General features: G+C 47.5%; 2 protein-coding genes across 2 annotated transcripts in view; both read right to left on the bottom strand.

The window, feature by feature from the left end:
* The window catches only part of SASH3 (SAM and SH3 domain containing 3), a 13614-nt gene extending 8767 nt beyond the window's left edge, over positions 1-4847 (bottom strand). The window contains exon 1 of the mRNA XM_019427028.2: positions 4601-4847. Within this exon, the coding sequence (XP_019282573.1) occupies positions 4601-4657 (57 nt within the window). The 5' untranslated portion in view covers positions 4658-4847. The remainder of the gene's footprint in view (positions 1-4600) is intronic.
* Positions 4848-12719: 7872 nt separating this feature from the next.
* On the bottom strand, positions 12720-39278 carry XPNPEP2 (X-prolyl aminopeptidase 2). Its single transcript, XM_019427029.2, has 21 exons — positions 38991-39278; positions 36370-36446; positions 34588-34698; positions 33393-33456; positions 32418-32522; positions 32087-32173; positions 31029-31175; positions 27978-28079; positions 27226-27307; positions 26745-26940; positions 26052-26141; positions 24674-24783; positions 23836-23913; positions 22659-22730; positions 20338-20398; positions 19059-19128; positions 18439-18543; positions 17917-17976; positions 17346-17422; positions 14764-14853; positions 12720-14158 (listed from the first exon to the last, which is right to left on the bottom strand). Exons 1-21 carry the CDS (start codon positions 39037-39039, stop codon positions 13964-13966), a joined length of 2028 nt encoding a protein of 675 aa, XP_019282574.1. The 5' UTR covers positions 39040-39278; the 3' UTR covers positions 12720-13963.
* Positions 39279-60948: the final 21670 nt, after the last annotated feature.

Here is a 60948-nt window from a genome sequence, read left to right on the forward strand (position 1 = left end):
AGCCAGGGTAGACTTTGGCCCAGCCTACCTCCAACCTGAGGGACAACCACAAATATTTGAAAGCCTTTTGGTGACTCTGAAATGATCCCCCACCCATGTATGGGTTGAAACCCTTGAGCCCCTTTGGATTTCCACCTGGCTTCCAGGTGAAGGGGTGAGACCTTCCTGGGGGGTCCTGCCCAGGGCAGGAGGTAGTACCATACACTGTTGGCCCCTTTTCCATGTCCAAGAGGAGTATGTGGGCCTCTTGGAAAGAGCTACTTTTCTGGCATCCGATGTTGGTGAGTTCAACTCTGGGGGTGTGTGACCTTCAGTGAGTTATTTAACCTCCCCGATCCTTAGTCTCTGTCAGCTCACAAGTGATCACATCTTGATTCTGCCATTGACCAGCTGTGCAAAGCTAAAAGAGTTCAACTTCTCTGGGTTTCTATTTCCTCGTGGGTAAAATGAAGACAAGAGCACCTACCTCGTTGGTCACTGTGAGAATAGAAGGCGCTGACATAGCAACCCCTCAGCAAATGTCCATGTGTGCTTAGCCTTTCCTCTGACCCCCTCCGTACTTTCACCCAGGGTGTGCCCCACCTGGAAAACTCCACCCTTCTCTGTCACCCATAGTTTCTCCCCTCCTTCACAATCCAATGGAACTGGAAACAACCCACATGCCCATCAACTGTAGAATGGATACAGGAATTGTAACAGAGTCATGGAAGGGAATAGTACATAGCAATGAGCTCTCCCCAACATATGGATGAATCTCACAGATACACTGTTGAGCAGAAGGGGTCAGCCACTAGAGTACATTATACGGTTCCTCATACAGAAATTTCAAAACCTGGCAACACTAAGCTATGCTGTTGGAAGTCAGGATAATGGTGATCCTTAGGAAAAGAGAGCATGTAGTGACAATCAGGGGCATGAAGGAAGTTCCTGGAATGTTGGAAGTGTTTTTTTTTTTTTTGTTTTTTTTTTTTTACGTAAGCTCTATGTCCAATATGGGGTTTGAACTCATGACCCCGAGATCAAGAGTTGCATGCTCTGCCAACTGAACCAGCTGGGCACCACGAAAGTGCTTTGCTTCTTGATTTGGGTGCTGCCTGTGAGGGAATGTTTGCCTTATAGAAATTCATTGAGTGGAACACTTATAATTTATGCACTTCTTTGAATGAATATTATACATCCATAGAAAGGCTTTTCAATTCCAGTTTCAAAGATGCTGCTCCCTGTAGGAAGGCTCCCCTGCTCAGCCCCTCAGAGCCTCACACTGTTCCCCATTGGCATCTTCTTCCCCTACTTCTTAAGGAAGCTTGGCTTTCCCTGGGTGTCTCTGCAACCACCCTCTCAGCTCCTTCATTGTACCAGCCATGTACCCAGCACCCCCTAGGCCCTAGGCACTGACCTGTGCATATGTGGGGGTCCAGTAAGAAAGGGCTTAAGTACCTCCCAGGTACCCTGTACCCTGCCAAGCACTTTGTGCATACCAGCTCACTCCAGCCTCACCACGGTCCTGTCTTATGTCCTTATTGCCCAGCTGAGGAAACTGAGACTCAGGGAAATGAAGTGTCCTAGGTAGAGTCACACAACTGGCAGCAGCAAGAGCAGGAGTTTGAACTCAGGTTTGCAACTCTGGAAGCCTGTGTGTGTTGCTGTGCTCAGAGCTTACGGAGTTGCCTCCCAGTACAGGAATGGATTGAGTGTAATGGCAACTGTGGGCAGTGTTTGGAGGGAGCTTCCAGGAGAGCGGGTGGAAGCATGGAGGAGGAAGGGCTTGGGAGGGCTTCATGGAGAAGGAGGCACATTTAAGTTGCTCCATGCAGGGGAGCCAGGATTTCTCCAGGAGGAGCCGGGAAAAGTTTAAGCAAGAATGAGAGTTAGAAACATTCTGAGTATAGTGGGTATGGTGGGAGGTGGAGCAGAAAAGGCCATGGAAGGCCCTTGCCAGCCATGCCAAGGAACTTGGGTGTTAGTTAGCCTATGGGCAATGAGAAATCACTGGAAATACAAAGTGTATGCTGGTGAGGGTGTCATGTAGAGGTGTGCTTTCCTACTGGTGGGCTGAGTCTTTTATGCTCATCAGAGTTTCCTAGTGCTTTTGGGATCAGTAGGGGGACACGAGGGTATAAAGAGAAGGGGTTAAGACTCTGGAGACTGACAAATTTTGGCTTGGATCCCTGCTCTGCAGCTTCCTGTCTGTGTGCACTCAGGTAAGTCACTTCACCTCTCTGAGACTTGGGCATAAAACAGACATAAAGACAAGATCTGCTCCTATGTCACAAGGCTGACATGCGAAGCAAACAAGCTAAGATATGGGTGAACGTGCAGCACCTGGCACCTGATGTGAGTCCTCCCTTGGTGCAGGCTCTTAGTGCTTTCAAGTCTTGTTGCCTCCACTTCAGGGCTAGGACTGAGGCTGTCTTCTTTGCAGCATGCTCCCCATGCCCACCCATGCCTACAGCACGCACCCTCTTGTGTGCACATGCATGCACATAACAGAACACTCTCACACTGATTGTTCCAGGCGATCTATACAACCTCCTGAGATGCGCAGATCAAGAACTATCCCCTTTTTCCAAAATGAAGAAACCAAGGCCCAGAGAAGGTCAATGAACTGTCCAAGGTCCTACACCTAGAACCTGTAGGATTTCAACCCCACTTTCTTGCCCCCTGCCCAGCACATTCTTTTTTGGCAGGCCTGGGATGAGGAGCAGGGGCAGGAGAGAGAAGCCTCATTTGTCTTTGTGCTTTTCCCTCCATCACATCAACCTCAGCCATCGAGAAGAAGGGACTTGCCCAAGGTCATAGCACTAGAGCTGTGCTGCTACCTCCAGGCCTGGGGAAGATGCTGTCCCTACCTTCTGGAAGCTAAGGGCATTTCCACAGTGCAGGGTTTGGAGAGTGGCTCTGGAGGCTGGCCCAGGCTCAGGCAGGGGTGGGTTGGGATTTGCCTGGATGATCCTCCCTAGAGGACATGGACCTCAGAGTGCCACATGGGCCTTGCTTCTCCTGGGAGAAGCCTGTTGGGGTGGGGGTGGCGGGAATCCCAGAGGCCGAGTCACCAAACAGAATCTGGATAAGGAAAGTCATGGAAGAAGACAGGGACTTTTGGCTTCTGTGTGCCTCTGGGGTACACAGGGTCCCACTGTCAAAGTGTCAGCTCTTTCTCAGGCCCTTTCCTCCAGCTCAGCTCCCCTGTGGTTTGGGGCCCAGCAGTGTCTAAAGCAGTCTCTGCTTCCCACCCCCATCAACCAGAGATCAAGGGGAAGTGGACCTGCTCACTGAGGGGTGGCAGCCAATGGTAAGCCTGCTGGGCCGAGCGCCAAGCAGGGCTTGGATGGTGGTGGCAGAGCCTGTGTGAAGACTCATGAGTCTCTACCCGCCTCTGCCCACCTCCGCTGCAACCTTAGAGGAGCATCTGGAGTGGGGAGTGTACAGCCGGAAGTGGCAGCCACCCCAGGACCTGAGATGGGGCAGGAGGCACACCCCAGTGCCCCAGGGCTCAGCCTTTCAGCTGGCTGGGCCTCCGCTTGGGAGCTGCTCCCCTGACAAGGGGCTCCCCCATAGGGCACCTGGGCTCCAGGAGAAAACAGCAGGGCAGAGTGAGGGTCTGGAGGCCCCAGAGTGTAGCTTGGGAGCTAGGCCTGGGCCTCTTGGGCCTGGTTCAAGCCTGCTTTGTGATGGTCCTAGGATCCCGCTGGATGTGTGGGATGTACTTGCTGGTTGCCTGGGAAAATCCTATAATTGAATCAAAGAATAAGTCTAGAAATCTTCAAATCCAACTTAGGGAAATCTAGATCTGGCAGTCTTCAAGTAATCTTCTATTGGGCCTCCGCTCCAGGAAGAGGAATATTTCAGCTGCCCATGGCACCTGCTTTTCTTCCTGGTCTTTAAAATCCTTCCACTGAAATTTTCCTCCTTCCCATCTCACCAGCTTCATTTCTCAGTCTTCACAAATAATTTCTCCCCACCTGGGAAGAACCTGTACACCCTGTGCATTCTACTTCAGCTTTGGAGACCCTTTTCTTGAGTATAGAAATCACCTTGGGCCCACTCTCTAGTTGGCTGCCGCTCTTGTGGTACTGGAGAGCTGCAACAGAACTGAATCAAGGGGGCAGAGTCCAGGCGATGGCCACAGGGTAGGGGCCCCAGGAGTATCATGGCTTTTAACCGGGTGGCCCAGCAGGGCCCTTTGAGCAGCTCTTGAGAGGCCACGCTTGGGCAGAAGTAGTGGCAGGACCAGCGTAGGGGAGAGAGAATTAAGTACAATCTTGGGATTCAACTCGAGAATTATATTTTGTGATTCTTGAATTCTGGTCTAGGGTTCTAACCCTTAATTTTAGGTCTCTATCCCATCGTTGTGGAGTTGAATTCTAGAATTCCAGACTTCTAAGAGTCTATTCTATAACCTTGCTTCTCTAGCTTTTGAAAGTCTCTTCTGTAGTTCTGCTACTCTAGTAACCTTTGGGCCCCTGCCCCACTGCCCTTTGGCCCTTGCCTACAGACACAACGTATGGCCTTTGGCTCTTCCCACTTCTAAGATTCCTGGAGGGAATGGGTTGAGAGACCAGAGGGAAGGAAGGAGTGGGTTCTCAGAGATGCTCCTCACCTTTCTCTTCTGAGTGGGCTCTTTATCGCTGGCGTTGGAGGGTTTGCGGCGCAACATGGTCCTCTGACCTGGTGACGCTCCGTCCTTGCAATCTTAGGTGTCGAGACACCGAGGCCTCTTGCTCAGTCTCGCTAACACTGTCCAGGGAGTACAGCATGGACCGAGCCTCTGGCCGCCACTCTGACTGCTGCAGTGGCAGCTTGGGGGTGCGGGCCATGGACACCCGGCGGCGGCAGCATACAGGAAGCCCCGCCACGTGACCTGCTCTTACAGCAATCGCAGCCCCTGCTGGCCCCTAGGGAGGAAGGAAGTCCCAGCTTCAGTCTCCAGAGATTCCGATGCAGACGGCTCTTAGGTTGAAGAAGCAGAAAAGTCCCTACTCTGCCATCTCATGTCAATCATTAGCAATCCTGCTCCATCTCCCCGCAGGTGGCCAATCAACTGGACATTATATGGCCTACTCACGCCTCTTATCTCACTGACCAGAAGCCAGAAGCCAGAAGTTGGACCATGTCTCTCTGCCTGTTAAGCCAATGCTCCTGGTCACCTTGCATCACCAAGGTCATTGCTACCACCACTACCACCCCTACAACCATGTCATTCCCACCAGTCATCCCCACCGTCATCAGCACACTTACAACCATCATCACCACAGCAATCACCCCTACAGTCAGCACCATCAGCCGTTACCCCCACAGTCCTCATCATTGCCATCAGCTTACAATCATCAGCCTCACGGCTGTCACCTTTATAGACATTCCACCTAGTCACCCCAACATCTTACCCCTACAACAGTTATTCCTACAGTCATCACCCTTTACAGCCATCACGACATCCCCGCCACTGTCACTGCTGCAGTCATTGCCAATGCTACCACAGCCACTTGCTAGAACAACCACCCATGTAGTCAACAACTCTCAGCCATCTGCCTCTATCTGCAGTCATGGTTACAGCCGTCTCCCTACAGCTATCATCCCCACTGCCACAACCATGCTGACTGCCGTCCTCACCACAGCAGTCATGCCTGGAGTCAAAACTCCTTGACCACCCCCATATATTTGTCATCACAACAGCCATCACCACGAAAAAGACATGATTTCGCAAGCAACTTCGTACCATTAGCAAATGTCCCATTCAAGGCATTTCTTGAATGCGTGTGTAGTTAAGTTTACAATGTTCACTTTGTGGGTTATCTGTGGCAGATATTTTAATAACTTCAATGATTTTCTTATTCCGGAAGCAATTCATATTCATCATATATAATTTAGCAAACATGGATACACAAAAAGGAGGAAATTTAAAAATTCTCTCCATAATTATCTTCCATACTGTTTGAATAAATATCTTTCTATTTTTGAGCATTTAACTACCTCTCTGTCTCTCTCTATACGTATTTTACAAAAAAAAATCATACTGCACAGAAAGCAGATCTGTGGTTTGAGGGGGTGGGGAGGGGAAAGAGAGGTCAGAACGGGCACAAGGACCCTTTTTGGGGTGATAAATATGTTCACTATCTTGGTTGTGGTGGTTTCATGGGTGTATACATATGTCAAAATAAATCATACATTTTTAAAATGTGCAGTTTATTGTAGGTCAATCATACCTAAACAAACTGTTTTTAAATTATCAAAAAAGAAAAAAAAGTCACATTTCCCCAACTCTGTTGGTATCTCCTTGTTAAACCGAATACAGTGTCATTGAGACTTTCTCATGCTAGGAAATATTCAACTATGCCATTTGTAATGGCTGCCCAGCAGCCCATTGTATGAATGGACCGTGATTATTTCAGCAAACCCTTGCTGATGCACTCAGGTTGGCTTAACTTTTTTTTCACTCTTCATTGCACATCCTTAAGGTAAATATTCATAGCCACAATTTTTTTCCTTTGGATGGATTTCCAGAAGGGGCATCCCGGGGTAAAAGGTGTGCATCTTTTTAACACTTTGCATTCTGTAGCACTTGTGAAATCCTGGGCTGGCCCTCTCCTGTTCCCAAGATGTTCTTGTTGACTTCCTCCCTGCTTGTCCCCCAGCCTGCCCCACGCCCTTTGACCATCCGACCGTCGGGGTGAGCTCAGGGAAGACACGGTCCTTTCCCCCCAGGCTGAAACCATCCTTCTTTGGCTCTTTCCTCAGCCTGCCAGGCGGACTCCTGAACAGATTCCGCACCCCAGCTCGCTTCCGGGCTCTGCTGCCTGGAAAGGAGCCTGGCAGGGGTGGGGGACGCGGCCCCGCGGGGCGAGGGGTGGGCACAGGGCTGCAGGGGCTCAGGGCACCGGGGGCGCCCGCAGCTGGAGCCCCCGCAGAAGCTCCCAGGCTCGCACCGCGACGGCTCGTCCCCGAACCGAACCGGCGCGCAGGATGTGCCCGCTTCCTGTTTGCTCAGCCCCGGCCGCGAGCCGAGCTCACACACTAACCGCAAAGCGACTAAAGGCAGCCAGCTAACCAGGGCGCTGGGCCGCCGCCTCGCCTAGGCCTGGGAAAAGGCGGCGGGAGTGGGGGTGGGGACCTGAATCAAAGTGCAGAGAGGCGACCAAACCCCCCAGGACAGAAGGGAACGAGTGTGGTCAGCGCTGCCCTTCTGTCTCCTTTTCAGATGTGCCTCCCCTGATCGGCAGCCCCTGCTCTGGGAGTCCGGGGACCCTCCATCTGGACTTGCCTTCCCCCAACTTTTCGCTACTGGCAGACTGCCCGGGTCCTAGTCCCCTGAGGTCAAGCCCCAGCTGGCTAATGGGCCCTAAACACTTTTTAAATAGGTTTCCCTTCTGGGCAACACATTAGCATTTTATAGGTTACTTTCCAGGTACACAGAGCTCTCAGCTAAAGAAGTGATCCAGATCCGTAGTGCAGAGAACAAGGCCACTTCAAACTTGATAATTAATGGGCTGGCAGACAGGACCTACAAGCTAGCTCTGTGCAGAACCTTGTGCTAAGCTCTTGGGGGAGACACAAAATAAACAGCTTCCGAAGTCCCTTGCACTTGCGAACTTACATCCTAGGTGGGGAGGCAAGCTCACATTTGCCCAGTGCTTGTTCTTGGCCCAATGAGTTCATCCCAACACAACCCCATGAAATCAGCAGTTTAAACTGGTATTATTATGGCAAGGATGTGACCAGTATAAACATGGGGGCAGGAAAGCCTTGATTTAGCAGCTATTTTGTGGGATGTGCACGTTTTGGGGTGGGAGGTCCCACAGGTAGTGAGATCCCCTTGAACCTTCAGAGAGTAGACAATAGGACTGCCAGACACCGAGGTTACTGTAGGCTGCATTCACATAGAGCAGCCCCCACCTGCACTCCTGAAGAGATTCTAATTCGGTAGAAGATCATGGGTGTGATATTTGACTGAGATATGTCTGAAAGTGTCCCTCACTCTCCAAATCCTTGTTTCAGAGAGTAGGAGTTTGGCTATCGAGGGATATCTATATTTGGATAAACCTTCAAAATGATTCTTAGTCTCACCTCTCCCAGCCACACATACACATCCAGTGGAAAATAATACTCTGTGGCAGGCGGTGGGAGTGAAGAGGAAGGGAGGGCATCTGGAGGTGTGATTCCAGGCATAAAAGCTGGATAGCTAAGGCTGGCTAAGTGTGTGTGCAGGAGGATCTGTAGCGGAGTCCTGTCAACCTGGGGAGTGCTCAACACCTGTAATATTTGGGTTGGGGTGGGGAAACAAGTTGACTTCAAACAGCTGTCATGAAGAGGAAAGGATGTATTCTGGTTGGCCAGGAATGATGGGAAACAGACAAATGGAAGGTTTGGGTTCCTTCCGAGGGAGACATTTTTGATATGTAGATGGTACTTAGTTCAGCCCTGGTTAAGTAGTAGAGCTTCCTGTGTTTAGAAATGTTCAAGCAGACGCCACACGGCTGCTTGGAAATACCTGGGCATTTCCAAGGTGAAGTCCACCTTGGAAAGCCCAGCCCATAAGCAGATTTCATGGTGGTAATCTTAGGCATGGAGGGTGAGAAGAGCAAAATCGCAGGTAGGAGAAGGGCAGAGGAGGGCATGGAACGTGGGCAGGAAGAATTCATTCCTCTTGCACACAGACAGGACATGTAGAGCCTGCAGCTGTAGGAGCACTGGGGAGTCCCTGACGGCAGGGGCTGATGGGAGGGAAAGTCATCTCTGAATCTCTGAACTGATGATAAGGTCCCGGTTTAAAAACAAAGAACACCTGCAGGCAGCTGTGGCAATTACCACGAGGGAGAGGCTGGGCTTTGGCGCTCAGAGAAAAACACACTCACTACTCACTGCAGGGCGTTTCTATGGGAGACTGGGAGGGACCTGGCTGCTCTGCCTAGGATTGTGTCCCAATGTTACAAGGACAAAAGTCGCTGAGCAGTCTAGGGGATGATTGTCTAGGGAAGAGGTAGAGCAGGAAACACCTCCCAGAACTGGGGTCAGGTAGAACTGGATTCAAATAGCCATAGATCACTTACTGGCTGCATGACCTTGGGCAAGTGACGTTGACAATGAGCTCTTGTGAAGACAGTGATAATGTGGACTTTGCCTGGTGTGTGTGTGAGAGAGAGAGAGAGAGAGAGAGAGAGCAGAGTTACCCAGATTACATGTCTAGAGAGAGCGCAGTCAGTCCAGCGCACAGCTCACACAAAGTGCTCTGTGCCTGCGGAGGGGCTATGTCAAGTTCACTCCAGGCCCCACTCGCAGTTTCTCCTCTTGTCTTGGCACCTGCTTCCATATCTCATCTGGGCCCCATCTGAATCTCTGCTGCATGACTCTGCGGTCCATATCCTGAATGTCTCCAGCTTGCAAAGGGCAGGGTCCCTCAGCCCCAGCTATTCTAGAACACAGAAGGTGTGACAAGCAAGAGAATCTGGAACTACTTAGGACTGCTGGGAGGGAAATCAGCTTCTCACCTTCATGGCCTCGCCATGGACCACTGGGGTTTTCTCAACCACCCATCCTACCCTACTTGTGCTGCTTGCTCAGTTCCTGTTTCACAAAGAAACAAGGAAGTGAGGAGGTGGGCCAGTGCGAGGGCCAGGGCTGGCTGGGCGGGGTCAGGGAGCGCCTCCTACTTCTAGCCCAGAGAGCCTTGGAGGCCAGGGAGGGACAGGGAGGAAAGGGTTGCCATTGATTCTTTCATATTTCTATATATTTTTTGGCACCAAGAGTTCTAACCACCGATTTGAGGAAGTGCCCAGTGAGTTGGTAAAATTCACTGCTGACGTGGGTTAGCTGGGTGAGGGCAGCCAGCTCCACCCCTTCCGTGGTCCCAGCTCATGAGGAGCTGGAGACAGCTGGCCGGCAAGAGACAGGACTGGCTTAGTTATAATTTAAAAAATGCACCACTTAGACTCTTTGTGTATATTGTATGTATGTATGTATGTATGTACCTGTGATCTCACCCATGCTCTTACTTATTCCAAAAAGGATTTAATCATCAAAAAATGTAGCTCAGTCTTATCATCACCACTGTTATCACAACTGTGTGACCTGAAACAGAGCTCCTTGGGCTTCAGTTTGCTCCGTAGAGGCAGTAGGGAGATGGAAGAACACACTGAATGCAAGAGAAGAAGCAGGAGAGCTGAGTCAGGATCCTGGGGATTTAATCCTGACTTCGCCCCACTGGGCTGTGTGACCCGGGGCAATTCCCTCCTTTATCTGGGCTGCTGTTGCATTTCCCCATCTGTACATCAAAGGGATGAAACCCACTTTTTCTTTGTGTTTGTGTTTTGTTTTGTTTTGTTTTGTTTTTAGTCATGGAGCTCCTAGTCCACACTGGCTATGGGATTCGTGGGACCTGGTACAAAGTGAACATGCAGGGCCCCTTGTTGAAAATTTTTTTAAAATTTCAAGATGGTGAGAGCGGAGTCCAGGACTCTTCTAAGCACAAGATTGGTCACCCAGAAGGTGGTCCTGCGACTACTTCCAATACAGTTTTGTGGGAAGCCCATGCGGGTGCCTTTTAGCAGGAGCTCTGCCTTTTGGGACAGTCCTTCTGGCATTTGTAAGGAACCCCAGGTGCTAGGAAGCATAGCTGGGAAAACACAAATTAGATCCTTGGTCAAAAGCCTGTCTAGTTTCGACGAGTTGTATCTAAAATCTGGATCCTCAGGGGCGCCTGCGTGGCTCAGTCGGTTGAGCGTCCGACTTCGGCTCAGGTCATGGTCTCACAGCTCGTGAGTTCGAGCCCGCGTTGGGCTCTGTGCTGACAGCTCAGAGCCTGGAGCCTGCTTCCGATTCTGTGTCTCCCTCTCTCTCTGCCCCTAACCCACTTGCATTCTGTCTCTGTCTCTCTCAAAAATAAATAAATAAATAAATAAATAAATAACAGTAAAAAACTTAAAAAAAAAATCTGGATCCCCAGTTTTTTCCTTACATACCTCCAAAGGTGAGGCAAGAGTTGAACTCATGCTGGGTGAATAATAATAGCATTATCATCTGCTGTCTGCCTGGCTTCCTGGCTCAGAGTGTTGTCCCATCTGGATCTTATGGGCGGCTCACTGTAAGTTCATGTGGAAGGCGTTATAGGTAGTTTACAGAAGAGATAACTGAGGACCAGAGTGTGACTTGCCTACAGACACACAGCTGGCACAGCTGGAATTAGAAGCCTAGAATCCCATCTCCTAGGAAAGGGGGCTTTTCCAATGGGGCATTTATTTATCTTCAATTCCTAATGATGTCTCAAGTGCTCCTGCGTGTGTTAGCCTTGCTGTGTAGGCTCTGAATGTTTCCTTGCCTGATGCAGAGAAGCCCTTCAAGCGGGGTGCTCAGTGTGCCAACTATCTGGAGCCCAGCGAGGGAGGACCTGGGTGGCAGAGCCATGCTTCTGGAGACAGGGCTTTCAACCCCATGATGGTGGATTGGAAGGGGCAGTTAAGGGAAGAGATGAGGCAGAGCCCTGGGTCTTGCACTGAAGGGAGGAAAGGGGAGCATGTGAGCAGCCCTGGGCTGGGTCTGGCTCCCTGCCCCCTCCCCTCCCCCCCCCCACTGCTGCTATGGCCTGACAGAACCCCAGAAGCAAGTATCTGGGCTCGAAAGGAAAGGTCTTGGTGGGCAGGCCTTGGGGAAGCAGGATGGTGTGGAGAACAACAGTTGGGTGTCAGTTCCAACTCACCAGCTGTGTGATCCTGGCTGAACCTCAGTTTTCTCATCTGTAAGATGGTGAGCACCACACGACCTGCCCTTTTCTGAGAGAGTGGGTTCTGGGGTCATCTGACTGGTTTGAATCCTGCTTGTTTCATTTCCTTGAGGAGTGACCTTGAGCAAGTTGGTTCATCTCTATAAGCCTCATTCATTTCCTTCACTTGAAAAATGGGAATAATAAAAGTACCTTCCTGAAGGTTGTGGAGATTAAGTGGGAAAATGCAATAATGTATTGTACACTTGAAATTTTATTAAGAGGGTATATCTCATGCTTACTGTTCTTACCACAATAAAATAAAACAATTTTTAAAGTGCATATAAAGCACAGTGCCTCATACATACTAAACACTCAGTGCCTGGTAGTACTGATGATGGTCAGGATGACGATGGCAGTGACCACTTTAATTTTATTATTAGTAAGCTGTCTTTGTGGGGTGACCAGGTGAGAGAGTAAATGACTCAGCAAATAGAGGCCCATTGTTGGGTGTAGGCTCTCAGTGAGGATGGCTCAGACTTGGGGTCTTTGGATGCAAGCATCAGTGGTGGTAACTGTCACAGTTAGCAAACTAGGCCTGGTGGTCATAGGCGGGGGCACTCTGCCTGGTGCCTTTACCCAGCACTCGGCCCTGGAAACTTGGTTCTCTCCTTCCCTTGACAGTGCTCTGCTGAGCAAGGGTGCTGCTTCCAACTTTCCTGGACTACATTTGACAAGTCTCACAGCATGGGGCTCCCTACCGTCTGCTCCTAAAGGCTATCTGACCTTTAGCACAGGAGGCGGTTGGCTGGGCGTGACATGCACGCAAATATGTGAATGTTCACACACGTACCCGCACGCATGCTCACACGCACATTCTCAAGCACATGTGCTCCCCGACCGAGCTTCTGCGAGCCTCACGTCCCTACCCCCAACCTCACCCCCTCCCCTTCCCCTCCCACCACAAAAGCCACAGGTAACAGCAGTCCCCAGCAACACAGAAGACACAATGCAAAACCCAGAGGCAGGCTTCGTTGCCATGCTGTTTTAAGCATCAAGCAGGATGTGAGCCCAGGTGGCTAACGGCAGGGCTGACCAAAGAAAACTCTGCCTCCCTCCCTTCTGCCCTGCCCCCAACAGCGGGCTCAGGGAACTTGGAGGTATGTTCAGGGATTTTCCACGGTGCCAGGGGGCAAAACAGCTGGACTGTCACTGCATTCTGGCCCCACCATGTCCTAGCCAAACAATGTGTGCCCTTGGAGAGGTCCCACCTGTCTGGAGCTCAGTTTTCCTATCTGTAAAATGGGGAAACCAGACTCACACATGTTAAACCAGCCCACACAGGTTAAAGACCATCCAAGGATGCTGGGGGATTTAACAGCATTGTCACCGTGGCTGGATTTTGGAAAGTGAAAAGGGCTACCCATGTGCTGGGAAGTCTGGGATAGTGACTGAGCACTGCTGCTCAGGTTGTTCCCAACTTTGAGTAAGGTCATATTCCAGAATGTTCCCCACATGCCCTCCTACCCGGTGGCCAAAGTCTTATGGCTTAACTCCCTATCCTGGCAAATGGCACGGAACCCACCCAGAGTTTAGAAGTGATGGGCTCGCATGTGGGGCAGGCTGGTGTACGTGCCCCTTTTCTGGCTAGCTTTCCTGGTTGCAGTGTGTAACCAGAACACTCAGCCACCTTCTTTTACTCTCTATCTACAGGCACAGCAGGGAACCTGGAGGCCCCCCTGGTTCCTTCAGCCTGTGCACTGCCGCCAAGAGGGCACTGGCGGGCCAGGGATAGGTTGGAGTGGTCAGAGGCAGCTTCAAGGGTGTGGAAAGACCAGCAAGTCAGGAGCCAGTGAGGGCGGGAACAACTCTGGCTATATCCAAAGGGTGGCAATAGGGTAGGGCTCTCCCAGGGCCATGGACCCCCCGGGGGTTAGGGTACTGACTTATAGTGGTCTTTTGCTGGGAGGGGGGGGAGGCAGTGATAAGAGGCTCTGCCAAGTTGTAGATAGGTTAGGCCTACTGGGCTTACAGGAGGAAAGGGACTAGCTGGCTCTCTTATCCCAGGGCTAGGGTTGGGAGCCCAGGGTGAGGTACACAAGCCCAGAGGGGGCCTGCCTGGGGCCAAGAAGCTCTGTGTCTGTGGAACTTCGTCCTGGAGAAGGAGGCTGAGGGCAGTGGTTTTCAGGCAAGGGGCTGGCAAGGGCTCTTGGGGCGTGGGTGGTACAGGGTGAGGGGAGCTGAGCTAGAGGGTTGGCCAGGGAGTCTGAGCCTCTAGACTCTGCAGCCGAGGATGGCCAGAGAGGAGACTGCCAACAGAGAGGCCAAGGGGGCAGTGTGTGGGGCCTTTGCTGACAGGGGCTCCGTGTGCTGCTGCAGCCACTCAAACTCCTCCAGCAGCTGCCGCTGCTGGAGCTCCGGGCCCACCTTCTCTCGGATGGTCTGGTAATAGTGGTTCAGGTACTGGAGCTGCAAAGGGAAGGAGGGGTTAGGACCTCCCCAGGCCAGGCTGTCAAAAGGTGAGACCTTTTCACCAAAAGGTGAGACCTCGGTGCCATCCAGCCCCCTGCTGTGGTACTGCAGCTGCCCACCTCAGCCCTTATGTACCTCACAGGTCCCTAGCCATCCTCAGGCCACAGGCATTTTCTGGGCCTTTTTAGAGGCAGTTCACCACAGTGGCTGTTTAGTGTCATAGTGACTTTCATGGGGTGGGTGGCAGATGGGAGTGGCTCAGGAATGAAAGTAAGGCAAGCATAATTATCCCCATTTTACAGAAGAAGGGACTGAGGCTTATGCTAGGACTTGAGGTGGCAGAGACTCCCCAGGAGTTCACTACTGGGGGTTGGGTAGGTTGGTCTGACCAAAGAGTTCTAGAAGCTTTGGGGTCTCTGGTGAGTAGGGGATGGATGCCTCAGGATGTGCTTATAAATGCCAACCGCGTGGACCCTCCCAGGTGAGGGGAAGTGGCAGAGGGTCTTGGGGTAGAGGGAGAAGAGGCAAGAGAGGCCCAGGGTTGGGAAGAAATCAGTCAGTGGTTCATGGGCTGAAAGATCAAAGTGCTGAGGATCACTTACCTGCTCAGGAGACAGCAGGCTGACATCAATGAGGTTCCGGTCATAGGGCACCAAGGATACCACTTCAAAGGTCAGGTAGGACCCGGGGTACTGGGATGCCACAGGGAAGGTGGGAAAGCAGGAGAATGAGTGAGGAGAAGGTGGTAGGCTGAAGGGAGGGAGGGAATGCTTCACTCAAGCCATGGGCACAGGGAACTGACACTTGTCAAGCTTGAGATTCAAGATAGGCCTGAACATCCTACAGTCCCCTTGACCCTCCCCAAACCCCAGTCTATCACTTAACACCTCGCCTTTGGTCCTTCCATCTAGATTCCTAAAATTTAGACTTAGGTCTGTATTTCTCAAAGTGTGTGCATCTATAGCACTGAGGGGGCTTGTTAAATATGTAGATTCCAGGGTCCACCCCCACCTCCCCAGACCACTGGAGTGAGAATCTCTAGCACAGGGTTGGGAAACTACATTTAAGTAATTTTAAGATAAGTTATTAGGTTTTTATATCTATCCATGTAATCTATATCTCTATATATTTCTATCTACCTACATCTCTTTGTATCTATCAATGGACCTACCTATAGAGATAAATATAAAGAAGAATAAAGAGTCTATAATTCCCATTTCCCAGAGATCCTTCGCTTGCTTGTGCTTAGAAAGTTCAAACTACAAAAGAATACACAATAAAAATTGAAAGTCTCCTCCCTGCCTGGTTTCCTTCCTGAAAACATTTAAGACATATACAGTACGTAGGTTTATATGTGTGTATGTGTGTATGTATGTATTTTAATCCACACAAAATGGATCCCACCTGCTTTTCTGCACCTGCTCACCACCCTCTTAAAAGGGAACATAGGAGAGCACTGCATATTAGCACAAAGATATCTACCTCAGTCTCTTTTGAGGGCTGCGTAAGGGTCCATAGTATGCAGATGATGATTTATGTAATCAGTGATGGATATTTAATCTGTTTCCACTTCTTTTTCACTATGACCATAGTACAAGTACTACAATCAGAATCAATGTATAAAACAGTTTGGTGACCTTTTGGGACTATATCCAGAAGATACATATTTGGCAGAGGTATTGCTGAGACAAAAGGGATAGGCATTTCAAATAGATGTTTTGATAGATATTGTGAAGCTGTTCTCCAGAAAGATTGTATCAGTTTGTATTTCCTCCAGCAGTGTGAGAGGGCCCGTTTCCTCATACGTTCAACAGTACTGGGTATCACCAAAATCTCTCACTTTGGCCAATCACACAGGTGGAACATGGTATTCTATTGTTGTTTTGATTTGTATTTCTTTAAGAATAAAGTTGAGCATCTTTTCACATTTATGGAGCATTTGTGTTGATCTTAGTGAGTTGCCTCTTCATGTCCTTTGCTTTTTTTCCCCCCTGTTTTCCCTATTTTTGTCTTACTGGTTTGTAAAAAGCTCATGGTGAAAGAAGGAAATGCATCCTTTCTTTGCTATACGTGCTTTGTTTGTCATACATCTTTTGACTTTGTTTATGGTCTTGTTTCCATACAGACAGTTTTAAATTTAATTGATCAATTTCCTTCACGGCTTCCAGGTCTTGCATAGAAAGGCCCACTTCCACCCTGGGATTATAAATGAATTTATATAGATTTTCTTCCAGATCTTTTATGGTTTTACCTTTAAATCTTGAGATCAATTCAGAATTTTATTTGGGTGTAAGAGTAAGGTTCTTCACTTTAATAAACCCCCAAATTAGCCATTTGTCCCCCCTGCCCATTTATAAAATGTCTCTGGTCTTTATTGTTTTGAAATGCCAGCTTTATTATAAATTAAATTCTCACTTTGTAGAAATTAGAGGACATATTTCTGGACTGACTATTCTGTTTCATTGTTACATCTGTCTCTCTCATCTTTAGTGCCATACTGTTTTAGTTACAGTAGCTTCAGAGTCTGTGCTAATATCTTAAAAGGCTAGTTTCCTTTATTGCTCTCCTTTCTCAGAATTTTCCTATCTACTTAGCTATTTTTGCACGTTTATTTTTACAAATTTTACTATCATTTCGTGAAGTCACAAAAGCATCCAGTTAGCATTGGAATTGTGGTTGTCTTGAATTTATAGATTAATTTAGGGAGAAATGACATCTCCATAATACTGAGGCTCCTTTCCAGAGAGCACCATTTACTTCAATCTTTTTTATGTCCCTCAGTAGAGATTTTCTCCATATAAGTCTTTTTAAGTTTATACGTAAGAATTTTATCCTGTTGGCTGCTATTATAGGGAATCTTCATGTCGAACAAACTCCCCTGGCCATTATTATGTGCATTGAGGACCAATGATTTAGGGCAGGGACACAGATTCATTTGGTCTAGAGTGGGACCTGGGCACTGGCATTAAAAACAAAAAGCTCTTCTGATGATGCGGATATTCTATTGTGCAAACAGGTTTGAGAAACTCTGAGTTATGGAATTTTTCTAGAGCCCAGGAAAACTTCAAATGAATTCATGCCTGCCTATTTAATGCCCTTCTCCTTTGACCTTCCTTATACCCCATGCAGCCCAAAGTCACTGCTGTGCCGTTCACAGCTCTAGGCCGCTTCAGCAGCATTTTACCTTGGTCTTTGCTTCTACCACAAGGGCCACATCTTCAAGACGGATCCCGAATTCTCCATCCTGATAGTAACCAGGTTCTAGAAGACACAGAGATGCTTGTGGTATTAAGCAGGAGGAGGACCCAAGCCTGTGTTTCCTGTCCAAATTGAGGAGTGGCTGGAGTGCCCAGCTGTCTGGCTGTCTCTTGGCTCAGGCAGACCCACCACTGGGTAGATGCTCACTGACCATGCAGAGGCAACCTGCCAGGCCTTGTAGCCAAGCAGAGAAGACTTAAGAGCTCACTTGGATCCTGGAGGCACCCCCATCTCCTTGTGTGCTACTGTCCTGTTTCCCCACCTTTGATTGAGTCTCCAGTGTTTGGATGTACAGTCAGGAACTGACTCCCAAGGGCAAAATGAGGGTATGAGCTGAAGGGATTTAGGATTGGGGTATGACAATCCACTTGGCGCTGGGAGTGGTGGATCCCAGTGGGTCTGTGCCTGGCATGCTCCCTGAAGGCTGGCACTCCCTCAACTATAGTCCTGGGCTAGTCTTGGGCGGGGGAGGGGGTGGAAGAGCTTGAGAGCCATACCGATGGAGGTGAACATGCCCTTAGCCATGGGGAGGTTGTTGTACTGGAATCCCACTGGCCCTGGAAAAGGAGATGTAGGCAGAGCATCAACCCTCTCATACTCTCCAGCTCAGAAACTAGCAGGCTCTGGGGACCAACTGGGGAAACTGGGCTTTCTCCAGCAGCACTTGTCCACCACATCTTTGTCTACCTGGGGCTGGCACAGAGACCACATTGGCTCTGTTTTTTATTACTTTGGCATCTATGCCAGCCAGCCGCTAGGCCTTGACCTGCCACTCCTCTCTCTGAGGCCCTCTCAGATGCCAAGCAGGCAGCAGGAATGGCCAGGTGTCAAGATTTCTCACTTACCCTGTGGAGCATCACCTCCCACCAGCTGGTTAACCCTGGGTGGGTCACTGCATCTCTGTGGGTCTCGGTCATTTCCATAGAACATTTCATGTTCCATAGAACATACCTATGTTCTATTTCCTTCACAAGAAGTGGGGGGGGGGGAGCCCAGGGAAGTGCCGAAGAGACACTTACACTCATGCACACAAAGGAAGTTGCCAATGCCATGGCCTGTCCCGTGACCATAATTGAGCCCAACATCCCATAAGGCTCTGCGGGCAAACACCTCCATCATTCGCCCTGGAAGAGAGATAGCCCCCAGTCAGTCAGCTGGACCCTAACTGTCTGCTTGGCCCCTTCCTGCTCTCTTGTCCCAGAGTCAACTACCAAGATGGTACCTGTGGAGAGTGGCTCCTGAGAGGCAGGTTAGCATGCATTGTTTACAGCACATCCTACATTGTACCTACGTTACCTAGACTGATGACTCTACTATAATTTCTCCCCATCCATCAAGACACCCACTTCCTCTAGGAGTCCTCCCATGACTGCTACAGCCCACAGTAGCCTCCCCTACCCCACTGAGCTGCAGTATTAGATTAGGAGTCAGGAGGCCTGGGTTCAAGGCTTGGCTCTCCCAGTAATCTTCTGTGTGACCTTGGGCAACCTGCTTTCACTCTCTGGGCTGGATTTTTGCATCTATACAATGGATGGGATGGTGATATAATCCCTGCCACACTAGCCTTCTAGGGTGGCAGTCTGGGTCCAGAGAAATCAGGGCCTGAGGCTCTGGGTCCAGCCTGGTTTCCAAAACCCACCTGATGTATTAGCAGGAAAGACGAGTCTGGACAGATCGATATTTCCGATCAACACACGGGTGTATGCCTCCTGATGGGGAGAGGGAGAGGTAACGTGGTGAGTAAGGGGAGGATCCTGGGAGTTTCCGAGGGGGACCTGTTGAAAGCTGGAGCTTGGTCCATGTGGTTCTCTTTAACTGGTCCACAGGGACGCTTATAGATGGCGGTGGGCTGAGGCCTGACAGTACGGGGTTGGGAGGCAAACCCCCTGGGCTAGAGTCCTGACGTAGCCACTCACAAACTCTGAGACCTTGGGCAAGCTACTTTCACCACACTGTCCCTCAATTTCCTCATTTGTAATGGAATGATCATAGTACCAGCTCGTAAGGCTGTTAGGAAGAGTAGGTCCACTTATGCACATGAGGTGCTTCAAACAGTAAATGTTCAAATACAGATCAGCGCCCTTATTACTATTATGATCATCCCTGAGTTTCCTTCAGGCCTCAGGTTTGGGTTGGGGCCTCATAATCTGGCAGGTCAGCCTTGCTCGGTTGGGATGTTTACCTTGCGGATAAAGGGAGGGAGGTGGGCTGACAGCAACCTCTTCTCCTGTTCACTCCTTGTGGCAATGTGGTAAGTCCTCTCATCACACACGTGCACATGCACGTGGGCACGCAAGCACACAGGTTTGTCATCTTGCGCACGACAGCCCGGGGCATTGGACTCAACCCACTAAACTTGAGCTCTTTGAGGCCTGGCCAGCTCTTGTTTGTTCTGTATTTCCAGCACCACGTTCAAGCCACGGTCGACTTGCTGAAAGCATGAATGTGGCCCCCTGTTCCCTCGCCACCTAGAGCACCCTCCCCTCCGTGTACATAGAGCCTCTTCTCCATGTGGGCCAGCCCTCACTGCTTTCTGAAAACCTTCAGCTCCTTTCCACCTCTGCCTCTGAGACTTCTCGTGCAATTTCTCTCTGCCTGGAATGTTTTTTTCCTCTTTTCTACAGAGCACGGGGCTAGGCACACAGACAGCACTGAATAAATATTTGTTCACTGAGTCACTGAAATGGGATGATGATAAGCTTCAGCTGAGGCCCTGTTGGTGGCCTGAAATATCTCTGGGGAAGTAGCCAGGAGCACTGGGTTTTCTGGTACTAACTTGCTGTGTGACCTTGGGCAAACTACTTAACCTCTCTGGGCCTCAGCTTTAGCCTCCGTAAAATGGAGGGTTCTTGCTGGAGTGATTGCTTGGGTGTCCGTTGGGTAAAGGTGGGTAGGGGTATTCTGGGTCCAATTCTTACCTTTTGAAAAGCAGAGGGGGTGCCCCAGTGGACTGTTCTGGTGATGTCTGTGGTTCCATCCCTGTGGAGAAGGACAGTCAGCATATACAGCTTGGCTATGTGCTTCCCGTGTGTTTCCCATTGGGGTTTGAGTGGTAAGAGTGGGGTGGTGGTGAGGTGGGTTAGGGGTAAAGGAAGAACATAGATGCCATTGTCAATTTCTCATCTTCAGCTTCTGTGCATAAAGGGACTCTGAAAGCTATGAAGTTCAAAATCACTATGTTGTCTGACATTTCTGATCTCCCACATACATACTCCACCCCCATCCCACCTATTTTGGCTATTTTACAAATCTGAGTTTCTTGGGTCAGCCTAGCTTTACAAGCAAATTTTCTACCAGGCTTTCGGGGAGGCAGGAGGAAGGGGACTGTCCCATTTTTACAGGTGGAGAAACTGAGTTTCAGAGAGATCATCATACTCTTACACATTCACATAGTTATTTACCATTTCTAGAACACTTTTGCAGCTCCCTGGGAAGGGTAGCAGAGGGGGCTTCATTATCCTCATTTCCCAGATGAGGCAATTGAGGCCATGAGGCATCCCCCTTTCTGAGCCTCAGTGAAGCCAGGCCTCGAGCAAGCATTGACTCTCTACATAGATCTCTCCTTGTAAATATGGATCTCACACAAGGGTTTGCTCAGAGTCCCAGGAAACTGAAGCCAGAAGCCAAAAAGTCTGACTCCCAACCACAGCAGCAGCTGTTCCCCCAGATGGTCCCTGTGGTCACCACTAGGAAGGGGGAGGGGAGAGAATCCCAGGGCCCTGGGGATTCCTCCTTGGGAGCAGGTCACAGGGCGTGGCAGACTTCTTCAGAAGAGGAGAAGAGGAAGTGAGGTGACCAGTTCCCCGGCCTCACCCTCTCTGAGCATGCCCCAATCCAGCAACGCCCGTCAAATTCACTTCCTCTTTGCACATTGGCCATTTCAAGTACACAGTAGCACAACGCCAGACTATGATGAGCACAATGTGATGAGCGAAGCCTGCTAGGCTGAGCTCTCGGGTTAGCTCCCAGAGCTGCACTAAAAGCAAGCGAAGAGCCTTTGTCACTGGCACATGCACCATTACCACAGGATAGAGAATGGGAAACTGAAACTACTCCTCGCTCTTCCATCAGTTCAGCATACCCCTTCCTGCCCACCCCTGGCCCCCCGCCAACCCTGCCCAAGCTTTTCTACAATCCACTTGCTTCCTAGATAAGAAGGGAAAAATCTACTGACTCATCTCATCTCAACTCCTGTGTGAATGATTGGTCACAAATTAGGAAAAACTGGGGTTAGTTAGCCTATTCTGCATGGCTGACATGTCTGTGTGTTCAGATTGTGTACTGTACAAAGGTAACACATCTAAGGGGGTACCAGTCACTCCGTGGTTATATACTAATTTCAATGAGAGCACACAGGTGGATGCACAGATTGTGGAGTCTTAGAGGCGGCAGGGGTGGGGGGGGGAGAGTGCCCTCCTACATAACCCTACACATGGTCACTCACACATATCTATTCACAGACATACCCATGCTGATAGGTGTGCCCTGTTTCAGCTGTGCTCTGGGCACCCTCTGAGGGTGCTTCTCTCCTCACCTGCTGCTTGCGGAGGCCTGATCTGGCCGCCACCCCCAACCTGACATGGTCACTGCATCTGTGCAGGGTGGGGAGAAGGGGCTGAGGGAGGATGCATGCTGCTGGTGTGTGCGTGAGTAGGTGAGAATGTGAGTACAGTGTTTGTGCAGCCAGGCAGGGCTGCTAAGCATGGCTGTTCAGACTGTGTAATAATATGCAGGCTTAAAAAACTCTTCACTTGGGGCGCCTGGGTGGCTCAGTCAGTTGAGCATCCAACTTCGGCTCAGGTCATGATCTCACGGTTCATGAGTTCAAGCCCCGCGTCAGGCTCTGTGCTGACAGCTCAGAGCCTGGAGCCTGCTTTGGATTCTGTGTCTCCCTCTCTCTCTGTTCCTCCCCCGCTTGCACTCCATCTCTCTCTCTCAAAAATAAATAAAGATTTAAAAAATTAAAAAAAAAAAACACTTCACTTGAGCAAGGAGAGATGTTTCTGATTCTCCCAGAGGTGCTGCACGGGCAGCCCCAATGACTTGGCTTCTGTGTTTCCCATCGTGCAAGGATCCCCAAGTATGAACATGGGAACAATGCTCAGGGTCATTCAATCCAGGGCTCTCTTTTTTCATACAAAGGATCCACACCCAGGAAGGGAAAGCTTCGGCCAGCTCTTAGGCAGCCCAGGATGTCTGTGTTGAGATATTCGGGCAGGGCAGGGTGGGGAGTACATACCAGTATTGCCCCCCAGAATCCAGCAGGTACATCTCATCTGAGGATAGCTTGCGGTGCAGCTCCTTGGTCGGACTAGGAAGGGGAGAGCCACTGAGAAGGGAGTAGCCTAACCCTACACTGGGCAGGGTGGAGGTCCCGAGTGGAAGCAGAGGAACCCCCTCACCCCTTATTTCCCAAAGGGCCCTGGAAGAGTACTCAGGTGATGCTGCTAATGTACTCAGTACACACCTGCTTGTCCTATACCTCACCAAGCAAGGCCTTGGTCCCTGGGAAGAGAGAGAAGAAGGAACCCAGAATGCAGGAGCCTGGAGAGCCTCAGAGAGCAAACCAGTGCAGTCGTCTCCTTCTACATAAGGGAGAAACAGGCCCACAGAAGCCAAGAGGCTTGCAGGAGGCTGTGCAGTAAAGCTGGGGAGGAGCTCGGCCTGGACCCAGATGCTCAGTCTAGTGCTCTCTTTCTTTCTGTGACCGCTGAGAAGCCAGGGAATATGAAGGGAGAGTCCTCGAGGGTGGGGCTAGAGAGCAAGAGTTGGTAGGGCCAAGGAATTCCTACCCTGCTACTCTCTAGAGGGGAGAAGGGGCTGGGCCAAGGCAGCTGTGGGCTTGGGAGACTTTGGGGGAGAGAATTCTGGGAGAGGCCAGGCTGGCCCATGGAGGACATCTGATCTCTTCCTGCTGTGCCCATGCCAGGCTGAGGCATTCTGGTGGGTTTGGGCCCCCAAATTCTATCAGGCTGGCCTGCAGGTGTTTGTTTTCTATGGAGCCAAACATCTGGTTAGCCCACCTCTGGGCCCTCCTTAGTTGGTTCAGGCTGGGTGAACAGGGCTTTCTCCTCATGTACTCGAGAGCTTTAAGAATTAGCTAATATAAACAACTCGCAGGAAGCCAAGGAAAAACATCCAGCAGCAGCCCCGCCTCCTTTCCAGATCCCTCAGCCCTGTGTGTTCACAAAGTCTCAGCCTTTTGTGGGGAAAACTGCTCAGGCCTTTTAATTCCAAGAAGACTCCCAATCCCTGACTGAGCTCCACTGCCCATCGTAGCCTCCACAGTGCTAAAGGGTCTCAAACCTTAAATGTGGGCCTGGGCCCCAGAGCATTCCTTCCTTCACACCCCCAGCCCCTGCATATACCCCAGGATCCCGTCCCTACAGGGCCCTAGAAAATTCCTTCTCCTGTACCTGTAGTGGGCCAAGGCAGCATTCAGGCCACTAGCAGAGATGGTTTCGAAACTGGGTCCAGAGGAGAACTGTTCCTTTCTGGAAAGTACATGGCAGGAATGGTCAGTGGATGGGCTCAGGGTCTAGGCTGGACCCAGCATATCTAATCAGGGCAAATGAAGGTTATGGCTGCCTCTACCTCAGCCAGACTCCATTTGGCTCTCCCAGCCCCACCTCCTGGTGCCATCTTCCCAGGCTCCAGTCTGTCAGTTATAGAGCATTCAAGGTCAGAGAAGGAGGGGTTGTAGACACCAATTTGCCCCCCTCCTCCCCCATTTTACAGATGCGGAAACCAAGGCCCATTGTCCCAAAGTGAGTTTATGGTAAAGTGAGAGTGAAGAAACCTAGTTTCTTGTGTCTGAAAGCTTCCCCAGCCCCACAGCAGCATCCTGCACCTCAAACCTACAGTATGCTTATGGCCTGGGCCATGCGTGCCCTCAGGGAACTTCACTCCCCAACTTGATACTTTCAAGCGGCCCAGGAGCCATACCTGTCCTGAGCCAGCCTCCCCCAGGGAAACAGGGTCTGTGCCTGAAGCAGACACCAGGGGGCACTGATGGGTTGTGGCCCTTCAAGGTGTCCCGCTTCCAGCGATTCCAGGCACTGTCATCCAACCCGCCCTGCCCAGCTCCCCGACCCCCCCCCCCCCAACCCGCCGCCAAAACCTGCTACTCCTTGTTCCAGAGAGGTCCCCCAAATACAAAGAGGGTCTTCCCGCTGAAGTAAGGAGACCAGGTGCCCCTCCCTGCCCCCACCCCCACCCTTAAAAATGGTCAAAATATCAGCAGTGGTTCTTCACCCTCGGAACTTGTTGAGCAGCTCTGCCCCGGAGAACTCATCCACCGTGCCTTTGGGCACGTTCTTCTCCAGCCACACCAAGTAGCGGATCACAGCCACGGCGTCCCGCACCTGCAGCGGGCAAGCAGAGGAGAGGGCTGCAGCAGGATCGCAGCCAGGGCTCTGGGATCAAGGGGATCAGGCGGCTGCTGGGGAGCTGAGCTTTGAAAACTCGAGGGTTTCACTGACTATTTGATGATCTTAAGGGATTCTTAAAGTTTATATGTGATTACAGTGTGGTTATGTTTTAAAAAGAGTTCTTATCTTTTAGCGACACTTCCTAAGTGTTTTCTTTTAGAGATACTAGGGTGTTAACAGGAGACACTGTATGATAGCTGGGATTTGCTTTAAAACCAGCCAGCAGTGGAGGGTGGGGGCGTAGGCAATGAACCTGGAGTTGTAGACCAAATGCCAGGAGCTGAAGAGGGCTGGAGCAGAGAGGTGGTGCGTGGGGATCATTATGCTGTTTTCTCTACTTTTGTATACGTTTAAAATGATCTATAAGAAAGTTTTGTAAAATGCGGCGTTTCTTCTAATTTGAACAGGAATATCCAAAAGAGCAAGCTATCCTCTTGCCAGGGTGAGGAAATCAGGCCAGCTAACACTTACTTAACACTTGGAATGTGCCAGGCAGTGATCAAAGCAATATATATATATATATATATATATATATATATATATAAAGACACATATATATATACACACATATATAATTATTCAATATAATTACATTTGCATAATTATTAATTATGTTTATATATGCATATAATATGTATACAATTATGTATTTATATACTCCTATATTATATTTACATATATTTATTTATATAAGTATATATTTATATTCATATATATACACATAGTCTATGCATATAAATGTATATATGTACACATATGTATACATGATTATATATTATATTTTATATTACTTGTATATTATAATTAGTATGTTAATTATAAGTTACTTATATATTTTATACATATCATATATTGTATAGCATATATATTTATCTATTTAATCCTCACAACAACCCTATAGTGTAGACTACTGTTATGGTATTCATTTTACAGATGAGGTAACTGAGGCCCAGAGAGCTGAAGCAACTTGCCCAAAGTCACCCAGCTAGGAGGTAGGTAGAGGAGTTGGGATTTGAATTCAGACACTCTAGCTCTAGGGCCCATGCCCTAAACCACTGTACCAGGTTGGGCATGAGGGGATGAAGCCCAGGTAGGTGCCCAGGAGTTTGGTGTCTACTTCTCTGTTTCCTTAAGCTTCTTCAGGCTCCTTTCTGATTCATCAAATCAGGAGTTTCCAAAAGGCTAGTCTTCCTGCGACTTACGTGGCTGGCCCTGAGGAGGGCCTGTTCCTTGCTATTTTTCACCGCCTTGGTCACCATCACTGGGGAGTAGGTGTCTTCTATGAGTTTCTCCTGTCATGGGCAGAGAGGAAGAGGTATGGGGCCATCTCCAGGGCACAGTGGGGTTTGAAAAGTACTGGCAGGAAAGCCCAGCTTTCCTGGGCTAATCAAGCAACGTGGTCAATGGGCTAATCTAGCAATGTGAGTTTCCTGCATGTATCATGTCATAACAGCTACCATTTATTGAGTGCCTGCTGTGTGCCAGGCACCGGGCTTTACATGGACCATCTCCTCTAAATCTCTTCAGATAAAGTCCTCTGAGGTCAGGACTCTTATTTTACAGGTAAGGAAACAGAGGTTCGGACTGGCTAAGTCACTTGTCCAAGGTCATTGCACAGCCAGTTCAGGGCAGAACCAAGACCCAGTCTCAGGTTTGGTGACTTCATAGCCTCTGGTCTACTAGGCTGTTCCCTCTCTAGTCTCCTTGACAACCTCTGAGCTCTCTGTGGACAGACATCTGCTCCCTCTTTTTCCATCCTAGGAAAGGCCTAGAAGGGGACTGACCAACTGCCTGAATGGCCAAGGGGCTGTGGCCCCACTTTAGGTTGAAACTTATCAGGGCTGGAGCAGGGGCAGGCACGATGCCTGGCCTAGGCTGGGGCCTGGCAAACCTACCGTGGGTATCACTTCATAGAGCCCATATGTAGTATAGCTGGTCCCGATCCAGATCTTCACGTTTCCTGAGGCGTAGGCCTGGATGTTGTGACGGACTTGGCTGTAATCTTCGACTTGCACACACATGGAGCCCGTGCAGCTGGAGTTGAGGTACTTCAGGGTCTCAGAGTTTAAGCAACTCCTGTTTACAAATAACCTAGGTGGGAACGGAAGATGAGGAGGGTCCTGAGGGTCTCTAAGGTTGATTCACTTCCTGGAGGTCAGAGGAACTCCAGCAAAGAACCAAGCAAACCATATTTGGAGTAGGTGGGAACAGAGGTCAAGGGGTCAGGAAAAGCCCACTGCAGGCTTCCTAGAGGATCCTGTGGGGGCAGGCAGCAGGTTCCTGGGAAGGCCGTGTACCAGGGCCGTGTAAGTGGTAGAGCAGCAAGGGGTGGGAGTTGGAGGAAGTCCTGGAGAGCAAGCCAAGGAAAAGCCATACCTGATAGAGGAGTCTGTGAGCAGTGTGTAGGAGTAGAAGAAGGGGTTATAAGGGATGTCACTGCCACGAAGGTTGAAGAGCCCTGGGGAAGAGAATTGATGGGGTCTCTTTGAGGCTGGTCTGCCCAAGGCAAGGACTTGCACACCTTTGCCTCACCATTTGCTTTGGGCCCCAAAGAGTCCCGGCAGTGTGCCTGAACATTTGCCTCTGAAAGTTTCTCAGTTTGGTGGGGAGGGGGGCTTTGAGGTGCTGATAAGAACAATGGACCCCCCTTTCTCCCAGAAAAATGAAGATGCCCCGCCAGCAACCAGCACAGTTCCAGTGGGTTCCCAGAATATCTGAAGTCCAGAGCCAGGGTCAGGTAAGAAGCCCTATGCCACACTGGGACAGAATAGGGCTCCACCAGGTGCGAAAGCTAGGAGTCTGAATGCTTTTGGGTTGCTGGCCAGGCTGATGGCAGGTGTTAGCTGGGCCCCTTTCCCTTCATGGGACAGCCTTTGCTGTTGTGCTCAGCCCCTTCCTCTGATGGCCTGTGGGCTGCCTACAGCGTGCTCTGGGCTTCCTGGTTTTCTTATTAAGCAGACATGATCTCCTGCCCCCTAGCCTTCTTAGTTCCCACAGACCATGGCCATGGAGCTCTCAGAACCCGTGGTGATAGGGTGACTGGGGGAGGAGTTCTGGGTTGCAGGTCCAAGAGGCTTGGGGTTTGGGGGGACCGAGGCGCCCACCCGTGTCCATGAGTCCACACTCACAGGCCGTCTCATCAAGCGCTGACAGAAGGACAGCAGTTGGTGCCTTGGGATGCTTTTGCATCTGGCTGCGGATGTCAGATACTTTCTTCTGCCAGGTGTTCCCTTGAAGCAAAGGAGCCAAAGAAAGCATAAGCAACATACTTTCCCTTTGGCACTCTGTTCCTGAGAGGGCTCCCTCAGGGCAATCGCTTTCTGTTTCTTTCTTTTTAAAAAATTTTTGTAATATTTATTTATTTTTGAGAGAGAGGGAGCACGTGGCAGCGCAGCAGAGGGGTAGAAGGAGAGGGACACAGAGGATCCAAAGCAGGCTCTGCACTGACAGCAGAGAGTTCAATGTGGGGTTCAAACTCACGAACCGTGAGATCATGACCTGAGGTGAAGTCAGATGTTTAACCAACTAAGCCACCCAGGCACCCCTTCCCATTTCTTTAAAAGCAATAGAACACTGTCTTCAAACAAACTCTCACTTCTGTAATTATTAAGGACATGGACTCTCTGGGCTGACTGGGTTCAAGTTCTGGCCCTGCCATTACTAGTTGTGTGATCTTGGACAAATCACTTAACGCTTCTGTGTCTTATTTTGCATATTTGTAAAATGAGGATGGATTATCATAGCAGTATTGACATCAATAGCGTTATTTTGGGCATCAAATGAATTAATATTGGTAATGCACATAGAATGGTGTCTTGATGTATAGTAAGTCTGGTGTAACCTTCTGATCCATAAATAAGCATGCAGAACAGAGATCAAGAGAGCAGCCTTGGCTGAAGGGCAAAGGGACAAGGCTGGGTCATGATCGAGCCTCTACTCTGAAGTAACCTGGTGCCTAATAAGACACAGGTCCTTGAACATTGTTTTAATTCTTATCTGACCCATTTACAGATAATGATGTTGAGTCTTCAGGGAGGTAAAGTGACTTGTCTAAGATTTCATAGGTAGCAAGGGGTGGAGGGGTGGAGCAGAGATTTCAATCCAGGTCTTTTTGACTACATGGCCCACCCTCCTAATCTATATGGACACTGGACTATCTTGCTAACACTGTCAGTCCCCAGACTTGTCCTTAAACTCTGTGCCACAGAGCTGTCCTTTCTAGGATGCTTGTGTCCTGGTTCTAGGACTTTAGTTTTCATCTTTTATCCCTAGTCTCTGTAATGCACATGAAGGGTCTGTTCTGAGGCACAGCTCATATTTTGCTGACAGAAGGTCATAAACATTAAGGGTCCTAGCTGGGCTCAGAGATTAACATAAGCAACTTAATGCCATTTAAAAAAACTTTATGCAAACAGGCAAAACTATCCAACAAGAACCAAAGCTTTGGGTATGACACTCTTTAATGATTGTTTTATTTTATTGTGGTAAAATACACATACCAAAAAATGTATCATTTTAACTATTTTAAAGTGCACAATTCAGTGGCTTTAAGAACATTCATAAGATTATGCAACCACCACTGTCTAATTCCAGAACTAATTCCAGAACATTTTTATCATCATGAAAGAAAACCCTGTAGTCATTAGGCAGTCATTCCCTATTCTCTTCTCCCCTCAGCTCCTAGAAAACATTAATCAGCTTTCTGCCTCTATGGATTTGGCTATATTGGATATTTCATACAAATGGAACCATACACTATGGGGCCTACTCTGGCTCCTTTCCCTTAGAATTATCTTGTCCAGGTTCATGAATGTGATACATTTTTGTGACAACAAATGCAGGCAACTTTAAATTGTCTGATGCATACAGGTATCTTGGAATAATTAACTTTTCCCGTTCTTTTCCTTTGCCCCCTTTAAAGCTTATCAGTTGCTGGAGAGAAAGTCTCTCTTGTCTCTGTAAGCTTTGTGACTCAAGAACTCTGTTCTTGGGCTGCCAGGCCTAGTTCTGGCTCTGGATGGCTTTTCCTTGAAGACGAGCAGCCTACAAAGCCTCAGCATCCTGTCACTTGTGGGAAGTGACTTTAAAACCCATGTGAACTCTCCCTCAGTCCCTTGGAAGGGTTCCCCCTTTTATCCCCTCCCCTTCCAGACATAACTGCTCTCTTCTTTATCTGAATGGAATGAGTATTATTTATGATGGTACAGTCCTGGATAGCAAGTTTCTTTAAAAGCTTTTGTGAGATGCAGAATGATTCTGCAAATTATACCAGAACAGATAAAGAAAATTGGGCAGTTTTAGCTTGTTTCATCATCCTTGCTATTTTGAAATTTTCCTCCTGCTCTTTTGACTCCTTTTCAAGCAAGAAATGTGCACGGACCTGTGTGTGGAAAGGGGCCTCTCAGATTGCCCAATATTGCTAGGAATCCAAGTCCATTGGCTTGTTCAGAATTCCTGGGGAGGTAGAGGGTGGTGGTGTCCAAGACAGTGATTCATAATCAATAGCCTGGTCATGGTCAGGATTTTAGTTGCTACTTAACAAAATCTAGAGCATGCTGTTCTTTTATGATGTATTTAGATGGTATCAATGAGGTCAAGATGAAAACTATTGATGTTAGAATTTGGGGGATCAGTCAACTTTCCTTTGTGGTCCGGCCAAAACTTGAACCTTAAGTTGTATCATGGATTGACCCTGAACTTAGTTACATACTTCCTTTGTTAGCCCGGCCCACCTGACCCCAGACATCTTATTACAGGAGGCCCAGAAGTCAAGGTTTGAATGAATCAATATAAACCAGTTTCCACTACCGCACAAGCAACTCATATCATGTTTTTTTCTCTCTTCAAAGGGGTGGGGTTCTTTTTTTCCCCATCTTGCTCTGATTCCCTTGTTTCCTCACTTGCTGTTCTGTCTTCAAATCCCCTTCCTGCTCCCTCTGTCTTCAAGTCCTAACACTATTTATTCCAGTGTTTTCTAAATATGGTCTGAGGACCTTTTGATTCAGATTCTTTGAGATGACATCTGTTTTTTAAATAATCATCCCAGGCAATTCAGGTGCACACAAAGGTTCAAGAACCATTGCTCTGGTAATTCCTAGGACAAAATTTTCACCCAAAGGAGCAGCAGTGGGGACCTGTGTTGCTTCAAGTTGGGAAGGAGAAGGGGCTTATAGAATCACCTGTGAATGCCTCCTGCAGGACATAAATGGGCTGGCTCAGAACCAGAGGCTTCTCTGACCCCCATGCCTGGTCCACAAGGTTGGGTGTGATGGACACCAGTTTTATGTTAGAGTTCATGAGGGCCATGTTATAACTCTCCCAGGAACCTGCAGAGAAAGGAAGCAGTCACTTGTCCCCTGCCTGTTAGCACCTCAGGGAAAACTGTGACTCAGGCAGTTAGTCTTTATCTGCTCTGCCCCCCACTCCACTGCTGAAGCCCAGCTGCTCAGAGCAGGTCCAAGCAGTCTGGTTCTCTTGGAGCATGTCCTCTCAGCCTCCTTGTTCTGCTTTCAAAGCCTAATTGCCCTGGGCCCACCCCAACCCTGCCCACAGCCAACTGGCTAGGTTTATCTTTTTAAGCACCAATGGCTATGGGGCCCTCTTCTCAGTACTTTCCATAGTAACTGAGCTTCAGTGCCACAGTCCAAAGAATGGTGATGCTCACACCATTGGAAAGGCTGGCAAAGAAGCCAGTTCTGAAGGGGGAACCTTTTGGTACATATTTGTGAAGACCCCACCCTTGGCCAGCTGGCTGGGGTCCCAGAGCTCAGGGACCTATGATCCTGGGGGGAGGGGAATATGCTTCTTTGCGCAGAAGCTCACTTCTTTGACCCTTCCAAGCTGCCTTTCAGAAGAGTGCTCCCAAGTGATTCTAGTGCCATAATTGGTACAGCTCCAGAGCACAGAGGATGGTTCTGGGTTCTAGAACATCCTGGCCTATTTGTCTGCTAGATATATATTATGTCTGTTAGATCTTAATGACTCCCTGGATCTTCTAGGTTGGGTCTCTGTACTCATGACTTAAAAAAAAATCTGCATTCATTCTTTTAAATATATTTACATTACACAGTCCATGAGTAAATCTTTGTTGCAAAATATTCTGCAACTATAACTTGAGACACTCTGTCTTTAGAGTCATCCTATTCCTCCTTCTACGAAGGTATGCGTCTTTACATCCCAGAGGGGCTGAGTCACCCTTGTTGCTGTGGACAAATGCAGGAATGAGGGAAAAACATACCAATGGAGAAGAGAAAGGGGTCGAAACCCACACGCTTTCCAGCAGGAACCTCAGTGAGGAGCCAGATGACTATGGAAGCTGTATCAACTAAGAGGAAGACAGGAAAGAATGGAAAGTCACCTCCAGGGACAGTCTCAGGCTCTCCAGTCAGGCTTCTGTCTGTGACAATCCTGCCAGGTCTGTCCTCCTTGATGTCAGCTTCAAAGGTGAGGGATGGCTTCAGATTTCCCAAGTTTCCCATAGAGGCCTTTCATGCATCCTCTTACCTGTACTTTCTTGAACCTAGTCTAGATTTCAGAGCTTGGGGGACAAATCCATGCGACCTTTTTACCTTCTTTATGTAGTTCCCAGTTGCAGTCCATCTGCCGCTCAGCCTGGGTCCAGTAGCGACTGTCGGTCCAGAGACCTGCTTTCCCCATGGTCACCACTGCAGTTCCTGAGGCAGAACAGAGAAATTTGGAGTTGAGGGTGAAGGTGAAGATGGTGGCCTTAGTTAGTGCATGGGCAATATGGTACTGGCTCCGAGAATGTCACAAGGGGTCTCCGGAAAGAACTTCCCTCCTCCATTACAAGGAAGTGAGGCAGGAGACATTAAGGAGAGCGTCAGGGGAAGCCAGCTTGGGTCAGGCATCTCTGCTCTGTGTTGAGAGCCTCACCTAAGGAGGGACAAGTGGTGTCTGCTTCTGGCCTTCCAAAAGAGTCAATGCTGCATGTAGGTGCTCTCAGGAAAGATGGTGTGGTAGTTAGTATCAAGACTCAGTGGCTGATAGGGACACTAAGCCAGGGGCTTAGCTGAGGACAGGCAGAGAAGCCAAACCCAGTATCTTTGGCAAAGATGAGTAAGGCAAGGAAGCTTGAAGCTTAGGGGAGGAATGTTTAAGGATCAGCAAGGGAAGCATGGATTTCATTCAGGGGGCCAGGATCAGAGTGGGGGGCCCCTTCAGAAACTGGGATCCCATAAAGTACTTTTTTGTTTGCGACTCATTTGGCCATGTGAGGTGATGTTCCAGAAGGACCCACTAAGTAAAACTGTCCCCAGGTGAGCCATGTATGAAGGGAATCAGCGGGCCCCTAGTGGCTAGATGTGGAAGTGGCAGCTGTCCTGCCTTCTGCCTCATGAGAAGTGCGACTGGTGGGTTATGAGATGTATACCCTGGCGACCCTTTTCTGAAAGGTAGAGGGGAGACAGGACCACTGAACATTAGGTCTTGGGGTCCTGGCTTCTGAGAACTGGCCATATTAGAGCGTCTGTGACTACCTCTGGGTCTACCAACAGAAGCAATAAGGGCAGGGTAATGGCTGTCACCTGCAGACCCTGTGAAGCCTGTCATCCACGCACGCCTCTTGTCACGTGTGCCGATGTACTCACTCTAGGAAATCAACAACACCATTGTTAGCCTTCTTCATGGAGTCAGACCCCATGGAACGCCCCCAACCACTTCCCAGTTCTTTCTGTCTGGTCAGATTCAACAAGTCCTACAAGCCCAGGCACACTGGGCACCTCTTCCTGGAAGTCCTCTGTCACTCCCCCAGATCTCAAGATCTTCCCTTCCTTTGGACAACTGTGTCTCTTGGAGTCTCAATCCCATAGTCCAGAACTGGCCTGTTCTTGTCTCCCTGGTCAGAATGAAAATTCTGTGCTGTCTGGGATCATGTCTTTTGGTTCTTCTGGTTTCTCCCCTCTAGCTGTCACCACACCCTCCCCTGTCTAGTATGGTACACTGAGTACACCATAAATAACTTCTTCAGAGGGCTTTAAACTTAATTGTCTTTTGGTCATCATAATCCTTTGAGACAGATCTCATTATTTCCATTTTTCAGAGGCTCAGAGAAGTTGAGATACTTACCCAAGATGGGAAAACCAGTTCAAGGAATCTTATTAACACTGAAAATGCCTTCTCTTCCAAACAGGCTAGTGCTCAAAAGGTGGATGGGATGGAGGCAGAGCCGGTGGTGGGGAAAGGGTGGGATGGGTTGGCAGGGGTGCTGCTTTGGGAAAAGCAGTTCTTGTTCAGACCATCTTCTTTCCTGTCTGCTCCCCTCCCCCAGCCTACACCCCAAACTAATGTAGTCCGGGACTCTGGATCATTCCAATGCTCCATCCATCAGGTTATGGAAAAGGCTGGGCTGGAAGGGAACTTAGAATTCTTCCGGTCTGATTCCTAGCCCACGCTCTAACCTCCTAGGGCTGGAGTGCCCTAGACATTCATTCTGGATCTGCCATTTAGGAACTGATCAAAATTGATTCTGAACTTGTTTATAGTCTCATTGCCTGGAGGCAAGGAGATTTGGTGATGGCTTCTCTCCTATGTAAAGGAATAGACTCTCTCAGCTGCCCTAAAACTCACATGTCCAAGCCTTGTACTTCCTTCCCTTGCCTTTTGAATCCTTTCTCTGCCTTCATCTTCTGAACCTTAGCAGCCTCTCGCTTGTACCCTGTTCTCATTGGTGGTTGACCCAGGATAGCAGAGGGCACGGGTGGGGGATGAGCTGTCCCTTACCATGTGGGCATCCGTTTCAGGGATGATGTAGGCAAAAAGATTCTGGATGTGCATCTGCTGGCGGAGGGCTGTGAGCTGTGCTGTGGTATTGACCACAGTAACTGGAAGGTACTGACATGTGACAGGAAGACACCAAGACACACATAGAGACACACATTGCTTAGAGAAAATTATGCTTGAGCCCCAGCATCCAGAGGAGTCACCAGGCCCCCCCCCCCCCCCGCCTTAGGCAGGTACTGGGTGTGGCCAGGCTGGACCAGCCTGCAGAGGAAAGGGGTGGCAGCTGACATTACGGGTGAGTCTAGAATAAGATGCCTGGGCTGAGAGGAGATGTAGGTGTTGAAGAACTTGGAGAGAAACTCCTTGTGACAATAATGGGATCTGAGTCTCAGATGGGGGCATGGGTGCAGGGATCTGAGCCCTGGCACTGGGCCAGGCTAGAAGGACAGTCTTTCTTTGGATACCTTGGCAGCAGAATTGCAAATTTAGCAAATAAAAATACAGGATGCCCATCCAGTTACATGTGAAATTCAGATAAGAAACGTATAATGTTTCAGTATAAGTATGTCCCACACACTATTTGGGGCATACTTATACTAAGACATTATTCATTATTTGAAATTCAGATGTAACTGAGCATCCTGTATTTCACCAGGCAACCCTACCTTGGGGACTTTTTCAAGTTTCCACCTACTAGTCCCAAATGGCAGAGGAGAGTGAATGAGTACCCCCAGAAGTTTGGGATATTGTCCAGAAAGATCCCCTCTAAGCCATTTCTTTAAAAGCTGTTTTATCTTTAAAATAGTGTGGTAGGGGCGCCTGGGTGGCTTAGTCCACTGAACAGCTGACTCTTGATTTCGGCCCAGGTTTGTGAGATCCAGCCCTGCATCGGGCTCTGTGCTGACAGTGCAGAGCCTGCTTGGGATTCTCTCTCTCTCCCTCTCTCTTTGTCCCTCCCCTGCATGGGTGTGTGCTTGCTCGCTCTCTCTCTCACTCTCGAAATAAATAAACTTAAAAAATAAAATAAAAAGTGTGGGTTTTTTGTTTTGTTTGCCTTCTACTTAATGATATATCCATGTCTGTTTTAATATAAAAGTAACATGGTTTGCCCACCCACCTGACTTCCCCAGTGGTCTCATAAACTTGACATTGCAAGCAGATGTACCCCATTGGCCCTGATGCTTAGTGAACTGTTGGCAGGCCACCAGCTTTCGCCTGTGCCTCCCCCTGCCTGAAGAAGCTCTTTTGCCCTACTCTTGTGGAAAGAATCTTCTGGTCTCCAGCTAGGAAGCTGAGACCTTTCAGCTCCAATATGCTATGCCTTCTCCTGTAGTCACACCCTAGGCCTCCCTCTCGCCCTTCCATTGTCCTTTCTAGCTCTGTCTTCATCCCTCCTCCCTTCTGTGCCTCCCTTTGCACTGTAACTTTAGAATTTTTGTTTTCTTTCCTCCCATCCTCCTCCTTGCCTCTGCCCAGCGTCAGCCAAGGCTAGCTAAAGCCCTTCACCCTCCTTGCTGCCCCTCCTCCTTCCCTCTAGTGGGGCTGCCCAAACCCAGACGGAAGTAGATAACTTGATGTGGGAATGGATGGGAGGGAAGGATGGGGTGTGCCTGTCAGACACCTGAGAATGTGCTGCCCGACCTGAGGGATATTAATCAGAAACTGTGGCCCCAGAGTCCGGAAGTCAGGAGAAAGGTGGGTAGAGGCAAAGGCTAGCAACTGAGCCAATGGGGGATGGGGAGAAGATGGGAGCTGTGGGGCGGGGCTGAGGCGGGGCCTTACCGGAGGGCTGATTAAACAGTTTCTCACGTCCTCTGCCGTCAGGTCCACTGATTTTGGGTGGCCCCAGGCACCCAAAGCTAGAAACCAGGAGAAAAATCCAGGGTCACTTGGAGACCAGTTAGCTCCTAGAGAGCACAGGGACATGTTTCCCCAATCCTGCTCCCTGTCCCCACTGGGCCTCCATCCTTTGAAAAAGCAATGCTGTCCAACTCTACCTTAGGATAAAAATAATCACATTTCATAGGAAATTAGGCTGAATTGAATGCACCCTGGGTCATAATCAAAGAAACCTGTTTCATTGACAAGTGATTGCCACTTTTGCATGGGGTTTAGTGCTCATTAAATCAACTTTTCCCTTCTAATCTAATTGGGACTTTTCAGGGTTTACCAAACTAGAAAAGTTGTATGTAAATTAAAATTTTGTAATCAAATTTTCTTTGAAATTCTCTAGAGGATCTCGTTAAATAATCAACCCACCTTCATTTTACCCTTCTATACATTTAGTTATATATATATTGGGTTTCCTTAGCATTCTTTTTTAAATGTTTATTTATTTTGAGAGAGAGAGAGAGAGAGAGAGAGAGAGAGAGAGAGAGAGAAAGCACCCGCACATTTGTGCACATGAGCAGGGGAGGGGCAGAGAGAAAGAGGAAGAGAGAGAATCCCAAGCAGAGTCTGTGCTCAGTCCAGAGCCTAACTCGGGGCTCAATTGTACTACTTCGAGATCATGACCTGAGCCGGTATCAAGAGTCAGATGTTTCAATGACTGAGCTACCCAGGTGCCCCTATATTGAGTTTACTTAAATTCAAGGCCTATTTGTACCATTTCTTACAACCCAAATATCTGGCTCTCGTTTCAGGCTCATTTTTTTGGGAGAGAAAGAGAGAGAGAGATGGGAAGGGGGGAGAGGGAGAGGGAGAGAAAGAATCTTTTTTTTTTTCAGTGAAAGAGAGAGAGAGAGTGCTTGAGTGGGGAAGAAGGGCAGAGGGAGAGAGAGAAAATCCCAAGCTCAGTAATTTATAGTATCTCATTATATACTTGCAATAAGCTTGTGAGGTGGATATTACTGTCTATTTTCTATAGATGATGAAGCTCAGGCCCAAATAGGTTTGGTAACTTGCCCAAGTTTTGCCACAGTGAGTCAGTGGTAGAGCAGGGATTTGAACTGGGGTCATCTGAGTACAAAAAGTAAACCATAGGAAGGGTGGTGCCACAGAAAGGACAGAGTATATGGAGACTTAGTTTCCAATTTGGGTCCCAAATTTGGTGTGACCCAAGGAGTCACCCAGTATTGACTGAGCAAACATTTCCTAAGTACCTACTCAATGCCAGACACTGGGCTAAGTCCCACAGGCTCTGGGTCGTCTAGCCCTGAGAGTCCAATGGCCTCTGATAGTCCTTCCCTCCAGCCCCCACTTTTAGGATGGATCTCTCCAGAGGGTAATGAGGGCCTGGGTGTGGGGAGACACTATACTTTTACCTTCTGAGCGGCTTGAGTTACAGATAGGAGCGTGGCTGGCATCTAACACTATAAATGTCCTGCATGGCTATGTTGGTCTCATAAACTCAAGGGGAAGGTGCAACCCATATTGTTGATCTAAGAAAATGAACCCCCATTTCTGTAGGGAATATTTGGCAAAATGGTGATGCTAGGATGCTAACATAAGAAGCAAGACTCAGCCAGACTATGTCTGTCTCAACAACCAGATTGTTGTTCTCTAAGGCCAAAGCTGTGGCTCCCAAGGTCAGGCTTGTGTTCCCTGACACAGGGCCTAACATTGGGGAGGTGCTCAGGAAGTGGGTGCCAACTGAATGAGCAGGGTCCTGCTGATTGAGAGCAAAGGCAACGAGGCCTCCCTAAGGCTGGGGGTGGAATGGGTGTGGAGGACATTGAGCTGGGCATCTAGTTGTAACCAAAGAGGACAAACAGGGCACCATGGGAGTGACAAAGACCAAACTTTAGTTATGCTCTTCAGAGCCTCTTCTTCACTGGAATTTGACTTTTGCTTTCCATGTCCATCTGGTCCTTGGTGGGCCTGTGTCACCCAGTCCTCAATAAGAATCTTGCTAAGTCAATTTAGAGATTGAATATCTGATCACCTTTGCTATCTGATCAAATTCCTCAGCCTTCACCCTTGATATCTGTTCACCCTGGCCTGCGTTCAGTAAGAATCCTATGAAGCTGGCTTAGCAAGAACTCCCCTACCCTTGATGTCTCCTCTTAGTAATTTTCCATCCACTGCCCCCTCACTCTGTTCATTGGCTGTTAAGTCCTCAGCCATCTTTGCTGTATTCAGAGTTGAGCCTGATCTTCCTCCCTTATTGCAATAATTTTGAATGAAGTCTCCCATACTCTTTTAACAAGTGCCAGAATCATCTTTTCTTTAACAGGTGGAAATGGAAAGGTGTCAATCCAGACTTGACCTGACTCTCTAGGGCCCTGAAGACTGGCTCTGGGGTTCTTCTTTCTCATGACAGCGAGGAGGACCAAGAGAGAAAGAGATAACCTCGTCCCAGCCCTCACTCCAACCCTTTCTGAACCCAGAGGGGAGAGGCCAGAGCTGCTCTCCAGCTGGATCTGCCCTCCCAGCATGGGAGGGAAGGACCAGGATGCACATACCACAGAGGACGACAAGCCAGGGGCAGCAGCCCCAGTGAGCTTGGGCCATGGGGTCTCCAGATGCCGGTGCTGGGTGGATGGAGGGATGGGGGGGCTGGAAAAGGCAGGGCTGTTTCCCTGGCCTCTTCCTCCAGGCCTTCCGAGGACAGGAGCAGCCAGGGGGTGGGGGCTGGCGATGGGGAGGAGGCGTCCAGCTGGTGGATGGTGAGTCCCCCTCTGGTCTTTTGTATCTGAGGGCTCCGGACTCGGACTGGACTCGGGAGACCGGAGTCGGGAATCCGGGTGGGTGGGGAAGCTTCAGCTCTCCAAGCCCGCCCCGTGCAGAGTCCAAAGATCTCTGGGCAGAGGAGCCGCAGCTGGTCTCAATCAGCCTGCTCTTCCCCGCCCCCCACTTCAGCAGCACGTCTCAGTCATTCCCGAATTCTGTCCCCCTCCTTCCAGCAAGCTGTTTCCCATTAGCTCCCCCACCCCAGGCTCTGGATACAGCCCCACTTTTGCTCCCAGATGAATGTTTATCTTTCCTCCTCCTCTGAGCTGGCTTGTCTCAGAAAAAGCCAGTGTCCTCACTCCCTAGTGTTTGGGAAGCCCTGCTGCACCCCTCAGGGAAGGGGGAAGTTGGTAACAGCAGGAGAGCTACTTTCTTCAGCTGGGGTGAGTCCCCTCAGTAGAGCCCACTCTGTAAAAGTGCTGCCAGTCACTGGCAGAGAGGAAGACTGCCTTTCTCTTGGGATGTCTGGGATGGTAGGGTTCCATTCGGCTGTTTGAGCCACATATCTGAGAGAGAATGAAGACTGCATTTGGACGGGCCAGGAGATGCCACTGAAGAGGGAAAAAGACTCAAAAAGGGGAGTTTGGGGGTCCCCAGAAGACAAATTTAGTGAACTGGACATGCCCTTGCTGCCATAGCTTCTAGAACAAGGCTTTGGTTCCCCTGCAGTATAGGTCACTCCTAACCAGCATGAGTCCCTACAGGGGAAGTGGAGAAGCTGAGGCCAGCCTTGTGTCCACACCCAAGGCATCAGAGGGCAGCTGGCTGCACAGTGCCTAAACAGCTCCCAAAAAATGCCCTCTAGAACACTTGGCCAGAAAAAGCAATACTTGTGAGAGACAAAGAGACCCAATGGACAGGTACTTGTCTAGCTTGGCGGTCCCGAGAGGCAAACCACACATTTCCTTTTGATCTTATTTTTAATATATTTACACTCTGATTACATCTGCAACAAGTTTAAGGTGGCTTTCAAATACTTCATCCAAATACAATAAAATAGACCCATTCGGAGGAGGGAAAGGGGGCCTTCGCTGGACTCCTTGAAGGAGGGGAATTCAAATGAGGAAGGAGGTTCAGGGAACTCCACCTCCAGGAATAAAAGCAGAGCCCACAGCCTCAGAAGACAGACCAAGGACAAAGACTGTGAGAACCCTGTGTGGCTCTGGGACTGCTGATGCTCCCGCTGTCTTATCCCTGGCTCCCCAGCCCCATTCCATGAATGGGGATGATGTGATTCCCAGGAGCCAGAGGACTGGGGAAATGTCCCAGCAAAGGCCCTTACTCCCCTGTGAACTGCACTAGCCACCCTGAAGGGCAAGCTGGTAGACTTGATGGAGCCATGCACAGGAGGAACCACAATAGCCTTGTAGGACCAACAGCCCTGCCTTCACCAGTGGAGCCAGACTGTCAGGGTTTCAATCCCAGCTCTGTTACCCACTAGCCACGTGGTCTCAGGCAAGTGACTTCACTTCTTTGAGCCCACAGTTTCCTTGCCTATGAAATAACAAGACTAAATTTTTAGCAATGAGTTCATGTTTGTGGAGCTCTCAGCATGCTTGCTGTGAAGAGTAAGTGCTATGTAAGTGTTAAGTCAAATATGTAACCGGTCTCATCTGTACCTTGTTCTTTTTACCCCTGGCATCCAACACTGCTGAAATGGCAGTTAATATTATAGCAAAGATCAGCTGGGCTGAAGTGTCAACCCTGGAAGCAAATAAACCAAGCAGGCATCCCTCCCCCATCTTCTGGACTCTGCCCAGGGATGGTCTTGAAGGCTACCAAGGCCGCACACAGTACTCAGCCCTGTGGTTCTGTCTCCAGGGAGCCTGTGTTGGCCCTGGTGACAATGATGACCTCACCTGCTTTCACCCTAAGTTTATCTCTTTATCTCAAAAGCAATGTCTTTACTCATCAGTTTGGGGCACTTGAACTCAAGCTGGCAACAGGCCTGAAGTAGAAAGAAATGATTCAGGGTGGGGAGGGTGAATGGCTGAGAGTCCTTGTATCAAAGTAGTTTAGAAGAACCGTAAGTCACTGGAGTCTTGCTGTGAACTGCACAGGCCTCCCGTCTCTGTTTGTCTCACTTTGAGGCCCAGGCCTAGCCTAAAGCCCAATTTCTGAAGTTGGAGAATTTGTTCTTCAGAGTTCTCCCTGTCCATGCCTCTTTTTTTGTGCCCTGATCCCACCTCAAGCTTGTTACCCTGCCTTCTGACCTGGGTCTGCCTTCCCTAGGCAACAATGACTACCTAACTTCCATCAGAATGCACCTACCTGGGGGCGCCTGGGTGGCTCAGTCAGTTAAGCATCTGACTGGTGGTAATGACATAAACAGCAGCTTGAGAGAGCGTGGAGCAGCCCTGTGGCAGCAGGAAAGTCAGAGACCCAAGTGGGGATCTGAGCATGGCCAAACACCCTGCTGGGGATGTCTCAAGATACTACTGAGGATGAAACGTTGAAAAGGGACCTGAGGTCCTGCAGTTATGCAGATGGGAAGGAAAGTTCAGATCTAATTGCTCATATGACCTCAGAGGCTGAGAGACTGGGTGCCCTTGGCCATGTGGGCATAGCCCCTTCCCACCATTCCATCAAGTCTGTCAACCATGCTCGGAGACAAGTGGGATCCTCACCTGCAGAAGAGGAGACAGGCTAGAGAAGAATAGTGGCTTTGCCCAGGTTCAAGCTGATCAGTGGCAGAGCTGGGACACAAACCTGAGCCTGGGGGACTGCACAGCCCTTGTTCCCTCCATTGGGCCTCACTGCTGCCCCCATCTGAAGTTCCTCCATTCTTCCCAGTCCTCAGGACAGAATTCAATCTCTCCAGTTCGGTGGTCATCTCCTTCCTCCCTGATATGCCTCATCACCCATCTTGGCCACATTCTCTCCATTCATCACAGTCTAGTTCAAAAGTCACCTCATCCACCATGCTCTGAACTTCCCCCTCAAATTCATCCCTCCATACTGGGGGCTCCCATAACATTTTGTTTGAGCCTCTATTTAAAAAGATTTGTGTTAACCCTTTGCTTTCTTGATTCTATCCTTCTAGGTCACCCATCCCTGAGGGCACGAGCTTGCTTTTACAAATTACTGGATGTACCAAAGCACCCAAGACACAGTCCAGCAATGAGTGGGCTCAATACAAGTTTGGTGAGTTGATGCTAAATAAATCCCAACAATGTGGTCTAGCCTTCCATCCCTAACCTGGAAGGAACGCCCTTGATGGAAGCAATTCTCTAGCCCCCAGAAGGCTGCCATGGTGCTGTTGGGTGGCCATTATATCATATATGGCCTGTTTTGACAAAGACAAGCCCCACCTGGGCTGCATGGTGTGTGTATGTGTGTATTATACGCATAGGGGTGGTCATAGAGGGTGGAGGCAAGAGTCAGTTTCATAGAAGCTGGTCTTTGTTGTGATGAGACCCAGAACCTCACTCTCAGCCAGGCAGCAGGAGGGGGGTTTATCCCCTCAGAGTAAGGTCAGACTTCCCTTTGCTGTGATTGGAGGACTCAGCAGGCAACTCCTTTCCAGCAGCAGACTCCTTCTTCTCATGGAATAAGATGGTGGTTATGGAACAGGAACTCTGTTAGCAAGACGCAGTGGGCCTTGCTGGAACTCCTTGTGAGCCAGTTAGCTTAGATTAGTTCTGTGGGCACAGAGTGAGTCAGACCTTGAGCCCTGGATGAGTGCTAAGCTTAGTCAGTCATGTTAGAAACCTGTGCTGTCCCTTCAGGGGCCTTGTGCTACTGAAGGACATGTGGCTACAGTACCATTGTGGCTCACCAAGGTTCTAGTCAATTCCACTTAAGTCTCTATTTGGTGGTCCTTGGGCACTCTCCCAACCATCTGTCTTCTTTGTACCCTGATCCCTTCACTTCTCTGTCAGCTAATGCTTCTCTCCTCAATGCATCTGCTCCAAACACAGTGCCCTTCTGTCTGTCTTGCTTATTCATCATGTCCTGTCTTACCACACGGCCTTTGCCTGTTCTTCTTTCTCCACCTAGAATGTCCTTACTTGCTCTCTTGCCCTGTGAACTCCTTCTCCTTCAAGTCTCACCTCAAGTGTCACTTCATCTGGGAAGTTTGCCCAGACCACACCAAAAGTAACATTTCGGGCCCTGTCATTGCTGGGTATTGCCATGCTTTGATATATTGAACTCCAGCTTCCCATTCTCTGACCACATCCTCTTGTCCTTCTGTCAGTAGTCCTCTCTCCCTCACTTCTATTATACCTGCTTCTTTACCTCACCGAAACTTCCTGTCACTTACTTATGTTCTTTGTCTCCATGTATCAGCATCCCCAGTCTCACTTCCCTCCCTCTTTGGTCCAGATAACATAACCCATCACCCCAACTTCCCTTTTATTAGCACATTTAGCTTTCCTGTACTTTTTTCCTTCCACTACATCCATCCTGCCAATCTCCATGTTCAAGTAAAGCATACTCCTACCCCAGGGCCTCTGTACACGCTGTTCCTACTAATAGGAATGCTCTTTTTCCAGATATCAACATGGCTCACTCTACTTCATTCAGACCTTCATTCAAATGTTATCTCTGCAGAAAGACCTCCCCTGATCTTCTTATTTGAACAGGGCCTCTGTCATTCTTTATCCTTTCTCCTTTATTTACCTTCAGAGCATTTACCTGGCAATATATTATTATCTGTTTGCTTATTTTTGTCCATCTCTTTCAGTAGTATGCAAGCTCCATGAAAGTAGGGACTCTATTTATTTTGTTCACTGCTGTGTCTCAGAGCCTAGAACACTGCCTGGCACTTAGTAGGTACCTGTAAATATTTGTTGAATGAATGAGTGAACCCCAAGGCATTTGAACTGTCTTCTTCACAGGAGAAAATATCACACCCCTGTGGGTTGGAGTCACTCCAAATTCATGGTGCCAAATATCAGCAGGCCTCTTGTTGCTACTTGGCAATCCTTTTTACTTGTCCTGGTTCAGTTCCCCTTGCTGCTGCCCTCGTAGGCAATTCCAGATTTTTACCCTGGTCCTCAAACTCCTAAACTCCCTGCATTCCATGACATTCCATGACCTATGGACCTTCTAGTCGTTTCTGACTTTGCATTATTTCAAACAAGTGAACTGAAAATCTCTGCACACATAGGAAGATTTCTCTAGGATCCACATCTAGAAGTGGAAAGTGTGCATTTTTCATTTCAGTATATTCTGTCAAACTGCCATCCAAGAAAAGCTGCACCAGATCACACTCATACTAACAGAGTATGAAAATAACTGGTTCTACAACCTGATCAACACGGATAGCATGAATTTTTAAAATTTTAATCAACTTGATGGGTGAAAATTTGTCACTTGTTGTTTTATTTGTATTTACCCTATGCCACTGAAGGTTGAGTATGTTTCTATATGTTTTATTTGCCTTTTATTTTTTCATCTCTGAGTACATGTTCCTTTCCTTAGCTCATTTTCCTGTTGGGTTATTTGTCTTTTTCTTATTGATTTAAAAAGATCTTTATATATTTTACATCTTTCTCCATTATATTTTTGCCATATTACAGATATTTATATGCCACAAATATTTTCTCCCTTTTAGCTTTGTCTTTCATTTTAAAGACTTAATTTTTATGTAGTAAAAAAAAATCTATCAAGATATGATTTTATAATTTCTAGGATTTGTGACCTACTTGAAAAGAAAATATTATCCCACAAACTTTCTTACAGTTTTAGATTTGTGTGTGTGTGTGTGTGTGTGTGTGTGTGAGTACATGTGTGTTTTAGGTCATTATTTTATCTGGAGTTTGGATATGATATGTGTGGTAGAGATCCAACAGTAGTATGGTTTTCTTTTTCTAATTTGACAACTAATTGTCCCAACATCATTTATTGGTTAGTATACGTTTCCTTATTGATTTGCAATGCTTACATGGGGCTGTACTGGACTCTGTTGTGTTCAATTGATCTGTTCGTGCCAACATCACACTGTTTTAGTTACTATAGTCTATGTTTTGTTTTGAGAGCTGGTATTGCAAGGCTTTCTCCCCCTTTTCATTTTTTAAAATGTTTATTTATTTATTTTGAGAGAGAGAGAATGCACAAGTCGGGGAGGGATAGAGAAAAAGGAGAGGGGAGAGAGAGAGAGAGAGAGAGAGAGAGAGAGAGAGAGAGAGAGAATCCCAAGCAGGCTCCATGCTGTCAGCATGGAGCCCCATGTGGGACTCGAACTCGTCAACCATGAGATCATCACCCGAGCCAAAAACCTACTGAGCCACCCAGGCACCCCTTCCTCTGTCTTTTCAAATACTTCTTTGTCATAATTGCATAGTTTCTTCTTTAGGTGATCTCAAAATCAGCTCCTCAAGCCCTACAAAATTCTGTTATGATTTGAGTTGAGATTGCATTAAATGTATGGATTAATCTGGAGAGAATGTCTATTTTTGTAAGACTGGCTGTTTTTATTCTGGAACATACCATGTCTTTTCATTGACTCAGGCATTTTATGCCCTCTTGTCAAGTTTTTCATCCAGACCCTCGCCCACTGTGGCGTGATTTTAACCCCTACGACTCCACGACAGGTGCTCTTGTTAGAACCACCAATGACCTTTGAGGTGTTCTCCCACTGAGCGTGGGGACTATGTCTATTCTCTTTGAAGCTGGGTGGATTTTTGTGATATGGTGAAAATGACACCATGTGGTTTCTGAGGCTAGATCAGAAAAGTCAGTATGGCTCCTGCCTTGTTTGCAGAAACACTCCTTTAAAAAGAAACTGAGGTAAAATTTACATAACATAAAGCCGTTTTATTTATTAATTTTTAAAATGTTTATTCATTTTTGAAAGAGAGAGAGAGGTTGAGCATGGGAGGGGCAGAAAGAGAGTGGGTCAGAGGATCAGAAGTGGGCTCTGCGCTGACAGCAGCAAGCCCAATGCAAGGCTCAAACTCACGAAACTGTGAGATCGTGACCTGAGCTGAAGTCAGATGATCAACCAACTGAGCCACCCAGGCACCCCAAAGCCAGCCATTTTAAAATGAACAATTCAGTGGCATTTAGTACGTTCATAATGTTGTGCAACCACCACCTCTGGATTGTTCCAAAACATTTTCATCACCCCCAAAATGAAACCCCATACTCGTTCCCCCCCTTCTTCCTGCCCCTGGCAGCTACTAATCTACCTTCTGTCTCTGTAGAATGTACTTTGTACATTTCATATAACTGGAATGATACACGACGTGACCTTTTGTGTCTAGCCTCTTGGCATAATGTCTTCAACATTCATCCCTATTTTAGCATTATCAGTACTTCATTCTTTTTATGGCTGAATAATATGCCATTGTATGGATATATCACAATTTATTCATTCATTCATGCATTGATGGAATTCATTCATTCATGCATTGATGGAAATTTGGACTGTTGCCACCTTTTGGCCATTGTGAACACTGCTGCTATGAACATCCATGTACAAGTTTTTGTTTTAACACCTGTTTTCAATTCTTTAGAATATATACCTAGAAGTGGAATTGCTGGGTCACAGGGTAATTCTACATTTGACTTTTCAAAGAGTCACCAAACTATTTTACACACCATTTTACATTCCCCACCAACAATGCACAAAGGTTTCAATTTCTCCACAGCCTTTCCAACGCTTGTTATTTTCCTTTTGAAAAATTATAACCATACTAATAGTTGTGAAGTGGTCTCATGTTTATGACTTGTATTTTCCTAATGACTAATAATTCTGAGCATCTTTTCATGCACTTGTTGGTCATTTGTATGTCTTCTTTGGAGAAATGTCTATTCAAGTCCCTTGCCCATTTTTAAGTTGGTTTGTTTGTTGTTCATTTGTGAGACTTATTTATGTATCCTAGGCACTAGACCCTTATCAGATACATGGTTTACAAATATTTTCTCCCATTCTATAGGTTATCTTTTCACTTTCTTGATAATGTCCTTTGATGAACAAAAGTTTATACTTTTGATGAAATCCAATTTATTTATTTATTTTGTTCTTTTGTTGTTTGGCTTTTGGTGTCATATCTAAGAATTCATTGCCAAATCCAAGGTCATGAAGATTTATCTCTATGTTTTCTTCTAAGGGTTTTATAATTTTATAATTTGAAAACACTTACATTTTGAAACCAGAAAGTGTGAGTTCTACAGCTTTATTCTTCTTTTTCAAGATTGTTTTGGCCATCAAGACCACTTGTAATTTCACATGAATTTGATGCTCAGCTTCCACTTCTGCACAATAACTCCATTGGAATTTTGATAGGGATTGCATTGAATTTTTAGCTCACTTTGGGGAATACTGCCATCTTAACAATATTACGTCTTCCAGTCCATGAGCACAGGATGTCTTTCCAAGACCTTCTTTAATTTCAGTAAGCAATGTTTTGTACTTTTCAGTATACAAGACTTTCCCTTCCTTGGTGATATTTATTGATAGCTATTCTTTTGCATGTTATTATAAATGAAATTGTTTTCTTAAGTTCTTTGTGGATTGTTTTTGTTGGTGTATGGAAACATGAGGTCCTCACTTTCAAAGCCTTCAGCTGTCATGTAAGTGGTCCGCCCACCCTGAGACCTCCAGGTTACGAGGAAGCTCAAGGTAGCCCATTCAGGAGGCATTTTGGAGAGACGCTGAGACCATATGAAGAGAGAGAGATGCTCAGCCAGCTCCCAGCTGCTCCAACCACCTTCTTCCCCACAGAGTTTCAGCTCCAGCCACTCTGATTGTGACTATACAAGAGATCCTGAGCCAGACCGCTTAGTCCCCAGAATTCCTAACCCATAGAAACCATGAGAGATAATAGGCTAATACAATGATTTTTGTTGTTTTAAGCTACTAGGTTTTAAGGTGACTTATTTATTTATTTATTTTAATGTTATTTTATTATTATGTTTATTTATTTATTTTAATGTTAATTTTATTTAATTTTATTTTTGAGAGAGAGAGACAGACAGAGCGTGACCGGGGAGGGGCAGAGAGAGAGGGAGACACAGAATCTGAAGCAGGCTCCAGGCTCTGAGCTGTCAGCACAGAGCCTGATGTGGGGCTCGACCTGACAAACTGTGAGATCATGACCTGAGCTGAAGTTGGATGCTTAACCGACTGAGCCACCCAGGCGTCCCTAAGGTGACTTTTCTTTTTAGACAGCAATAGCCCTCAAGATTCTGTTTCCAGAACAGCCCTCTAATGACAAAATCTAAAGGACCGTTTTAAGGGCCCTGACCTCTTTGTGGTAGTTGATCTGGTAGAACTCTTCCTTCCTTGAAACTTTCCCTTTCTTTGACTTCCTTGATAGTTTTTCCTGGTTTCCTTCCTGTATCCGTGGTTGCTGCTCCCTAGTCCTCCACCTACACTTCTTTTATTCCACCTTCCCCTCCAATATTGATTCTCTGGCCTCAGCAATCTCTTTACTCTTGCATCTCTCTCTAGAAAATTTCCCATCTACAAAGTGATGCCAGCCCAGACCTCTTTCCTGAGCTCTAGACTCATAAAACCAACTTCCACTGACCACCTCCACCTGGATATCTCACACTCACCATGTCCAAAATGGATCTCTTCATTTCCCCTACATCCCATCACATTCCTCATCCAATCATCTCCAATGTTCCTATCTCAATGATTGGCATCCTTATCCACCCAGTTGTCTGAGCCAGAATCCTGAGACTTATTTCAGACCCTTTCTTCTCTCATGCCTTCACATGCAATCAATCGCCATATTTTGTCATCTCCACCTCCTAAGTGTATCTAAAGATCATTGTGTCTTCCATATCTACATTCTTCCGTAACCAATGCAAATGCACACACAGCCTTTCCTATTCACACCTGCCTTACCAAGTCACAGCTGGTGTGGTCCATGAATTTGGAGCTGTTGTCTTCACTGAAAAAAGTGAGCTTCTAGAACCATCCAGATTTAACTCCCAAGTCTGTGTTCTTAACCACTGGCCATGGTGAGGGGGCTAGTTTGGTAAGAAGAGAATGGAGACAGACAAACCAGATAGGGTCTGTAACAACTACCACATCTCTCCCACACACTAGCTTTGAGACATTAGGCAAGACATTCATTTTTCTGAGTCTCAGTTCATCTGTAAAATGGGGATAATAATAATTTCCCCTACTTGCAAGGTTGTTGCCAGGATTCAGTAAGATAATGCACGTGCAACACTTAGCATAGTGCCCTGCACAGAGCAAATGCTCAATAAATGATGGTGGAATGTTTAAGAAGGAGACTCAGAATATGGCTGGCTCTAGTAGCTCACTTTCTTTGCTGAAGACAACAGCTCCAAACTCATGGACCACACCAGCTATAGCTTGGGTATGTGGGGTCTGCATAAGGGAAGACTGTGTGTATTTGTGTTGATTGGGGGAGCGTGTGGGTGTCGCTGAAGACACTGCATTTTATTCTCAAGGTCAGGGTGGCAGATAGAGGCTGGAGAAACTGATAGGTGCTTGGAAGCGGACTTAACTGGAGCCAGCATATCTGGAGCCAGACAGCAGAGGGCAGCAGAGGTTGTTCTGATTGTAGTTCTCTGGGTTGGAGTGGGGGGTGGGGAAGAGAAACCTAAAGAACTTGGGGTCCTAATTCTAAATGCAGGGCGGGCTGGGCAAGCTGTTCAGAGCAGAGGAGTACTCTTGGGCTTGTTCTCCCTTAGGGCCTGGGATGAAGGTGATTAAGGAAGTAGGGCAGCTTGGGAGGGGCAGAAGGGGCTAGACTTTAGGGGTGATAGCTGAGTTGGGATATTTACAAAGTATATTAAAGAAACCACATCTATCTTAGTCTTGTGTATGCTTGGGCCTTCTCTCTTTTCTCAGAATCCCAATGGTCTTTCTAAGGGCACAGTTATCAACTAGGGACTCTCAAGGATGGAGATACCCTTATGTGTGTTAGATAATGAATTTGTAGTATAGGTAAGGAACATGTCCCTAAGGTAAGAATGAAAAAAGCCTCAGGCTCATGGGGAATCCAAGGCCCAGAGGAAGAGAAATGATTTACCTAAGTTAGGATTCAAAGTAAAAGTTAACACTTACTGAAACCTTACAGGTATTGCCGGACACATCACATACATTACCCCACTTAGCCCTCACAATAACCTTATGAAGCAGAATCAGATGTTCTATTATCACATTTTACAAATAATGAAACTGAAGCTCAGAAAAACTAAGACACTTGTCCAAGGTACAGCCAGGATGCAAACCCAGGCAGCCTGACTCCAGCACCTGTGCTATTAACCACCTTAGTCTGCTACTAGTTTAGACCAAGGATTAGGTCTCCAGACTCCCAAATCCGGGCTGTTGTCATTATTCTACATTGTCTTGCATGGAAATGCAGTTTCAGTAAGTCAAATTCCGGTCCCAAATTAAATATAATAGCAAGGCAGTTTGTCACTTTAAATGGATTCTCAGTTAATTCTTTTGTAAGGTAAATACCCCATTAAAAAAAAACCTCCTCTCATCCATAATTTACCTGCTTTGTGATGTTCCTATATTGTGAGAACCATCTGTGGGATTGGTTGGTTTGCTTCCTATACAGGCCTGTGTGAATTCTGCTTTAGGTGGCATCTTCCCCAGCCTGCTCTGGCTCTTTTATGGGCTACCTGCCTACAGCAGACTGTCAGTGTAAGTCCAGGAAAAGTGAAAGAAAGTTAAGTCAATGAAATTTTTTGGGCCATCTTCTATTTTGTTTTCCTTGTGCTATTGCTTATTGTTGAGCAAGCAAACATGCTTATTTGGTGTTTGTATGGAGGAATGCATGAATACAGTCATTCATTTTGCACTTGCTGACACCTACTATGTGCTAAACACTATGCTAAATCCTGGGGGACACAGGGATGAACAAGGTATGCATGGTCCCTGTCTTCATGGAATTTTGAGTCTAGAAGAAAAACATGTAGATTACAAATCACTCTCTCTCAGGTTCCCCTAAGTGGAATCTCCTGTCTTCTCCATCCCTATTGCCTTAGCATGACTGTCTCTTCCTTGGGCCACTGCAGCTGGTTTACCAGTCCCTGCCTCCTCCCAACCCTCCACCCCAGCCTGCACATAGCAGACAGCAGCAGACAGACTCCACCTTTGAAAACATCCCTTTCAACATGTCACATCCTTCCCCTGCTCAACCTGCTCAAAATCCTTGAATGACTCTCCATTTCCTGTCCAATGGGGTCCAAATTCCTTCACCATCTGGCTAGAGTCAAGCAATTCCATGAGCCCATCTTGCCTCATCTTCCCCTCCCTACCCTTATTCCCTACCTGTCCCTATACTCTAGTAGGGAGGGTCTTCTTACCATTCCTATAAACTGCCATCTTCTTCCTAATCTGTACTTCAGTTCTATCTCCTCAAATCTTACCTATCTTTCAAAAGATCCAGATAGAATACCACCTCCTGATGGAACTTTCCAGTAAGGACTGCCCCCTTCCTCTGCTCTCCTTTCCCTGTAATCCTGGGCCCAAATTCTGGTTGGTGTGAGGATCAAACAACATGCCATCATGGGTAAATGTTTTGTATCACATAATGTGAGGTTGTCTTCATACCAATTCTCATATCTACCATTTATTGAGCATTTGTCCTCTGCCAGGTAGTGGGGATCAGTGGTTTACAGACATTGAATCCTCATAAAACTCCATGGAATAGATAATATCTATTATTAGGCCCATGATTCAGATGAACTGAGGCTTAGAGAAATTAGATATCTGGCCCAGGATCACACTTTTACAGATAGGTCCATCTGGGGAGCCTGTGCTCTTTCAGGAGATGGTCCATTGGACCAAGCTGGGTTGAATCTCAGTACTGCTTTTGTTTTTTTAGTTCCTTGTAGTTCACCACTATATGTCCCTTGCTGTTTTTTTAACACTTGATTTTTAAAAGTTCTATTGATATTTCTCTTGGTCGTGACTCTCTGTTTTTATTTTATCATTATTTTATTGTAGTAAGCTACTTCCAAGATTTTGGGAAACAAGGCGAAAGTAATTAAATACATGTAGATAAAATGCACTTCCCCATCTTCTCTCCCAGTGTCCAAGAGAGAAGTGGGTGCCAGTGCTGGGCAAGCATCATCTAACCCTGAACTCTGAGAGGCCTTGAGGAAAAGGCAATCTAAGGCAGAAGCCAAAGGTCAGTTCCTTCTGTGAAATAAAAGAGTACAGAGTCTGTGCCAGGTCCTCTAGCAAAATGCCAAACTGTGGCATGGACTCTATTTCCTTCCATGGTTTTATTTTTATTTTTAAGGAGCCATCAGGTGGTAATGGATGATTCATGCTTTACTTACTCTTCTTGTTTATTTCCCTTCCTTGACCTTCAGATTTTTTTTCCCTGAATGTTTGTTCCGGGTTTTGACAAAGCACTGAAGTACTAGACTTGCCTTGGTGACTTTTTTTTTTTGGTGTAACGTCTTCTTAGGAAAAAAAAAATGAAAGGAAGTGACAGTATTCCCAAACCATCTTTTATCCCATGAGTGGATGGATTGCACCTGCTACCTCTAAGGTCACTCTCCGATTGTTTCCTTTTACAGTAAAACCTCATTAGAAGACACTTCATGAGCACCATGAGTAAGCTTGGGCCCTACCTGGCCTTACTTTGCCCACTCTTGGCAGAAAGAGCCATCTGAATAAACGGACTCCATGTGCTGGTTTTTCCATACTCTAGGCAGCAAATTTTGTCACTCCCTTTGGAGGCACCATTTGCATACAAATGATTGATGCTGGGGATTCTTTTTTTTTTTTTCCTTACATTAAGGCAAGTCTCAATTAGGCTACGATTTGTCAGCCTACTTGGAGTTACTGTGAATTATTCAAAGCAATAAAGCTTCATTTCTTTACACGTAACCTACAATACAAATGATTCACTAATTTGAAGGGCTACCTCCATTAGTTTGAGTAAGTGAGGTTGGACTACATTCAATAGCAATTTATTGATTTCTTTCATCATTCAAATCGCTCTTCCTGGGTAAAAATTCTTTTTAACAGCCCCAGTTCACTTTAGGAAGACTGGAACAGTGGGTTCTCCCTCAGGGACAAAAATGTGCTGTCCACTCACCTGTCCTTGAGTTTGGAACCTTAATCATAGGGATCCCTTTGCCCTGATACATCCCGATGCTTGTAGTCTATTCCTTTGAGGCTAAAAACATGGGCTGCAGGTTCATGGTCGGGGTATGCCTGGGATGGAGGGTTGCTTCTGTGTGATGCAGTCCAAGTTGCTTTACCTCTCTAGGTTTGAGTTACCTCATCCTGCAATTGCACACTCAACCTGTGGAGATTAAGGATGGTCAGAGGCCAGGATTAGGGCTCAGACTGTGAATGAAGAACTAAGTGAAGGGGCCTTCCTTGTCTAATACTGACTGCCTTGCCTGCTCCTGGGTAGCCCTGTGCTCTACCCACTGAGCTAAAGACACAAGGCACTAGACAACTAGAGAAGACTAGAATTATAGGACAAAAACATTGAGGAAGGTGGAAAAAGATACCAGATAATTTGTATTCCTTATCCAGTACTTATAGGCCCTCTGTAAAGAAGGCAAGAAGGAAAAGCTTGCTTCCGCAGTTACTGGTGTAGCAAGGAATTCTCACATTCCAAATAAATATTTGAAATGGGCGTCTTTCTTTATTGTGAATTTCTTTCTGGGAGACTCTGGCCATGGCACGCCACTCAGTATGCTTCAGCAAAGTGTCTCTTCTTTGCCTATACTAAGGGTGGAGAGGAAAGGAGATGGGCTGGGCCACCTTGGCCATGTTTGAGTTACCAAATGACAATAGAATTCCTGCTTAGAATGCTAGGGAAATGGATTTCTCTGATCTCCTGGGAGGAATTGTAATCACCAAGTTTTGAAAAGCCTAGGGAATCTGTAGCTGAAGGCTGTCTTTCATTTGGGACAGGAAGAGACAGACACGGAGGGTGAGACTGATAAGTGCAAGGGCGTGAAGCACCATTTCCCCCTGCAGGATGCTGGAGCTGGCTTGGAGAAGAGGAGGCAGTGGTAGTGATGGGGGAATCTACCCTATTTGACCTAAGTGCTTACAACCACCCTATGAGGTCACTGCCATTACCATCCCTACTTTATAGATCAAGAAACTGAGGCACAGAAAGAGAGTTCACATGGCTAGTGAATTACAGAGCTGCAATTTGAACCTTGGATTGTCTGACTCCAGAGCCTCCAGTCATAGTTATTTGGAAGTACATCTGGACTAGCAGGGAGAAAAGGAGAAGAAGAAGTGGGGGGGGGGTTATGATAACCTGGCACCTCAAGGGCTCTGAGGTGGCCTCAATGCCAAGAGGTAGCATAGTGTAGTGGTTAATAGCATACATCAGGGATCCAACAGTGTAAGTCAATAGTCTGGGTTCAAATCCCAGATCTATGACTACCTGACTGTGTGACCTTGGACAAGTTACTTGACCTCTCCATGCCTCAGCTTCTTCATCCTTGAAATTGGGATATAGGAATAATAATAGTACTCACTTGATAGGGTTCTTGTGAAGATTGAATGGTTCGGTGCAAGAGAATGTTTAGATACCACCTGACATTCAGTGAATGCTGCCTACTTATTTAACATTTAGCGTAGCAACGAGTGCACAAGTGCTAGGTCTGTGGTTTACTGGGAGATCTCTGAGCCTCAGTTCCTCCCTGAAACCTGCTTTATGGTTTCTGTGAGACTCTGAAGCAATGCATAAGAAGAAGAGCACACAATGAATAGTCAATTCCCAAAGTGGTTTTGAGTTATTATATCAGCCCCATGCAACTAACCCTGAGGTAGAGTCCGCATTCTCCTGTTGGCCTAGGATCTGGGAGTTCAGACATTAAATGAGTGGGTCATTTGGCAAGGGATGGGGAGCACCTTTAGCTATGCAAGGAATTCCATTAAAAAATTTTTTTTAGTCTTTAATTATTTTTGAGAGAGAAAGAGACAGAGTGAGAGCAGGGGAGGAACAGAGAGAGAGGGAGATGCAGAATCCGAAGCAGATGCCAGGCTCCAAGCTGTCAGCACAGAGCCTGACACGGGGCTCAAACCCACGAACCACGAGATCATGACCTAAGCCAAAGTTGGACGCTTAACCGACTAAGCCACCCAGGCGCCGCAAGGAATTCCATTTTTAATGCAAGTGACCTTAGGTCCTGCTGACAGACAGTGAAGAGGGAAAGAGGGCGTGGCCTCAGATATCCCTGGGCCCAGGTCTAGAGCCTCAAGAATCCAAGTCCTGCAAGGTGGTAGAGCCAGTGGGGAAGCACTCAGCCTCCAGAGCCAGACCTGCCTGGGTTCAATCTCAGCTCTGTCACATATTGTGAGACCTTGGCCAAGTCATTTTTTTGCTCTGTGCCTCAGTTTCCCCATATGGGAAATGGAGATCATATTTGTACCATCCTCACAGTGGTGTTATCAGGATTAAGTGCATGAACACGTGTAGAGAGCTTAGAGTAGTGCTGGGCACATCGTATGATTATTGTTGATTTCTTTCCAGAGAAACCAGGAAGATGAATGAAAAATGAAGGAAAACTGTGACGCTTCTCTCCACCCTCTCCTCTTCCCCAGCGTCTGGAAGATACTCTTGTCCAAATGGGAAATTGAAGCTAAAATAGCACAATAAAGGAAAGGAAGCACGGGAGCAGATGGGCTCCCACTCACTGTCCTGAGGAATGTGCTGACTATTCAGGAACAGGGCCTTTGGCAGTCACTTAGCACAATCACGGAGCAAAAGGAAATGATCAAGTCTGTCATCAGGGTCAGTGCCAATTTATTTAAGAAAGTATCGAGGCTGAGAAGGAAGATGTTGGGAATGGGAGACCCCACACATTTCTGGAGCTAGTTCACAAAAACCCCCAGGGTGGCAACCCCAAGTGAGTATGACTGGAGATGTCCCTTTCCTGAATGCTCTTCCAAAGTCCCCAGTGACCAGAGGCTGGGAATGGGGGCTTTGAGCCAGGAATGATAGGGGAATTGGTGGCCTGCATGGGCTGAGTCCAGCCTGGGCTCTAGTGCTTCCTTTATTCTATTTGGCAAACTTGTATCAAATGCCTTCTGGGCCAGCCAGTGGGCTAGGAGCCATGGAGGATGATGGGAAGAATGGTACAGGTAAGGTCTTTGCCCTGGAAGAGCTCATACAGGATAAAAGCTGTGCTCCCTACCCATGGGAAACACTGAGTGGTCAGGGACCAAACTGCTACCCTCTTCCCAGGGAGTTTCCCCTGGAAAAAAGGGAATGTCTAGAAAGGATAATGCTTAACATGAAATAACCTCTTTTGGTGGAATTAGTGGGATTTATATTTCCCAGAGCATAGAGTGGCCACAACAGACTGTAAATTCATTAGAGGAAAGGCTTATGCCTCCATCAATCCCTTGAGCAGCCACTAGCACGGCTTTACACCTAAAGAGACTTATAAGCAGGGCATTTAGAATTAGATCCCACCAGCTCTGACGGAGTGTCCACTCTGTGCCAGGCACAATGCCGCATGCTCTCCCATGCTTGAATATCATAGAAAATTTATCTGTGGTGGATTAATGTGAATATTCAATGATTTGGCATGAATCATAGAAAGTCTGTAGATGTAATGTGGCCCAGTGGTCCTCACAGTCTGGTCTCTGGACAAGTAACACCAACATCACCTGGGAACTTGTTAGAAGTGCAAATTCTTGGCCCCATCCCATATGTACAAAATCAGAAACCCCAGGGGTGGGGCCCAGCAATCTATGGTTTAACAAGCCCTCCAAGGGATGCTGGTGCATGCTCAAGACTGAGGACCACTGCTCTAACCCGGTGATCTTTAAAACCCTTTAACCCAGGGATGGGAGGTACCATGAAGATTCTGACAAAACCCCTAGGGAGGAGAAGGGGCTTGAGCAGCTCTATTTTCAGGTGTGTTACATGTTGAGCTGCCACATCAAGATTGTGTCTAAAGAAAATGCTCCAAACTGAAAAAGTTTGAAAACTATGACTTCACTCTACCTATCCTGCCTTATCACCTGTACAGATGGGGACACTGAAGCCTAGAAAGGAGAAGGCTCCAGGAAGCAAGGACGGGACTAGAACCCTGGCCTCTTAACTGCTGCCCTGGATACTTTGAAGCATCTCAGGGAGCCCCCTCATGAGAGAGGAAACAGGAGGATAAGCCTTTGAACTATATTTTATTAAGATCCTGAGGGGAATTTGCTTGTCTTTCTAGTTGTGCCAGGAAAGGCCAGAGGTTTCTAAAGTTCTTGGAGGTAGCCCTTCTGGATTCTTCTGTCCTGTGGCCCAGGATTTGTAGCCTCAGACCACCTCCCAGCCAGCCTGACTCCTCCGACCAACCACCAGCATTCATCTCAAGGCAGAACATAATGGGGGTCTGCCTGAACTCCTAGTCTCTTCCTCCATTCCCCAGCCAGACCCTTCATGCCCACCTAATGCTTAAGGGTCTGCCCAAGTTTGCATTGCCATGGTCTCCATTCTTTACCCAGCTGTGCCCCAGGCAATGCCTTGTCAGTGCTATCATACCAGGAATTGGGATCATTGTGAGCCTTTCTTGGGGGAGGGTGGGTATCATTGCATCCTGTTCCATATCTCCTCTCTTCCCAGCCCCCAACACTGCCAAGTCTGTTGTCTAAGCAAGTGGCTCACAGAGATTGGTAAGTGAGCAGGGGAGATATTCATGGGATTGAGGTCTTTACCACCTGCTGCTGGTTCTGCCCAAGGCCCAAAGACTCAGCTGGTAGGACTTCCCCACTGCTGCCTATGCTTTTTTAAGATGCGGGTGTTACCTTTGACTTTGGACTTCGGTTGCTACCAACCTCTTAGGGCTGTTTTTCCCCAGGGCAATAGCACTTAGTCCAGTCATCTCCATGTGGAGGAGAAAATGCAGTGGCTTCTCTGGGTGCTGACTGACAGCACTGAGGCTAGGGCAAGAGTCTTAAGTGGCTGAGCCTACGTGAACAAAGTCAAGGCAACTGTGGTGTGATGTGTGAGTCAGCGGCTTGGCTCTTCCCTTCCAAGCCAGAGAGAGGGAGGGCACACATGCGCACACATGGGTGGAGGAAATGGGTTCTAAAGGACAGAACCAATGAAAAAAAAAAAAAGAAAGAAAACATGACTCCTAAAGACTAACATTTGCAGGGCAAGACAGCTCATCCCCCCCTTGCAAAAGAGTGTTTGAAACCCTAGCCAGGTCCCCCCTGTCTAACTTCTTGGCTTCTGTGGACTGACATAGCAGGAATTCTCAGCTGATGGAAGCCAAGCAGTGTGAAGGAAATAGCCTGACCTCTGGAGTCAGATGCATGAACGTTCAACTCTGGGCTCAACCACTCACTAGATGATCGAATGTATGCCAGGGACTTTACCTCCTTGAACCTCGGTTTCCTCAGCTCCAAAAAGGGAATGGTAATATTAGATTGAACCCTATGAAAATGCCATTTTGTAAGTTAAGAAAGGTTGAATATTGCCAATTTCATATTGGTTCAATCCAGTTGGTTCAACCTTTCTCCCAGGGTTATTGTGCAGATTAGATGAGGTAATATAAAAAAGTGTCAACACTTGACACATAGTAAGTGTCCACTAAAAGATAGTGATAATGATGGTGATGACAGTGGGTATCTAACAAGTGCTGGCCACAGATTGAGGCCTAGCCCTGACCATCTCACAAATACAGATCCTGGACAAGCTGAAATACATCAGGGACATCATCTGAGGGGTTAAAATGGACCCTTGGCCAAATACCCCTCCTTTCTGTGCTGGGTCAGCTCTTAAAATTTCTGGCTTGAGGCACCTGGGTGGCTCAGTCAGTTAAGCATCTGACTTCGGCTCAGGTCATGATCTCACAGTCTGTGAGTTTGAGCCCCATGTCGGGCTCTGCTCTGACAGCTCAGAGCCTGGATCCTGCTTGGGATTCTCTCTCTCCCTCCATCTGCCCCTCCCTCACTTGTTCTCCTTCTCTCTCTCTCAAAAATAAACATTTAAAAAAGTTAAAAAAATAAAATGTCTTGCTTACGGGTCACTCTTTGTGGTGAAGACACTCTCTAGCAAAGCCTCCCATTAAAGAGTCACAAAAGGGAACAGATATAGTCATCGGCTCACTGATCCACTCATTTATTCAGCAGTTTGAGACGCACTGTGCTAGGTGCTGGGTTGAAGAAGGTATGGTCCCTGCCCTGGAGGAATTTGCAATTTGGTATAGGAAAACCCGAAGACAGGTACTGAAAGTTCCTTGTTGACAAGTGTCATAGTCATAAAAATTGTGTCCCAAGACTCATGGGGGTACTGGGGAGGAGGGATCATCCAACTCTGTTTGGGGGTTAGGGAAAAAATTACACAGAAAAATATGACATGCCAGATGGCCTTGAAAGATATGTGGGAATTCCTGGGCTGGAGATGGCATGGCTCTAGAAGGACATTTCAAGCAGGGGAAACCTAGTATGTAGAGGCACAAGATTGCAAAGGAGAGTGATTGGGATTGGTTCGAAGTTCAGCCATAGGGATTGGTTCGAAGTGCAGTGTCTGGAGCATGGGGCAGGGAAAGGAGTATCAGAAGCTAAGGCTGATAGGGTAGGTCAGGACTGAGGAAGTGCAATTGTATGTCAGCCTAAAGGACTTGGATTTGATCCTATAGGCAAATGAGAACCAACAGATAAGGGTTTCCCAGAGTGTCCAGACAAAAAACCACCTGATTTTATCTGAAGTGGGTCCTGAGAATCTGAGATAGAGGGTTTTTTTTTTACCATTAGTAATTATTCTCAGCTTTACTGAGGTATAATTTATATACAATAAAATGCACCCAAATGTAAGTGTACATTTCAATGAGTTTTGATAAATAACATATATTCATGTAATCAGTACCACCTTGGACCTGGGCAAATGGAGCCCCTGCCCTATGGCTTGCATCTTGCCCTGGCAGTGGGGGGAGTTCTGTGCTTTGTAACACTTTCCTTAACATTTTCAAAGTTCCCTTTTAGTTCCTGGGAGCAGACATGGCCAGCAATATCATCAGGGTGGGCTGCCCATAGTACACAATGGGTCCCAGGTTGACAAGGGACATGATAACATGTTTCTCCCCTTCAAGGAATTTTTGAGTCTCTAGACTCCTCCCCCACCATGCTTGGGGCCCACCAGGTGTCCCAAAGAACTCCAGGATTCTCACCTATGGGACTCTTGGTTGGTACCTAGCTCTGAGAGGGTAGTGAGGCCAGTGGAGCAATGCAGTATTTCTTTGACACAGATGCATGAAATTGGGCCACGAGAATGATACTGACACACTGGTTTTGGATGATTCAAATAGTGTCTATAGACAGGGGCCACGTAAAATGCATTTTCCCAGGCTCTAAGCCGTAAGAGTAGTTGAGTATGTATGATCACCCATGCAATCAAGATTTACACCATTTTCATCACTGCAAAAACTTTCCTTGAAGAGTTTTGGAATTAATTTTACTCCCACTCCCCACCCTTGACTACTACTGTCTTGCTTTCTGTCACTCTGAGGTTAGTTTTATCTATTCTAGAATTTCAAATAAATGAAATATTACAGTATCTAGTCTTTTATGTTTGGTTTATTTCAATTAGCATAATGCTTTTGAGGTTCTCCATGGTGTAGCAGGTATCAGTAGTTTGTTTCTGTTTATTGTTAAATATCCATTATATTAATATACCATAGTATATGTTCCATATTGATACTAATTATAATGTATATTTGCTATACCATTGTATTAACATACCATTGGTCCATTATATGGATATATCACAGTTTGTTTATCTATTCACCCATTCCTGGACACTAGGG

This window comes from Panthera pardus, unplaced genomic scaffold, assembly GCF_024362965.1.
Source record: "Panthera pardus isolate Hobbes unplaced genomic scaffold, ASM2436296v1 HiC_scaffold_27, whole genome shotgun sequence".
NCBI lineage: Eukaryota > Metazoa > Chordata > Mammalia > Carnivora > Felidae > Panthera > Panthera pardus.

What these genes read in the sequence shown, in the direction of transcription:
- XPNPEP2 (XM_019427029.2), bottom strand. Translation starts at nt 39,039, where the DNA reads ATGGCCCAAGCTCACTGGGGCTGCTGCCCCTGGCTTGTCGTCCTCTGT. An exon ending in CTGCTCAACAAGTTCCGAGG is followed by an intron (nt 23,914 to 24,673) that starts GTGAAGAACCAC and finishes TGTACTTTCCAG; the next exon opens with AAAGGAACAGTTCTCCTCTG. An exon ending in GCCTGCTGTCTCCTGAGCAG is followed by an intron (nt 14,159 to 14,763) that starts GTAAGTGATCCT and finishes TTCCCTTTGCAG; the next exon opens with CTCCAGTACCTGAACCACTA.